At 43.7% G+C, this 68,391-nt stretch overlaps 7 protein-coding genes and 1 long non-coding RNA gene across 11 annotated transcripts; 3 read left to right on the forward strand and 5 right to left on the reverse strand.

Moving 5' to 3' along the window:
• Positions 1 to 1,036: 1,036 nt before the first annotated feature.
• LOC149941193 (uncharacterized) lies at positions 1,037 to 2,653 on the reverse strand. Of its 2 annotated transcripts, none has more exons than XM_090178297.1 (2): positions 2,368 to 2,653; positions 1,037 to 2,249 (listed from the first exon to the last, which is right to left on the reverse strand). In XM_090178297.1, the coding sequence occupies exons 1-2, from the start codon at positions 2,437 to 2,439 to the stop codon at positions 1,476 to 1,478; spliced, it is 846 nt and encodes a 281-aa protein (XP_090034423.1). In that variant the 5' UTR covers positions 2,440 to 2,653; the 3' UTR covers positions 1,037 to 1,475. The 2 variants fall into 2 exon arrangements, with proteins under 2 accessions (XP_090034423.1, XP_090034424.1); XM_090178298.1 differs by having other exon boundaries at positions 2,324 to 2,453.
• A 181-nt stretch (positions 2,654 to 2,834) lies between these two features.
• Positions 2,835 to 6,169, forward strand: Myt1 (protein kinase, membrane associated tyrosine/threonine 1). The gene is made up of 12 exons (XM_090178296.1): positions 2,835 to 3,049; positions 3,328 to 3,401; positions 3,468 to 3,597; positions 3,665 to 3,762; positions 3,829 to 4,113; positions 4,184 to 4,306; positions 4,378 to 4,722; positions 5,144 to 5,336; positions 5,396 to 5,510; positions 5,576 to 5,689; positions 5,751 to 5,898; positions 5,960 to 6,169. The coding sequence occupies exons 2-12, from the start codon at positions 3,339 to 3,341 to the stop codon at positions 5,999 to 6,001; spliced, it is 1,656 nt and encodes a 551-aa protein (XP_090034422.1). The 5' UTR covers positions 2,835 to 3,049; positions 3,328 to 3,338; the 3' UTR covers positions 6,002 to 6,169.
• Positions 6,170 to 6,317: 148 nt separating this feature from the next.
• LOC149941195 (isocitrate dehydrogenase [NADP] cytoplasmic-like) lies at positions 6,318 to 10,421 on the reverse strand. Its single transcript, XM_090179645.1, has 13 exons — positions 10,154 to 10,421; positions 10,046 to 10,085; positions 9,160 to 9,266; positions 8,894 to 8,980; positions 8,688 to 8,825; positions 8,603 to 8,625; positions 8,400 to 8,543; positions 8,261 to 8,328; positions 7,276 to 7,344; positions 7,129 to 7,220; positions 7,027 to 7,071; positions 6,648 to 6,966; positions 6,318 to 6,587 (listed from the first exon to the last, which is right to left on the reverse strand). The coding sequence occupies exons 1-13, from the start codon at positions 10,167 to 10,169 to the stop codon at positions 6,506 to 6,508; spliced, it is 1,230 nt and encodes a 409-aa protein (XP_090035771.1). The 5' UTR covers positions 10,170 to 10,421; the 3' UTR covers positions 6,318 to 6,505.
• Positions 10,422 to 10,523: 102 nt separating this feature from the next.
• LOC149941196 (protein KRI1 homolog) lies at positions 10,524 to 14,513 on the forward strand. Its single transcript, XM_090179642.1, has 17 exons — positions 10,524 to 10,874; positions 10,950 to 11,241; positions 11,335 to 11,405; positions 11,471 to 11,576; positions 11,643 to 11,736; positions 11,798 to 11,881; positions 11,937 to 12,012; positions 12,074 to 12,154; positions 12,238 to 12,459; positions 12,518 to 12,613; positions 12,671 to 12,914; positions 13,044 to 13,135; positions 13,429 to 13,555; positions 13,615 to 13,745; positions 13,805 to 13,869; positions 13,935 to 14,036; positions 14,111 to 14,513. The coding sequence occupies exons 2-17, from the start codon at positions 11,127 to 11,129 to the stop codon at positions 14,406 to 14,408; spliced, it is 2,004 nt and encodes a 667-aa protein (XP_090035768.1). The 5' UTR covers positions 10,524 to 10,874; positions 10,950 to 11,126; the 3' UTR covers positions 14,409 to 14,513.
• Positions 14,380 to 17,351, reverse strand: Skp2 (S-phase kinase-associated protein 2). Of its 2 annotated transcripts, XM_090179643.1 has the most exons (11): positions 17,231 to 17,351; positions 16,906 to 17,085; positions 16,681 to 16,825; positions 16,155 to 16,311; positions 15,848 to 15,956; positions 15,581 to 15,695; positions 15,339 to 15,517; positions 15,179 to 15,277; positions 14,992 to 15,119; positions 14,760 to 14,922; positions 14,380 to 14,696 (listed from the first exon to the last, which is right to left on the reverse strand). In XM_090179643.1, exons 1-11 carry the CDS (start codon positions 17,314 to 17,316, stop codon positions 14,507 to 14,509), a joined length of 1,551 nt encoding a protein of 516 aa, XP_090035769.1. In that variant the 5' UTR covers positions 17,317 to 17,351; the 3' UTR covers positions 14,380 to 14,506. The 2 variants fall into 2 exon arrangements, with proteins under 2 accessions (XP_090035769.1, XP_090035770.1); XM_090179644.1 differs by lacking the exon at positions 16,906 to 17,085.
• An 816-nt stretch (positions 17,352 to 18,167) lies between these two features.
• On the reverse strand, positions 18,168 to 19,900 carry LOC149941198 (uncharacterized). 2 transcript variants are annotated; one of them, XR_016481296.1, is made up of 9 exons: positions 19,829 to 19,900; positions 19,598 to 19,730; positions 19,445 to 19,532; positions 19,155 to 19,369; positions 19,024 to 19,087; positions 18,869 to 18,943; positions 18,694 to 18,809; positions 18,547 to 18,633; positions 18,168 to 18,489 (listed from the first exon to the last, which is right to left on the reverse strand). It is a non-coding gene; the product is annotated as an uncharacterized LOC149941198 (long non-coding RNA). The 2 variants fall into 2 exon arrangements; XR_016481295.1 differs by having other exon boundaries at positions 18,869 to 18,946.
• A 5,452-nt stretch (positions 19,901 to 25,352) lies between these two features.
• Positions 25,353 to 26,633, forward strand: Cchl (Cytochrome c heme lyase). Its single transcript, XM_090177994.1, has 5 exons — positions 25,353 to 25,471; positions 25,532 to 25,742; positions 25,809 to 26,080; positions 26,161 to 26,244; positions 26,298 to 26,633. Exons 2-5 carry the CDS (start codon positions 25,551 to 25,553, stop codon positions 26,530 to 26,532), a joined length of 783 nt encoding a protein of 260 aa, XP_090034120.1. The 5' UTR covers positions 25,353 to 25,471; positions 25,532 to 25,550; the 3' UTR covers positions 26,533 to 26,633.
• Positions 26,634 to 26,672: 39 nt separating this feature from the next.
• Positions 26,673 to 28,038, reverse strand: Taf8 (TBP-associated factor 8). Its single transcript, XM_090177993.1, has 7 exons — positions 27,868 to 28,038; positions 27,611 to 27,709; positions 27,481 to 27,543; positions 27,291 to 27,415; positions 27,087 to 27,234; positions 26,909 to 27,019; positions 26,673 to 26,849 (listed from the first exon to the last, which is right to left on the reverse strand). The coding sequence occupies exons 1-7, from the start codon at positions 28,004 to 28,006 to the stop codon at positions 26,740 to 26,742; spliced, it is 795 nt and encodes a 264-aa protein (XP_090034119.1). The 5' UTR covers positions 28,007 to 28,038; the 3' UTR covers positions 26,673 to 26,739.
• Between the last annotated feature and the right edge of the window lie 40,353 nt (positions 28,039 to 68,391).

The raw sequence follows: 68,391 nt of genomic DNA on the forward strand, positions 1-68,391 counted from the left end.
CACACACAATAACTGATTAATCAGGGTGAGATATGTGTAACGGCCACGCCAACGGGGGGATACGTGGGGACAGGGGTGGGGACACCCGTGGCGGAAGTATCCCGACCACCCGTTGGGGGATTGGTAGTCGTCCTCACACGGCCTTCCACAAACTCTGCCTCCCGGACGCCTGGGATTACAGGAGTGAGCCACTACTCCCGGCCTTCAGTTTGTTTTAGATTTATTCTCTTGAATCAACCGTCTATACATTCCGACTGTTTTCGATTCCAACGATAAAAAAACTGGGCCTTTTCTTCGTATCCTTTTTTTAAAAGCTCCAAAAAAAAACTAACTCCTCTTTTTAAATTTCACGAGTCACGTGTTTTATTTTTCGATACACGAGTATCTCGCGTTTCAAGCGCGGACAATTTATTTTAAAAATAAACACAAAAAATGCTTGGCAACCTCCAGTCGAGAATTTAAAGTCAAAATGGGGAAAATTAAGATATTTTGGAAAGCGTGGCAAATTACCGAAAGTACCATAGTCGAACGGGAATCGACGTATCTGGCCAGATATACGTCGATCACCCGATTAAGTTAAAAACCCAAGCTACTGCCTCCAAGCGACCCGCACTTGACGACTAAATTAGGCCTAACCCAGATGACCATAGAAACTTCGGAAATTATAATTAGTTAATTGAAATGAAATAAATTTTGAAAATGTCCCAAAATTCCACGTTACAACTTGGAACCCCTCATTTGAACCCATGCCACTTAATAACAAAAATATCCTAGTTTCACAACAACCAGATAATGCAGTGTGCAGATTTTCAGGCAGGCGATTCTAAAAAATATATCAGCAGGACAGCTCAACCCAGTGTTACCATTCAAGGTTCTTAGGGGTTCTAAATAAGTTCTTGATGCTACATGTTCAAAGTGTTTTTTAATGTGCTAGTTCTCCTGGAATGGGGAAAGAGCAAAGGCTCTAATAAAAAGGCATATCAAACTTTTCAAATACACCCCTTAAGTTTTTCAGTGGATAAACAGAACAAACATAAAACAGGTCAAACTTTATTGACACTCAATTTAAAAGGTTTAAGACCTATATAATAAAAATATTTCTATCAAAATTTTGTGGGCCATTAACAATTAACAAGAAGTTTTAAAACAAGATAGCGATCTCATAATTATTTTGCACACTACCTGCAAGTGTTTGGATCTGTAGTATATTCAGTTGCAAAATCAATTTTTAAGTACCGTTCATTTAAAAACAAAACATATCCATAAACCTTTGAAGTAATGGTTTCAAAAAATTGTTAAAGAAAAGCAACAAAATGTAATCTATTTAAAAATTACTAATTTGACTATAAATGGGGCAAAATGTTGAAAAATTGGAAGACAGACATGTCATTTTAAAATATAAAATAAAAACCTAAATAAAGGTTAATAACAAATAGAAAAAAATGCTTTTTTTCAATGACTTTAGAAATGTTTAATCAGGGAAATTTGCATTTTTTTATCAGAAATGTTTCTTTATAGTGTCCACCTAATCCTTGGGAATGTTGACCAACGAATCCTTTATCAGGTGTTGCTTCAAATGATGGAGGAATGCAAAGAAGTTTCCTCTTCTTTGGTGTCATCTTTGTATCATCAAGTAATATCATGCGAGGAATTTGATTCATATTATCCCAAAGTTTGGCAGTTGACTGAACTTTTCTTATCAGAATTTCTTCACTGCTTTCTTTTTTTGACAATACCCGCCTTCGTTCTTCATTAGATACAAAGGTAGTTTGAAATTCTTGCTTTTTAATGTAGGGTGATCTTTTTTCATTCCACTTGGCCCATGTTAAGCCAGATTCTTGTTGTTGATTTTCTAGTATTTCATTACTTGTTGAATCAACTAAGTTGGTCCAGTCTGATGTGTATGGAAGCTGATTTTCAACATTTTCTTCTTCAAATTGAGATAAAGGGGAAATTTCGCTGAGAGATTCTGAAGTATCACTTCTCTCATAGTCATCCTTTGGTGTGAGTTTAGCTTCCATGTCAATCTCAGTTTTTAAGGTATCAGCAATTAATTTCCCTTGAGACATTAGTGAAGGAGAAGAAAAGTTAATAAAATCAGGAAAAGTGCTAAGTTCTTTCATATTTTCTTTATGCACTTTTTTCTTCATTATTTGCACTCCCTTCTGCATTTTAGCAACATTAGTTACATTTCTTATTTCAATTAGTTCCTTTGGATTCTCAATTTTCAACATTTGGGACATTGCTTTCTAAAAGGGATATTTGGGGACGGGGAAATGCTATTGGTTAAATTGTCTGTAACTTGTATACAAATCTTATGTACCGTTTTATTTTAAAGCAAAGAATATTTTATTCTGTCATATTTACCACATCGAAAAACTTCGGACAGCATTTATGATTATTCAATTGATACAACCCCGCATTTGAATTACCCGCCATTCTCGCTAAATGGAGAGTAAGCTAATTTGCCAATTATAAAAACCTTAGACTAAAAAAAATAACTGACTTAACTTCACTTTAGAGGAGCGGACGCTTCGAAAGTTCGAACAATACTGATTATGAAAATAACTCTATCACTTTGTCGGCCCCTTTTAAATTCTGAATGTGGGCACTGTTGGGCAGCGCATGGAAGAAGCGTTTCTCGCTTCCCCCAACAAAACCATCTGCTATGCCCCCAACTTCATGAAATCCAATCGGAAAAAGGGAAGAGAAATCTCGTGGCCCATTTCGTCGAAATAACATGTCTTAACTCGTAACGCGTACGTCTAGTATTTGTAGATCGAGTGTACTTTTACACGTAGACGTTAATGTTCTTAATTCCAGACGTTTCATCACTTTGTTCAAGTTTGTTGACAGTTTTTGAACTTCGAAGCTGGCAAACCAACACTTAGTAAAAAAATATATAATTTATTTTAATTTTATATTCAATAAATTATTGTACTATCGTAGCTTAAATTTTGTAATGAAAGAGTCATAAAGGCAGTTACGCCTTATTCATCAAAAGTTAAGCAGTATCATATTTTTAAATTTTTTCGTAAGCCTTTGCCAGGTAAGTCTAGTTCCTGAAAAACATTTTAAATAAAAATGAAATTAACAGCTTCTAAAATTCATTTTGCACCTCAAAATACTTCTACATGTTATGTTAAAAAAAGAGGATAAATGAGGCTTTTCGCGCAATACATGTAGCGGTAATTGTCACACTAAAACGGCAGTTGTCAGTTCAAATTTGGTCAATTTGTATTTGGCCGAATTTGAACTGGCATTTTAGTTAATAAGAATTTCTTATTGCTGATTAATACCAATGGTGCTCTATTATTATACATACAGATCATCTCTAAATGACCTCACCACGTCCAACCCCGAAGTTCTACACCGAAACACAAACGTTCTCTACCAAGAAAGTATTGCAAAATATGTTTTTATTATGCTTTTCAAATACCTAATTTTTTTCTTTACTGTGCATAAAGGCAAGAGCGACACCAAGAGATCAAGCACCTCCAAAACCACCAGTCAAAAGTTGCCCTCCAGTTAGCCGTATTTTTAATAACATCGTAAGCTACAAAGCTAGAGCCATCAGTTTCAAAGAGTCTGACATTAGTATCCTTATACGCACATCATAGTAAAAATTATTAAATGAAATTAGGAACTTAACAGTAACTCTTAGACCTAAGTAATAAACACTACAATGAAGATGCAAAGGAGCTCTATTTTGAACAGTGCTTTGAAATCCGATCCAAACTAGGAGCTGGTTCTTTTGGCGAAGTATGTGTCCTATCTTGCAATATTATATACTGAAAATTTTAAAGTTATATTCTTAATTCGTAATAGGTGTTCGAAGTTAGGAGTAAGGAAGATGGTAAATTATACGCTGTTAAAAGATCTAGGGAGAGGTTTAGAGGGGAATCTGACAGAACTAGGAAGTTGGAGGAAGTTAAAAAACACGAAGAACTACCAAAGCATCCCAATTGTATCAAATTTATCAAAGCCTGGGAAGAACGGCAACATTTGTACATTCAAACTGAGCTTTGCTCTACCAGTCTTAGCAACTATTCAGAAATGAATCACGATATACCAGAAACTTTAATTTGGAAGTACTTGGTTGATTTATTACAGGCAAGTCTAAAATATTTTTAATTTTTCTAGTTGGTTTTTAAGATTATTAACTAGTAGATTTATTAAATAGGCTGTTAAGCATTTACATGACCATGAACTTCTTCACTTGGACATAAAACCAGATAATATCTTCATTTCTTCAGATGGCATTTGCAAACTAGGAGATTTTGGTCTGGTGATAGATTTAAACAAAGTTAGTTTAAAGCATTTCCTAATGTAAAGTGTGTAAATAGCTGCATTATAAACTTGGCCATCTTTCGTTAGATAGGGAAATTTGAAGTTTTGGAAGGAGATCCCAAATATCTAGCTCCAGAGGTCTTAGACGGACATTTTACAAAAGCCGCTGATCTTTTCAGTTTGGGTATCACTATCTTAGAATTGGCTTGTGATCTCGACTTACCGAGGGGTGGTGATTCTTGGCAAACATTAAGGCATGGCCAAATCCCAGAAGATATGTGTGCCAATATGAGCCAAGCTTTGAAATCCGTTATCTTATTAATGATGGAGCCAAATTTTAGGCGCCGTTCTAACGCCGCTCAAATTCTTAAAATACCGCAAGTGCGAAAGGTACATAAAAAGAGGAGCTGGGAGTTGAAAATGAAACTTATGGTAATTTTCTTTTGTCTTACAACATCAAATAATACATGAATATAGAACGTACATAGATTGCCTTATTACAATGTGGCTGTCATCCAGGCTTGATTAATGCTATAGTGTTATAGAGGTTTTCCTGCCTGAGATGTTTCCGTAGTTTGTGCTGTTTTGCTGCACCACTCAATATTAGTAAAATGGACCAGGCAGATTTCACCTCCGCACCCTGTTAGATAATCCACTATGACGACTCGGTCTAACTGCAGCTGCATTTAGGCTGTTTTGCTGAGAGAGAGCATTAGCTAGACGGGCTCTGCTCATATAGGCTGATGCCTTGAATCATATAGCCAGTTCTATGTTCATGGGTGCACATTAATAAATTAATGTTTATAATATTAAGTGAAAATATGGTAAATTTTTATTGGTTGAATCTCATTAGGTATCAGCCACAATCTGCGTTTTATCATTTTTGTGGGTACAAGTCGTCACGTTTGGGGAAAATTTTGTAAAGCCATTTATTTGGTTGAAAACTAAATGCGTAAACACCACTAAGGGTTTGAGCACTCCCCTTAATTACACTCGAAAACAAAAACCTTCAGACTGGCACGGATGGGATGGAAGTTTTTCAGATGGTAATCTCTCTGTATGTAGTAAAATTATACATACATAATTTCTTGGTTTCATATTATAGACGAAGTCTTGGATGAAGATTTGAACCATTCGCGCAATAATAGTCTCGGAGTTGCGCCTTTGAGTGATACTTCCACTTCTGATGAGAGCAACAATGGAAGCTTTTTTCTTTCTAGGTAAACTGAACATTTGGTAAACTATGACGAGTTGGAAATACCTTATTCTTTATTTATATAAATAGTATTCCAATGAGAATTAACAATTCAACTCCCGCATCTGTTAAACAAAGAAGTAGTTTAAGAAGGACTTTAATGCCAAGCCGTTTGATTGATCCGATTCCTTTTAATTTCAATGAGTAATTATTTCTTTATTCAAATTTTCTGACAATCATAATGTTGTATTATTATTGTAAATAGGCAAAAAAACAGCGTTAATAGTGTGGAAAACTCTCCATTTTCTTTAAAAGTACCCGTGAAAAGTAGTAGTAGGAAATTTGATTCTTCCGCCAGAAGAGATGCTTTTGTAAATAATTCACCTTCTGTAGAACCTAGGAATTTAATGAATGTAAGTTTATATAGGTTAACATTAAATATATATATTTAATCTTTTTAATATATTTCTATAGTTATTTGATGAAGCAAATAAAGACGACAATGATACTACGTGAAAGTATTAAAAGAAAGGTATTAAATTCGTAGGCCGCTTTTTTAACCTAACTGGGGATGAACCCTGAAACTAATTAAATTCTAGTCAGATGAAAATAAAAACCAGGTTTTAAAATCTGACACTCCTAATATAACTTATAGGAAAATTAATTGAGGACAAAATAACCTTTTATAAATGTAGCCTTAGGCATTTAACTGACAACACAATAGTAGTTTAAGTACTCTTTTGTATCTAAAGTAACTTTTATACTAAAAAACAAGTTGTTTTTGTAAGATATTTTAATGTTTGGATGATTTTATAAAACAAATAAGAAAATATTTTTATGTAAATTCATTTTATTCTTAACGAGGGAAATATCAAACTAGAGTATATATTTAATACAATGTTATATGCGAGTTGGAACAGACAATTCCTTATTATAAAAAGTGGAAAAAATGGAAAGCACCAATAAAAATATGGCAAGCAGAAATTCAAATATTATCCATCACAATTTGCTTATTTCCAGTCAGGCTTCTAATTTTATACTCAGATTTTCAGCTAACTTGTCCAAGAACTCAAAGGTATTTAGATAATCAGATCGTTGTACGCTATAATTCATTAAAACGTTAATATGGACATTTTTAGTTAATTATTAAATATATACTAACTGGTTAAGACCCTTGATGCAAATAGCCAAATCTTTTGTCATAATGCCTTGTTCAATAGTTTCCACACACACGTCCTCAAGACTTTGAGCAAATTTAGCTAAGGGATTGTTTTTGTCCAATTTTGCCCTATGAGCCAATCCTCTGGTCCAGGCAAAAATAGACGCAATTGGATTAGTTGAAGTTTCTTTCCCTTGTTGATGAAACCTGTAGTGTCTGGTTACTGTTCCATGGGCAGCTTCCGCCTCCACTGTTTTGCCATCGGGACAAATCAAAACGCTAGTCATCATACCCAAAGAACCATATCCTTGCGCTACTGAGTCTGAATAATAAATAGATATGATTTAAAGGTGGTTTAACTTAAACAACTTTGCAACTTTACCCGATTGTACATCGCCATCGTAATTTTTGCATGACCAAACAAAGCCTAAATGAAAATTTTTATCAATATAATACAAGACCACTTATATTATAAAACCAATACCTCCGTCAGATTTCATAGCTTGAGCTACCATGTCATCTATGAGGCGGTGCTCGTACCAGATTCCTTTTGATTCAAATTGACTCTTATATTCCCTGGAACAAAACCCAAATTAAATAATTGAATGCAAGAATCATATTTTAAACATACTTATCATATATTTCTTGAAAAATGTCCTTAAACCTTCCATCATACTTCTTTAAAATGGTGTTCTTGGTGCTTAAAAGTATGAAAGCCAAAATTTTTATAATTATTTACTATTATTACTTTAAGAAATGAATGTAAATTTAATTGGTACAGATTGTTGGGTATATAGATCATTATTGTATATTGAACTCTCTTCAATATTATCCAAAATTCCGAATTTTATTTATTCGGTACACTGCTCAAGGCAGAGCTTAATTAAAATTTAAAATTCATAAAATATGAGTGATAAGAGTAATGGCATTTTTTAGTGGGTGTAGCTGAAATGTCCTTAACAAAACTGGGTATAGAACTAAACCCAGGTTCAGATTTAATTTTTTTATTATTTATTGAAATTGTGGGATAAAATCGGCTGCCCCATGGCAAAACCTTATAACCACCAAATTTTTGAAAAATTAGATTTTTACGCATCAGTTTTACTAAGGCATGTACAAAAGTACTGTAAAAGTTTCAGGTAAAAGTTATAAATATTTAACTATTTATGACTTAAAAAATGGGTTTGGATTTTATAATTTTCGCATTAAAAACCACGATAAAATCTTATAACCTATTTAATCCATGATGCACTCCTACAGGATTGCCACACATCAGGGAATTTTAAAATGTGCCTAAAAAGTCTGGGAATTTTAAGAATTTGTTAAAATTTAAGGAAAAGTCAAGAATTCAATTTAATCCTGGCACTTTTTTAAGGTAATTTTACTCTAGATCTATGAAAAATTCTATGATTATAAATTATTTCCTTGAAAGTTTGGCTAATTTTTTCAACATTGCAATAACATTTTTAGTGAAATTAAATTTATTAACTTCTGATAAAAGTGAAATATAAAATAAGTCAGGGAAAATCTCTAAAATGGTCAGGGAAAATAGGGAATTTGAATCTCAAAATTTTGTGGCCAACCTGTCCTACTAGAAATACATTCTATGATCTTACCTCAAGTATAATGGGTAACCTCTTTGTAATGCAAATTGGAATGAACTATGAGCAAAATCAGTAATTGACTGAAAATGAATTTATAAATGAATTTTTCTTCAAATGTTGTGTTAATTATTAGTAGAATGTATAATTTTACACGATCAGTGTTGTACATCCCCATAGCTACTCCTCCTCCATCCTCAAAATCAAAGATTTTGAAATTTAATTCTTTTCCATCTTTACCAGTATATTTCATTTCAACTGTCCCTGGGCCAGGCACCACAAAATCAGTTGCCCTATACTATGTTAAACCTTAAGTGTTATTTACACTCTAGAAATATATAAATTCTAGTTAATTACTTGGTCTCCATAAGCATGACGCCCTAATTAAAGAAAAAATATTTAATACAAATTATTACTAATGATGAAAATATCATTGCCATACCAATTACGATTGGTTTTTCCCAACCAGGAACTAATCTCGGTATATTTTTACAAATTATTGCTTCGCGGAAAACTGTGCCCCCTAAAATATTTCTAATGGTTCCATTAGGAGACTTCCACATTTTCTTAAGTTTAAATTCTATTAGACAATGAAATAATTAGTTAATATTTGGATAATTATAAAATCAATAATTATTTAGAAATGACCTTCAACTCTATTCTCATCAGGCGTAATAGTTGCGCATTTAACGCCAACATTGTATTTTTTAATTGCATTTGCACAGTCAATGGTAACTGAAAATATTTAAAATTTTAGTCTTCAAAAATCGTCCGATCAATCCTTGCAGAAACATATCACTATTTAGCTGATAATTCATGTAATCAGTTTACTCAAAAACATAACTGATAACCTAATTTTTTATTTTTTGTTGCTTAAGTCTAGGATGACTTTGATGAGAAATGATGTGATATACCTTGATCATCTGTTGAATCCCGATTTTCAATACTCAAATCATAAGAGTGCAATTCGACATCAATGAAAGGGATTATTAGCTTTTCTTTGATTAAATCCCAAATTATTCTACAAAAATAAATTGATAGCTATGCTTTAGTAAGGTTTTTAGACCAAGACCATCTCTTACTTGTTTATATAAGGTGGTTGTTAGATAATAAAATAAAGATAAAATCACCTTCCACCCCCCCCCCCCCCAGATTTTTAGCAAAGTTGGCAATAGCTGGTTTTTCTTCTACCAAAAATAATATCTACCTCTGTATTATCTACCAGAAATACAGCATTCCAGTAGTTTGTTATATATTTTGAAAAAAAAATACATAGAAAAACACCTAAAATGGACATAACCCATACCAGCTATGAGAGTCTTATCCATCTTTCTTTTCTGCTAATTTTTTGGTTGAAACATGTACCATGTCAGGGTTTCTGATTATACGAAATGTTTCAGAAGCAAAAAATGTGCAGGGGAAATTCGTTATTATGGCAATTTTCTAGAACTATTTCATCGAAAAATAGAATAATGGAGTAATTTTTACATTTTCATATTTTAATGTGGTAATTACACACCCTACATTTTGATATTTTATGGGTTGTACGGTTTCACTATAGGCGAAAAATATTCGCTAGTTTTGGAGTAATTTTTAGGAAATAGCGAGCAACTTCAAAATACAGTTTGGCTGTTATTGTATGGAAGAAGTTGGTAGTTTGGGAATAGTTTTGGCCTTATATCACCAAAAATTCGCGCCCATCAAAAACTTTCTTTAGCCGGCGGAGTTACACGTCTTTACTCCTAGGTAGATACTTATTTCGTAATATCTTATATACTTCTGCCCATACTTAGTTTTTACCTAGTCATTTCGTCTCCATTCATTTCTACAATTGGACCACCTGTAATAAAATTTTAATATTAATTGAAATGCAGATAGCTTTAAATTTGTTATTTAAATAACTTTTACATTTAATTTTGATCATTTTGACTCCTGGATATTTTATTTTGCAAGCGATGAGGAAAAAGTAACCAAAGCGTCAGGATGAAAACCGGGGAATGAGAAAAAATTTCCTTACTGGTTTTCAACAGTGGCCAAGCTACAACCACAGGGGGTTCAGGCAGGGGGCTGATACGTCTTTTTATTGAAAATTTTCACAATAAGTTGTAAAAGAAAATGCAGACCCAAAGCGGGTACAAGGCGATGACTTCCCCGGGCCTCAGCTGGATCTAAAGGGGGAAGGGGAATTGTTGATTGGGTTTGTCGAGAAACGGCCAATCAATTGGACGAATGGTTTTTATCTGCCATTCCACTCCCCAATGACGTCAATTTTTGCTAGCTAGCGGGAGGAGGGAGAAGTAAAAAGGGGTGCTTATGAACTTTGAGCCCCTTAAAGTTTTTTTTTCTTTAAAAGTTAAGGTTGTTTGCTTGGTGCATATGGCAACTAGGCCTTCACACCAGAGACCCATTTAGGCAATTCGAAAACGAGATAGACATACTGATAACGTAGGCATCGACTGAATAAACACTGCATGCCAGCGTTGCCAATCATAAGGATATGGATAATTTCATTCTTGGTAACATGTAGGATGTTCTTATTCTTAATGAAGCCAGAAAGCTTCTATAATATTTGATATTAAATCTCAATAAATAAATATTTGACGAGAAAAGTACCAAATAGAAACAAAATGTAATATTCTTGTTGGGTTTGTTTCAGCAAATGCGACGAAAGTTTTATGTCATTTTTCATGATTTTTCTTTTTAGTGACCATTTGACTCGTTAAAATTCACATATCGTTATTATTAGAGTTTTAACGATATCAGGTCTATCTGGTGTCTTACGATAAATTTGACGAAAATACGATTTTTTTCGGTTATTCCTACAATTAATGCTACTTCATCAAGCTGGCAAAACTGACACGTGCTGATTTGCAAAAAAATCATGGACAAGAAGGCACTTTTGGGCGAATCATCGGATTCCGAGGATAATTTTAAAGTTAACGAAGATTATGCTATTAATTACAATAAATGGAGAGAAAAGGAAGAGCTCCAAAAATGTAATTACTTACCATAGATCTAATATTACCATTTTTAAGTTGAAACATGTTTCCATAACATTTTTTAATATGACCTGCCTTATTAAAAAATAGTGAAGTCCAGATATGGTGAAGGAACAGATCAGTCATCATCATCATCAAGTTCAGACTCTGCAAATGAAGAGGTCATAATGCCAAAAATGCACAACCACAACCAGATTATTAATAAAAATATTGATATTGTAATTAGGATTTGGCTGTAGTATTTGACAAACAGTTCCTTAAAACTCTAAGCTCCTTAAAAAGCAAAGCTCCTGAAATATATGACAAAAATGTTAATTTCTTCCCGTCCATTGGTAAGCTATTGTGATGAACATCCAAAATGCTGATGACCTTTCTAAAACTGATATTATCTCATTTAGATGTGGGGAATAATAAAAGGGGCACAAAAGTTAAGAAAACCAAATCCATGTTCTTAAAAGATTATGAAAGAAAAATAATACTTGAAAAAGATGGGTAAATAATCAAGCATAAAATAACCAATTGGCAAAAAATTTCAATTCTATCAAAATATTAGAATTCTTACTGATGAAGAAGATGAAACTCTTGAACGACCAGTTTCACCTTCTTTTATGCAAGAGCAAGAGGAAATTAAGCGAAGGTAATTTAATTAAATGTGTTTAAACAATCTGAAGACATTGATTTTTCACTAAAAGCTTCAAAAATGCGTTGGAAGATTCAGAATCTGAGGATGACTTGCTTAAAGAGAAATCTAAAACCCAGGAAGATAAAGTATAAGCACTATCATGTCAATGATGTACTTAAATATTAAAAAAATTAATTGATGTCATAGAGAAATGAAGATGAAGGGTATCTAAAATGGATTAAAGGGCAGGAAAAAAATTCTAAGGATAAATCATCCCCTAAAGAACTGGTAAAATACAGTTCCAAACTATGTCATTTTTGGTAAGATGTAATAATTAACCATAATCTAACCATTTTTGTTGGTCTTCATAGGGGTATTTAAAAAGTTATTGGAATAATCCTAAACTTGATGAAAGTGAAGCATTTCTTCGAGATTATATTTTGAATAGAAGTTATATGGATAAAAATTACAAGAAACAGGACTATGAAGAGGAGGAAGTTCTTTCTGCTAGTGAAGATGAAAAAGTTTTGGAACAACAGGAGGAATTTGAGCATAAATTCAACTTTAGATTTGAAGAGCCAGATGAGGAATTTGTATGTAAAAATGACAATTGTTACACTTTTACTGCTAATTTCATTTGAAATTTTACAGATTAAGAGATTTCCGAGGACGATGTGTAATACATTAAGGAGGAAGGATCCAAAAAGACAGAAACAAAGGGAAGAGTACAGAGAGAGGAAGAGAGAGGTGTTTAAATAAAATTTAGAAATAGAAACAACATACAAAATTGGTTTGTGATTTTAGGAAAAAGAAAGGAAGAAAGAAGAGCTTAAAAGATTGAAAGCTTTGAAGCGTAAAGAAATATCTTGTAAATTGGAACAACTAAAGGAAATAACAGGAAATCAAAAATTGGGTTTTGATGACTTGGAAGAAGATTTTGATCCAGAGAAATATGATAGCAGGATGAAGGAAATTTTCAACGAAGAGTATTATGGTGTAGAAGAGGATAATAACAAGCCAGTTTTTCCTTTCAATGATGATATAGATGGTAATCACAAGTTTTCGTAATTTTCCAATGAATATGTTAATAAACTTATCCAACCTGTATATGCGGGGGCTGATCAGCACCCCCAAATGCCCACTTGGGAAATCTAGCATTGATACCTTTTTCTTGCAGATGAGGAAAATTGGGATAGTTGGAAAGGAAATTTCAATGAGGCTGTTGAGAAACATGAGGACAATGTACACTGTGAAGACAATAATTTTAATGTTAGTTTTTCTAAAGGGGCTATAAACTTCGTTAACTCATACATAACAAATGAACTTGCCGTTGTTTGTAACTAAAGTAAAAATTCAAATGCTTTCAAAAGTAAAAATAACGCTTACTTTTCCAGTCAAGTAATAATAACTTTTAAATTAAAACCCAAAATTGCCTGTTCATGATGGTACTTCTATTTTGAAATATGGGACTAATAATATTTATGTAGACAAAGTTTAAAGCCACTTTAAATAGATCTTATGTTAGTGTAGAGATAAAGAAGCTGAATTTTTTTATCTCAAAGATGGATGTTGAGTATGACCCCCAAAATGAATTAAAGATGGAACTTGTAAATTCTTCGAAAAAGAACAAAAGGAAACTGTGCAAATTTGCCCAAGTTTTATCTAAAAAGAAACCAGTTTTTGACCCAAGTAAATTCTTTTCAAAGAAAGGACAATATCCTTCATACTGATAATATTTCTTCATTCAGATGATAAAACCTATGAAGAATATTTGGATGAATATTATAAATTAGACTTTGAGGACATTGTAGGAGATATGCCAGTGCGTTTTCCTTACAGGAGTACTGTTCCAAATGATTTTGGGCTTTCCATTGATGAAGTACTACTACATTCAAACCTTTAACATAAGTTTTGCAATTAAGTTGCTATCAATTTTAGATTCTGACAGCTCACGATAAAGAATTAAACCAATGGTGTTCTTTAAAAAAGACCTGCCAACACAGGTATAATTTTATTTTGTATTATAAACTAACAACAGTTACCTCTCAATTATTTCTAAATGCGTTAGAACTGAACTAGAAGAAAAATATGATGTACAGGCTTTTCGGAAAAAGGCAGATAATGAAAATTTAAAGAAGAAAGTTTTGCCATCTCTCTTTAAAGATGAAGAGTAATTGTTTTTTATGTTAAAAACAAAATATTAAGGAAATTGTCATATCTTGAAGTTTTAAATATCTAATTTAGGGAAGGACTAAATACTGAAGTACCAAAACGCAAGAGAAAAAGGAAGAACAAAAACAAGACTGCTGAAAATGGGGACACAATATCAAAGGTCAGCAAAATTGATTTATCATCCCAAAATGTGACCAAAGCAAATAAACCTGTGCATAGCTTCAAAAAGAGTGAAACAGGCGGCAAAAACAAATTAAAAAAACAAATGGATAATGAAATGATAAATGGGATGCAGTTGAGTGATGAAAGGTTAAAAGCTTATGGGATAAACCCTAAAAAGTTTAAAAACAAACTTAAATACAAGAAATAAACACAATGTTTTGGGGCCAACTCCTAAATTTTCATTGAAATATTAAAACTTAATTTTAAGTATATGTACAAATAGTTGTGTTGACACATTATTTCCAATTAAAATTTCCTAAGTTGAATGCCCCACATTTTGACATCTCTTATGCCAGTTGTGGGTCTTGCAATAGTGGAAAATATTTGTTTATTAATTTCTATTTGAGGTAATGATTGACGAAGGGCTTGTAAAGCGTCTTCATTAAATAGTCCAAAAACTTGCAGTTCTTTTAAATATGGCAATTGCCTTAAATCTCTAGATAGAAAAGAACTCATTAGCTTTTCTTATATGTTTAGCTGAAGGTAAAAGATAACATACAAGTATTTGACAGGTGCAATATTGTAACAATGGCTTGCATGAAAATTTTCCAACAAAATTAATTTTGAAACAATAATATCTATTGTCGCTGATGTCAATTTAAGACTATCGCTTATGTCTAATTCCTTTAAATTTGGACACAAATCACCAAGCAAAGCTATATCTATAAATAGGAAATACCATAATATAGGTATACATGATAATTTCAGGAAAAGACAAAAGTAGTTCTTACGAGCATCTTTTAGAGTTTCTCTGGCTCCTGCAATATTTAGTCGTTGTATGGCAGGAGTGAGATGGATAGTTATTAAATCCAATGAATAGGAACATATACCAGTCCAACTGATATTTAAAGAGCGTAGTCTAAAAGGGAACATTTAAATTAAGTTTGTAAAATTGCGAGTTGTACAAGAAGTACGTACTTTTTGCAGCTAGTGGCAATAGAGAGCAAACCATTTGCATTCAAACCAGTGCACATGCACAGATTGAGAATTTCCATATTTTTATTATTAGCAATGTATCTATAATTTTGATATCAAAAAGTATATTTACAAGAAAAAGAATTTTCCTTAAATAACGTACCTGCAAATATTATAATTAATATCACAACTTTCCAAACTAAGTTTTTTCAGTTCACTGGAAACTCTCAAAACATCTTCAATACCTTTACTTGATATGGAACAGAGACTCATATCTAAATACTCTATTTTGCATTCCAAATATTCTAAATCTAAATTTGGGCTTAAAACAGGGTCTTCAACCTAAAAATTGTTTGAATGTTAGATTTTATAAATTTTACCTTCTGCTTAAATGTAGAAATTTACTTTGGCAGAGCACAACCTAAGGGCTTTCACTTTTCTCTCTATAACAAATCCCAACATTTCAGAATGCAAATATTTTTTCTTGAGATCAAGTTTCCTCCATAAAGTTTCATCATAACTAAATATAAATTGGCAATTAGAATAGGTATGACACTTCATAGAGGGTATGCCCCAAAACCGTAGAATTCTTGCGAAAAGCAACAAGTGTTATCCTTAATTGATACTACTAGGTAATTTTTAATGTTTGTATAAAATCAAAATAAAACTTACGCTAATGACTTCCATCTTTTGCAAACCCTGGCACAAACTGAGAGGTCTTTCTTGGGTAAAAATCTAAATATCTGAAGTATAACCTCATCTGAAATATTAGCGGTATAATCTGGATAAAAAAAAATTGTTTAAGCTAACGTGTCTTGTACATAACTAGATTAAACCTAATTAAAAACCAGTATTGTAATAAAAATGATTTTATTTTCAAGTCACTACCAGCTTTTTAGATAAAATAATGGTTTTTATTTAAGTTAAATCTAGAGTGTTTTAACATTAAAGAACACCTAAAATAAGATTTTATACATACTTATACCCCTGGGGTTGCTTCCACGTTTTCTTCTATGCAATACTAAATCTTCTCCCAAACCATGGTATTTCACATGGTAATTGACATTAGAAGCACTAGGTAAATTGGAATTGCTTTCTGGTTCAAAGGTTTCACATTCTTGGCTAAGTCGATTTATCTATAAAAAAATATAGAATTTTTACCTACTATATCTAAAGTAATTGCCATAAATCATTTTCAGAAATTAAAAAAAAAAGAACCCACACATTTGATCAAATTTCTACGGGGCGCCAAACCTTCTTCTTCCATAGCACGTTTTCAAATAGTCTTTACTCCCAAATTACCAGTAAGAGAGGCGGGAAAATAAACAAATGATTCTCGAATTTCAGGCGGGGGTAAAATTACCCATCCAATTTGGGGGAAGATTTTTTCCAATTTTAAATCCCCCCCCCCACCCCCAAGTTCAAGGGTTGAAAGAGCAGAAGATTTAGGGTGCCACTCACAGAAAAGGGACAGTAGGAGTTTAGAAAAAGGCTTGTTAACTTACATTTGGCATCAGATGTTCATCGGCAAGATAAGGATCGTCAGCTTTTAAAAGAGTCACCCCAACCTCTTTCATTATTTCAGTTGCTTCTTTGTTGTTTATGTCCCAAGTTATGGAACAGTTTCTATTTTCAGTATTTATGTCACGCCTAGAATTAAATTTATGTAAATTCCATGTAGTTTAGAATCTTTTAAGTACTTTTAGTCGATACTTGTCTAAAGATCTTACCAAGTTGAGAAAGAATTCGAGTGCAAAGTTTCCAATTTATGGTGTTCAAAAATGTACTTTTTAAGACACCATTTCTCTTTAAGTCTCCAATTGCAATGAGAGCAAGTGGGTCTCAAACACATTTCATCTGGATGATTTCGCTCTGAACCCTTATTGAATTCTGTTAAAGGCGTCAATCCCCTTTAATTTCAACATTATAATGATTAATTACGCGGATTTATAGTGCAGTAATTTGCATCAGGAAACTTGGAACTCAAAAGTTTAAATGCATAAAAAGGCGGTTAACAGGTAAGACAAATCCCCATATGGTTTTATTTATTTTTACCTGTAACGATTTCTAATATTAAAAGAAAGGACCTTGGCATCCATATCCCTTGAATCTAAAATTCTACGTCTAAAAATACTTGTCATTATATTATTCAATTTATATTTCTTCCAGCTAAATATTTTACGTCCTTTCTCAGTAACAGTAACGTCACGTTAGATTTTCCCAACAAATATCTCCAAAATTTAACAATTTGCGCCAAAAAGCCCAAAATTGGTCACATGTGCGTGTTGCACCAATCCAATAGGCGCTTAAATAAATCATCCTCCATAGAGATAGAAAAGAAATAGAGGCACCATAGACATAGGAACTATACTTATACCTAGACGGAGTATTGCAGATTCTGAAGGCACTAGCTTTTTGTGCCCGGTTTTCAATCCCACGCGCGTCTCATGTGTGATATGGACAAAATTCCGTGGCGCCACCAAATCGTTTGGTGGAGAATGGAGAAACTATAAAAAGCGGAAAATTCTAATGCTGGACGCAAAAACGTATTTGCTTACCGAGACTTGTAAAAATTGTTTAATTTTCGAAAATAAAGTTAGTTTTTGGTAAAATACAACGCGAAATAAAATATTTTACGTAAATTTAAACTTCAAACAATTGAAAATGATACAAACTTGTGTGGCTTCCAATCGTCAAAGTCGGTCACCAAAGGAAAAAATACCATTTCACAAGTATTTCTTGTTTTTATCATAACAATTTCAGGTCTTTGTTTAAAACCTTGTATTGTCCATTTTTCACAATAAAGATCACCTCAATCTAACTTAAACTTGTGCTCAAAATATCTTAAGGCAATAAATCGATTGAACTTAATACCCGGAAAGTATCACTTTGTTTGTGGAAAACACTTTAAAGAATCAGATTATCATATTGGCAAAAACGCGAAAGATCTCACGCGGAAAATTCTTAAGGAAGACTCAATTCTTTCGGTTTTTGCAAGGGGAAAAAGTGATCTAACATTCACCTTAAAAAGTTATCAAGGAAATTGAACAACATTTAATGTAAATATTTAGAAATTCGAATGGGCATATATTGCCATCCTTCAGAGGTATCAAGAATATGAAGGATTAACGTTGGCTAACAAATTATCAAAATTTCATATACAGTTTAAAACTCAAAAAATGAAAGTCAACTTGGCCGCACAAACAGTTAGCAGTTCTGTGGCAAAAAGCATAGAATTTTTGAAAGAGGCTGGTGATCCAGTGTTTCAAGGAAGCGGGCCAACATCTAAATTTATATCAAAAATTGATCGGTATCTACAAAAAAACAATTTTTAAGCAACTTTTCTCCACAATTTTGACACTGTATCTTACCTCACTGTCCCTTGCAGTTTGTTTGAGGTATTGAACTCTCGAAATCCATGGGCTAAAGGTTACAAGGCACCCATTCGGCTTTCCAACCTTGAAATAACCAAATGTTACATAATGAAGACTAAAGAACTTCTATTCAATTTAACAGACCTGGAAGGTAACTTGATTTTTTAAAGCCAAAGAAAGACAGCCATTATTGGTTTTGGTGTCACAATTCACAGTGTTTTGGACATTGAGAGAAGTACATTGTTCCCCCTGATGGACCACTGAAGTATATTTTTTAAAATACCAGATTTTGCAAACAATTGTTTATTTTTTAAGGTACCTTTTAACTTAAAAGTTTTTAACACAATTCGTCAGCGAGGAGGTTGGAACAACAATCCTACTTGTAGAAACTTCACTGCTGCATACAAAAACACGTTGGTTACTAAAATTGAAAATCAAAAAAGTGGCCACTTAATTGCTTTGGACAACACTCACGTTCCAAATTTGTGCATGGTGCCAGTTCCAACCAACGAACTTACGAGTTATTAAAGAAGAATCTCTAGAGGAAGAAATGGATGACTTTATTATGTTTCTTACTGATGAAACATCAACATCCAACATCTTACGTTATATGGCTGGTTTTGTTGTAAAGAAATTACAAAAAGAATTAAAATCCGAAACATGTTTACACGCTTTAGACGAAAGGCATTCCTCACTATCAAGTCATAGCTATGTAAAGGGAGATCCTACCAAACTTCTTCTCCTTTTAAAGCTAGTATTCTCAAGATTTGTAGCTTGACCGAGAAGGCAGTGAGATACTTTGGATCAATTCAAACTGTGGCTAAAACATTGACTTAAAAATAGAATGTTTGGTTCTGCGCCAGTTAGTAACGGACAATATTTTTCCAACTCTTACTGAACACATGTTTGATGACGAACTTGGATCACAACACCACGTTAATGTTTTGATGAAAAAGATTATCGAAATATACGTTAACATAAGGCTGAGGAAAATAAGCAGAGACATAAACAATCAAATGAAGAAAGAAGCTATTCGAAAAAGACTCACCAAGCTAATACTTTTTCAAGGGCAATAAGAGTTCTTTAATCCTTTATTAGTGTGTGTAGAATCCCTTCCACAATTATACCTCCCTTTTACATCCTTTGATTGCCAAATACTCAGACACTGTTTATTTTTATTCCTATTAGCATGTATTTCTGCTATTATTTATATTCATATTGAAACTAATATATTCATAAGTATTACATTAACAGATAAATATCATTAATATTTACTCACATTTCATTATATAATTTGGAAATTTATTGGTACATTCCTCCATACTTCCTTTGTTTACATCTTACAGCTGACTTACTTTTTTTAGTATAGTCAAGCCTATAGCCTAGGTATAGTTAGTCGCGCGTAGACGCCGTAGGCGGCGCCACGTAATTTTGTCCATATCACGCATAAGAAAGCGCCATTGCTCAAAACCGGCCTCAATTTCGTAGATCCAGCAGTTTGTCTAGGTATAAGTATAGTTCCTATGTCTATGAGAGGCACTATAATAATAGGGAAATATCACTCCGTAGCTTTGAGCATGGCCGCCATTGTGGGGGGAAATTTTTTATCAATAGGAAAAAGCACGGGTGACGTAGTGGCACGTCATACTGTAAACTCCCTATTGTATCTGGCGTAGTTGACCACGAGTGCCGACCCCCTTTTCGCCAATGTAGGAAGCCATGAGATGGGCAGATAGGTGTTAAATTTCTTGCGTTTATAATGTACTCTCCATAATATGAATTTTTGCCATTTAGCCTTAACATTTTACTATTTTACTATTGTTCTTTTTAAGTTGTCATAACTTTGGTTTTCGAGTTTTAATACCGTTTTGTAATAATCGTTTTTGACAGCAGCTGTATTGAATTGTTATGTATTTTATTTTATCTTATTTTATTTTAATTTTGCTGCGCTCCCTAGGGAGCCGCTCTGTTACAAAAGAGTGTACTAGTACGGCAATAAAATAACCTCTAACCTCTATAACGTGGCGCCATCGACGCGCGGTGAAATGAAATACATTATGCCTTTTGGAAAATCAACTGTCATTTTATGTAAACAAAAGAAGGATAGATGGCGTTGCAAATTCGGCCCATCTCCGCTTTCATACATGCGTGGGGGGGGATGAATTTTCCCGGTCAAAAACAGGGGTGCCTTAACGCGGTAATCTTCCCTCTATTTCTTTTCTATCTCTATGTCATCCATAGATATAGGAAACGTATATAAAGGTCTAGATAAAATATTTCAAAGGGAGTGAATACGGAGGTGACAGCTGGCAGCAGAAACGCGTAATTTCTGCAGGCTATCCTTATAAGGCGCTATCTTTCGGTAAGAAAGCTCGTGCTATCGTCGCGAGAGCCATTGTCTCATGCTTAAAAATTATACTAAAAGTCACCAACAGATTCAGTCTGATGGTGTCTAAAGACTACGGCCTGCGGAAAGGTCAAGCACTTAAAATGCTAAGAGAGTTCGCGCTCTTGGTCACGTGCCTTCCTCGGTGTCTGCTAGGTGTCAATTCTGTATTTTATGTTAGTCTTAGACGCCCCGAAATTTATCTAGACCTTTATATACATTTCTTATATCTATGATGTCATCCTCCAAGGAAATCGCCAAGAAGTAATATTTCCGAAAGCCAGGACCCGGAAGGTATTGTTTATATAGTGCTTGTTGAAGTAATTTAAATAGAAGGAAGGTTTCACCTAGGAATATGAAGACTAGCCGTACCCTGTTACATCCTCCTAGGTTTCACCAAAGATAATTTAAACTCGTACCCTAGATTCGAAATCACTCTCTCGCGCGTTGCCGATAGCGTTTACCCACTTCCCGCTACAACTCAGAAAAAATTCGCGCCATAGTTTGCGCCTTACCGCAACCGATTGAGCCCAATTTTTCTGAGGTCACGTGTCGGAAAAGGGTAAACGCTTCGTAACAAAACCGTCGATGGGAAAGCTCTCAGTATTCGAATCTAGGGTACGAGTTTAAATTATCTTTGGTTTCACAGAGACATCCCGCGCGTGGTAGCAGTACTTTCACGGTGTACTGAGGTAGTTCCTGGGGCGAACGGCCGCGCGCCTAGCGGATTTTTGGCGAAACGGCGATCACGTGGCCGTGGGTTATTTTGACTTATTTTATGATTTATTTTAAAATTGTCGTCTGTTATTTATTTTCGGCTAGGCATTCCGAAAGGGGTACGACCATAGAGATAGAAAAAAAATAGAGGCACTATTGTATCTGGTGAAGTTAACCGCGAGTGCCGACCCCCTTTTCGCCAATGTAGGAAGCCATGAGATGGGCAGATTACGTGGAGCCATCGACGTGCGGCGAAATGAAATACATTATGCCTTTTTGAAAAACAACTGTCATTTGATGTAAACAAAGGAAGGATAGATGGCGTTACAAATTCTGCCCATCTCCACTTTCATAAATGCGCGGGGGTGAGGAGAATAATTTTCCCGGTCAAAAACAGGGGTGCCTTAACGCGGTAATCTTCCCTCTATTTCTTCTCTATCTCTATGAATACGACTAAAACAAGGAAAACGAGGAAAATGTAGGAAAACTACCAAATAGTAGTAAGGATCCTATAATATAGGATCCTTACTACGGGCTGGCCGGAGGGCTACCTATCTTTCTAACATATAGGATCCTTGATAGTAGTATGACGGCTTTTTCAGCAAGTAAACCGCGGGAAATAATCAACGAGGAATTTTTGCCATGCGATAAAAAAACGACGGAAAAATTAAATTACGATATTTTTCGAGTAATTAAGGGTGTTTATTAAGCTAGTATATATATATGCAAATTTTACGGTCTCGTACCTACAATAATTTAAATATAAAACAGAGGTGGGCAAAAATTGTGAGCGAATTACGAAATGAACGCTCAGACGTTTTTAATTTGAGTTATCAAGGGAGCGAGTCCTCAATACAGGTGACGCTATTTTATCTTTCTTCAACTGAGCCAACTCAGGCCGAGCGCCAAAAAGTTATCTCAATCACAGATCGTTCATGGCACTTTGAGCGAGATCGGCCGTAAAGTCGAGAGAGACCTACCCGAGCGATTGAATTCATTTTTTAAGGCTGGCGGATCTCAATCACGGTGAGCGACCGGATGGTTTTTTCGACCACAACCGCTCACTCGGCGGGAGGTCTACGTGTCCAAATTATTAATTTTTTATCATCATAACTTATTTTTTAATTGTTATAATCAGTGACGGGATGAATATTTTTTTTTAATTTCTCATCGATTTGTGCGTTCTAAAAATTAAATAAAAAGCGGAACAGAGGGTGCCCAATACTAACCGCAAAAATTTAAAAATATTATAAAGGAATGCGAAAAACAATTCGATAAAATAAAACGCAAAGTTTCGTATCTATATTATGAAAATATATCATCCGTCGAGATATCGAACGACGAAACCCCTTCCAGATTGAATGTTACCACTGTAGGTAACAGGTTCAACGAAATCTCGGGGACTCGATTGCTGCAAACATTTTTCTCTCGCTATTAGTAAATGCTAGTTTACGTCATATGACTAGGGTTTTATTCAGTGGCGGTGTAAGGGGAGGGGGGCGGTCCGCCCTGGGTAGCAGGGTAGCCAGGGGTGCCATCGGATAAGCTCGAGGGGCGGGGTGCAAATCAGAACGATTAAACTTGAAGAATGTTTTTGGGCTCGAAGGGGGGGGGGGGGTGCAACACGATGGACCAGTGAAAACTTCTGCACGGTCCTGGGGAGTGTCACAAAACATTGCCGCCCCGGGGACTCAGCCTTCTTAAGCCGCCACTGGTTTTATCGTCTACGAATGTAATCAGTGGTCGGATTGGGAGGAGAGTAGCGGTTTTTCCTCAGTTTACCGACTATCCAAAAATTTGGGGGGAGCCTCCCACATCCCCTCGAGATATGCAAAAACCTCGAGAAAAGTGGACCACTGAATTGGAATGCATTGGATAGGGGCAACCGTGCAAGGTGCGTTAGGGGGTACAAACAATCACCGAGTGAAGCATCCGGAGGGAAAGCGTTTAATACTGAGGCCGCATTGCCTCTTTGCACCGCCATGGCAATCCGTTGTCATGCTCCTAAAAACTTGAGAATGGTTAGCTCTATAGAGATTTGAAATTTTAACTCAATGTTCAGGGCCTGATTTCCAATTAAACGCGCCTAATTCCAAATAGTAATCAATTACTATTTATTTACTCGACTTTGGATTTTCGCCTCTTTGCTTCTCTTATCTATTTTTCCGGCTGGTCTCGGCGGTATTTTCCTGGGCGCGTCCATGTTTGGTTTTCCCCCTTTCAGCCCCATCCTCCATTACGGACACCCAAAGAGTGGATGCGGCTAGACTCCCCGCTGGTTCCGACTTGCACCTCTTTACTTCCCTTATCCCTTTATGAGATCTATTTTATTTTGGAAAAATGTCGCGTGGTCACGCCGTTATTTGTTTTAAAACGTCGCCCGGTTGGTTTTCCTCACTTGAGTTTCTAGCACCCGTCCCGACCTATAAACTTTTTTAACGGGTAAAGCCCAGCTTACACTATACAATTAATTGGGCCACTTAATTGAAACCAACTAAATGTAAGCAAGAAAATTGAATAGTGTGAACAAAAAAATTGTAACCATTGTTCCAACTTTTTCTGATATTACAAAAAATTTGTGCAAAAGACTTAAATTATTAATTTTTAGAGGACTGAATTGTCCCACACGTCACAATCGACTAAAAAAACCAAAAAAACACACCGCGTAATGTGTCTAATTCTTTATTATGTCTATGGCCACAACCGAGCCGTGCAGGGGGAGTTGAAATAAAGGTTACAAGTTTTTGGTGTATATAGCGGGGGCGCTCTGAGGAGGGAGCGGAAGAACAACAACATGGCATCAGTGGCGTAGCCGGGGGGGGGGCACATGCCCCCCCCCTGAAAAGTATGGTCGTACGTACAAATAGTTTTATATTTTTACTTTTTTTCAATGGTGTGCCCCTCCCCCCGAAACAAAATCCTGGCTACGCTACTGCATGGCATAGCAGTGTAGGTGTATATACCATTGAGGATGATTGAGCCTTCACACATGGAGGAAGGAGGGGAGGGGATTAACCGAAAGGGAAAACTCTACTCAGACTCGTGATTTGAGACTCCCACAAACGGGAGAGGGGTGGGTTGAAAACTTGGGGATCGCATTCGAGTAACAATTTGTCACATGGCCGACCTCGCTAGCTCGCGCCATCTAGATTCGGCAATCGGAATTATCAATTTGAAAAAAGAAGTGCAAACGGTTTTACAAGAAAATTAAAAATTTTTATCAAAAGAAATACCTGGAAAAAAAATATTATTTATTCAATTTGCACTTGAAGCCACCAACCTTAACCTTAGTAACTACTAATCACCCTTACCTGCTTGGATTTTTCTTTGCTGGGCTTTTTTTGGTCTTTTTGAATTAATTTTGAAGTAATTATGATCATTTAGCTCCATTATTATTCCAGATTAAAACTGAAATATTTACAACACATGCTACGAAATCAATCAACGCGGTAAAAACGGTTACATTTATTTAAATTATTTGAATGAAGCATTTCCTATAATGGTCGAAAGACGGCGCTAGGTAGTGCTGTAAACAACTAACGTGACAAATTTTACCTAGATTTCCCCTTTTTTTATCCCCCCCCGTTATTCTCCCACAAGTGAGTGTATTTATTACGGGTGGGGGACATAGCCACGATATTCAAGTCATCTCCTCCCCTTCCTCCGTGTTTCACACCATGCGCGTCAGATTCAGCTCTGAGCTTTTTTAGAGTTACTGAACGCAGCCCTTGTTACATTTTAATCATTATGACAGATGGCGTTAACATCACAGACAGGACCATAGTCCAAAGGTCACCGAGTTTCTTCACTTAAAGCAGGGTAAGGTTAGAATTTTGAAAAGATGAAACGAAAATAATTTATATAATCGCTTAAAAATAGATTGAAATTTAATTTTGCTATGGGTAATACAACGTCCTTGCAAGCTTCTGATCATCAAACAACAGCCAATACACTGGCCACTAACTCTAGTCAAACAAAAAGAGAATGCCCCATGAAACATGACCAGTTGCCCCCTAAAACCCAAAGTACCAGTACCATTAGTGAATGCCCCATGAAAGCTGGAGAAGGCAGCATAAATCTTGATAATATGGTAAATTATGAAAAAAAATAATTATTATTAATTGCAGGTTATGTTATTATTGATTCGTAATTTCAGATGCCTGCTCCAAACCAAAACCCAGCACCTGATCAACCTTTCCCACTTTCAACAGACTGTCAAGTTTCATCAATTCCTAAATCTGGAACAAATGAGGAAAAATGGGTTTATCCATCTCAGCAAATGTTTTGGAACGCAATGCTTAAGAAAGGGTGGCGATGGAACGAGTCTGACCTTTCACCAAATGACATGGCTCACATTATCAGAATTCACAATGTAAACAATGAAGCAGCTTGGCAAGAAGTATTAAAATGGGAAGCATTGCATGCTAAGTATAATTTTTTATGTTAATTCTATTATCTATGTTTATTTAGATTTAGCCTTCTTTAATGTTTAAACTGTTTATTTTTAGGGAATGTTGTAATCCCAAGCTTAAACGATTTGGTGGAAAAGCTACAGAATATTCACCTAGAGCCAGAATTAGAAGCTATTTAGGGTATTTTAATGGTTGCTTCCAATGATCTGTCATTCACCAAATTTTATTTTCAGATACGAATTACCTTTCGATAGACATGACTGGGTAGTTGATAGGTGTGGGAAAGATGTTAGGTACATTATAGACTATTACGATGGTGGTGAAATCAATCCAGACACTAGCAAATTTGCCCTGCTTGATGTTAGACCTGCATTTGATTCTTGGAACGCAGTCTGGGATAGAATGGTTGTTGCTTGGTGGAGATGGACGACCAAACCTGAACCAGAAGGATCTGTAGGGCAAACTTGATAATTTTTGAGAATGCTTTCATTAAATCTGTCTAGAAACTACACAAGTGTAGCTGCATATTTGAAAGACTAAAATAAAAACTGATCTTTAATTTAATTAAATGTTATTTGTCCTAGTAATTTTAACTACTGGTACTGTACTCATGTTTAATATAAAAGTTTTTATTCACTCTGTACAAAAATTAATACACTTCAGACAAGTAAACAACTACCTTCTTCTTTTCCTGGGCATTTTTACAGGGCGAAGAAAAGGGTTATCCATAACATCGTTATCATTAGTAGTATCTAATTTTGCAGCTCCTTGCGCCTCGGCACCATCTTTACATTAAAATGATGAATTAATGAATTTAAGCAAGCAACAACAAAAGTAAACCAACCCTTTTCTTTTTTAGATTCACACTGGGAATTATCTTCATCTTCATCAAATATTTGGTCTTTTGGTAACAAGGCATTCAAGTAGGGATGCGCCATTGATTTACAAGCTATCACTGAAAGATAATGCAAGATTTTATTTCGGGATTAAAAGTTGGGTTTGTAGTAATAAATATAATATACATGGAAAGAGAGAATTATCATCCGCAAATAAAGACTGAGTAGCTCCCGTTTTGGCAACAAATCTAGTGAGGGCTCGTTCAACATCTCTTTTTTGGCTAGCAGCTTTCTCTCTTATAGCTTCGTATTCTGTAACAGGTTGTTTGTGTGTCTGAAAAAAATTTGAAATTAGTTCAGAATACCTAGTCAGAAACTGAATTGTCTCACCGGCGTTCTAATATAAGCATGAGGGTCTGGGAATGGTGGGTAATTCTCTGGTATGTAATTTGGAAGAGACTTCTTTTCACCAGCTTGCAAAATTTTGGGCGTGAATGGTTTGGGAGTAAGGGTAGCTGCAATAAAACAAATATTTAAAAAAAAAATGCAATTTAAACAAATTTACACAAATGTATCTTACGAGTTGGTAATGTTGATCTAACAGGTCTTTTGGCATATGCAGAAAGCGTATCAACTGGAAGGCCTGTTTAAAAACTTAGCTCATCAAAAGGAATTTATTAATAACTAAATTCATATGAAAATATCCTCACCCATTTCAACAAGTGCAATTATCACATCACCGACAACAGGTTCTGTACGACCAGTAAGTTCACAAAATGATCTACTACTTCGAGCAATTTCTGTTAAACCTAGAATAACATTTTAAATTTTTTATTATGCCAGAGAGAGGGATAGAGTTAGCACTATTTAAAAGTTTGATCACCAATGGGGGAGTTGTAGCAGTGCAATTTGAATTAAAAACTAAAATTAGGAAATAAGCTAAAACTAAGGCTTAGGGAAGACTTACAACTTTGGAGCATTTCGGTTAATGTTTCTATAACCGCTTTTTCGGCAGTCAAAAACCCAACTTCTTGTAACACAGAACATACTGTCGTGGAAAGAGCTTTTCTCAAAGAATTACTTGAAGTTTCCGACGATGAACTCATTTAAACAGTAACAAAATTAAAATCTAAAAAACAACGAATCAAAAAGAGTTTTCCATTGCGCTGCTTTAATATTTATTTTCCTTTCGGGGACGTTCAGAGCCATAGAAATCTTATAACCATTGAGTTGGGAATAAATAGAGGTACAACTAAATCTGGCTGGCGCGGGACCAATTGCGTTCCATAAGGAGACTTTATTTACTTTATCGTTCTACCGTGGCGGCATCTGTCTCTAGTGGTGGCAACTATATTGCAGTTGAATGTTTTCGCGAATCTGATGCGAAATTGAAAATGTATGATTTCTTGTAAGAAACAAACCTTTGAAGTTGTCAAATTACGGTGAGTTAGCTAATAATTATTTATTTTTAGCCATATAACTTTACAAAATATAGATGGCGCTACCCAACGGGGGCGCATTCGGGAAAAAATGTAGCTCCTCTCTTGAAAACGTTTCTTTTTCTCTTTCTCCTCCTGCGCAGTCGCGAGTGACGTCTCTGGAGATCGTGTTTTCGACAGATTGAATTAGAGGGGGCTTTTAGTTTACTTCCATTTGTCTGTCGTTTCTTTTTTCTTTTTAAATATTCCCAAACGTTACATTGAAGTAAAAGTCGCTCAATTTTAAATTAGATAAACCAGCAATTTTCAATTTCAGTTTAATTTAATTTTATATATTTCACTTTTCATTATTTTTGTAATCTATTATATTATATTGTATTATATTATATTTAATTTAATTATGGAACAACGAACCGTGGTTCGAAACGTCTCTATAATAAAAAAAAATATCTAAAGATCCGTAGGCCCCGCGAGGGTGGGGAGCATGAAATTTTAACTAAATAGGGGGCGTTTTTAATTTTAAGTATTAATTTTTAAATAAATTTATTAATTAATCTTCAATTATTGGTAAATATGTAGAAATCTGGCACGTACCCCCAATATTTTCGGAGAACTTGTGCTCAACCTCACATATCTGCGGGGGGGGGGGGGATTTTGTCGTTACGCCACTGAAAGTATCTTGTTTTGAAATTTTGATCAGCTTTTTAAACAGTCAAACTAAAAGGTCTAAGCCTGGGACAAAAAAATTATACAAAAAAATCGTCTTTATTCTGTATTCATTAATGTTCATGAATATTTCGACGTATTAGGTGACTAGCTAAAATAGAGAAGGGACAGAGGATATTTTCGAGGGGGCAGCGGGGGCAAATCGCAATTTCATTTGAGGGAGTACGTTTTTTGTAGGAGGCAGGCTACGGGCCTGATCACGATTAAAATGATTTCAAATAGATCTGCCATGGATCCTCTATAATAGAGAAAGTTATCAATACCTCAAAATTGTTATTAGGAAAATTAATACTTACAAAAACATCAATTATTTCTTCAACAATATATTTCGTTTGGTTTTTTTTTTGATTTCATAACGGCCACAATTTACATTTGTCGTTGTTTTTTTTTATCGCGACCAGTTAGAAGAAAATCCGAAAAAGGAGTGTATTTTTTTCGTTTCTCAACTTTCCTAGGTCTTCACAATAAAAAACGAGATTTTCTCTAAATTTCAATACACGGTTAGCGTATGCGGAAGTAAATCTTACTGTCAGGTGACTTAAGCTAGAGGTATCCTAAAACCCATCACAAGAGTATCCCACCTGATAATAGATTTTAAGTGCGGTGTGCCTTCATTCCTTACTGAGTAAACAAGTGAAACAAAATAAAACTCCAGCGACGTCACTCGCGTTTGGGCAGTGAGATACATTTTTATACTCGATTCTCACGACAAAAGGGAGAGCGACGACTTGTTGCCTGACATCCAGTGACGTGTTTATAGGGGGGAAACGGGATATCTTTCCCCGTTTTTTTTAACGGAAGTGTTTGTTTTTTTTTGTATGAAAAGAGGCTGTATGCGCCAACCTATATAAGAGATTTTTCTAGGAACCTTGATACCATTCCTCTTTCTCTCTCGCCCCCCCTCCTTTGAAACTTACTAACGGACGGACGGACAAAACTTTCCCATAGAACTCGCTGCTAAGAGAGCTACACTCAATAACTGGGTAGTAAGTCACAGGGCGGCAGGGCGATGTTAGGATTTTGTTTTTAATTTCAGAAGTTCTTGAGATGCCGCCATTAGTACGATTTCGCTACAGTTCAGTTCACTTTGCCACTCCGAATTTGGTCCGTTTTAAATCAGGGACCCCCCATTTAACCTACGTATAAGGGGCGCAGGGGGGGTACATGGTGTGTGCCACCACGTTGGTCGATTATTAGGTTTGCGGAGCGACCCCCACCTGTCTAGGAGGTGCTTGGTGGCCTCCTTTGTCTCTGTTTTTCGTTTTCCCGCGGTTAGTCCAAGCCATCGAAGATAATCCGGGGATGATGGGGTTTCTCCCATAGGCACTTGCTCGGACTCGCGTATTAAAAGTCGTTCCGGGGTCAACGCCGGGCACTCTTCCAAGATGTGGCCACGGTTTCTGACGGGGCAGCGCAGAGTTTGCATGTTGGTGCGTTCCCAATTAGGATCTCGAACTCCCTGGCGGCCGTTGGGAGGGCGCCGGTGCGTGCCTGGAACAGTAGGCAGCAGAGGTGGGCAAAAGTTGTGAGTTTTCAAAAACTAGAAAACACGATCAATGAATAAGAAATAAAATATCCCATTGTAGTACGCTTATTCTGAGAGCGAACGAAATAAAATCAAATGTTATCTGGTTCGCTCAGAGTGAGCCATACGTGATCCGTGAAAATTCAACTCAACTTCAAGAGTTCAACTCTAAGTGAGCGCGCTCAATCTGAGCGATAGAGATCTTGACCGACTGATATTCGTTCTAAAAGCAGCAATCGAGTTCTCTTTAAGCGATGAGGCGCCTCGATCCCACGCAGGCGCTTACAACACGGCGAGCGAGTTTATCGCGAACGAAAAGAGGTTTCGTTCATTTTCATCGCTCACAGCGCCAGGAGAATACGCAGCCGCTTACATGCCAGCGAACCAGTTTATCGCGAACGAAGAGGGTTTCGTTCGATTCCATCGTCCTCAATGCCGAGAGAATACGCAGCCGCTTACTTGCCGGCGAACCAGTTTATCGCGAACGAAGAGGGTTTCGTTCGATTCCATCGTCCTCAATGCCGAGAGAATACGCAGCCGCTTACATGCCAGCGAACCCGTTTATCGCGAACGAAGAGGGTTTCGTTCGATTCCATCGTCCTCAATGCCGAGAGAATACGCAGCCGCTTACATGCCAGCGAACCAGTTTATCGCGAACGAAGAGGGTTTCGTTCGATTCCATCGTCCTCAATGCCGAGAGAATACGCAGCCGCTTACATGCCGGCGAACCAGTTTATCGCGAACGAAGAGGGTTTCGTTCGATTCCATCGTCCTCAATGCTGAGAGAATACGCAGCCGCTTACATGCCAGCGAACCCGTTTATCGCGAACGAAGAGGGTTTCGTTCGATTCCATCGTCCTCAATGCCGAGAGAATACGCAGCCGCTTACATGCCAGCGAACCAGTTTATCGCGAACGAAGAGGGTTTCGTTCGATTCCATCGTCCTCAATGCCGAGAGAATACGCAGCCGCTTACATGACAGCGAACCAGTTTATCGCGAACGAAGAGGGTTTCGTTCGATTCCATCGTCCTCAATGCTGAGAGAATACGCAGCCGCTTACATGCCAGCGAACCAGTTTATCGCGAACGAAGAGGGTTTCGTTCGATTCCATCGTCCTCAATGCCGAGAGAATACGCAGCCGCTTACATGCCAGCGAACCAGTTTATCGCGAACGAAGAGGGTTTCGTTCGATTCCATCGTCCTCAATGCCGAGAGAATACGCAGCCGCTTACATGCCGGCGAACCAGTTTATCGCGAACGAAGAGGGTTTCGTTCGATTCCATCGTCCTCAATGCCGAGAGAATACGCAGCCGCTTACATGCCAGCGAACCAGTTTATCGCGAACGAAGAGGGTTTCGTTCGATTCCATCGTCCTCAATGCCGAGAGAATACGCAGCCGCTTACATGCCAGCGAACCAGTTTATCGCGAACGAAGAGGGTTTCGTTCGATTCCATCGTCCTCAATGCCGAGAGAATACGCAGCCGCTTACTTGCCAGCGAACCAGTTTATCGCGAACGAAGAGGGTTTCGTTCGATTCCATCGTCCTCAATGCCGAGAGAATACGCAGCCGCTTACATGCCAGCGAACCAGTTTATCGCGAACGAAGAGGGTTTCGTTCGATTCCATCGTCCTCAATGCCGAGAGAAGACGCAGCCGCTTACATGCCAGCGAACCAGTTTATCGCGAACGAAGAGGGTTTCGTTCGATTCCATCGTCCTCAATGCCGAGAGAATACGCAGCCGCTTACATGCCGGCGAACCAGTTTATCGCGAACGAAGAGGGTTTCGTTCGATTCCATCGTCCTCAATGCCGAGAGAATACGCAGCCGCTTACATGCCAGCGAACCAGTTTATCGCGAACGAAGAGGGTTTCGTTCGATTCCATCGTCCTCAATGCCGAGAGAATACGCAGCCGCTTACATGCCGGCGAACCAGTTTATCGCGAACGAAGAGGGTTTCGTTCGATTCCATCGTCCTCAATGCCGAGTGAATACACAGCCGCTTACATGCCAGCGAACCAGTTTATCGCGAACGAAGAAGGTTTCGTTCGATTCCATCGTCCTCAATGCCGAGAGAATACGCAGCCGCTTACATGCCGGCGAACCAGTTTATCGCGAACGAAGAGGGTTTCGTTCGATTCCATCGTCCTCAATGCCGAGAGAATACGCAGCCGCTTACATGCCAGCGAACCAGTTTATCGCGAACGAAGAGGGTTCCGTTCGATTCCATCGTCCTCAATGCCGAGAGAATACGCAGCCGCTTACATGCCAGCGAACCAGTTTATCGCGAACGAAGAGGGTTTCGTTCGATTCCATCGTCCTCAATGCCGAGAGAATACGCAGCCGCTTACATGCCAGCGAACCAGTTTATCGCGAACGAAGAGGGTTTCGTTCGATTCCATCGTCCTCAATGCCGAGAGAATACGCAGCCGCTTACATGCCGGCGAACCAGTTTATCGCGAACGAAGAGGGTTTCGTTCGATTCCATCGTCCTCAATGCCGAGAGAATACGCAGCCGCTTACATGCCAGCGAACCAGTTTATCGCGAACGAAGAGGGTTTCGTTCGATTCCATCGTCCTCAATGCCGAGAGAATACGCAGCCGCTTACATGCCGGCGAACCAGTTTATCGCGAACGAAGAGGGTTTCGTTCGATTCCATCGTCCTCAATGCCGAGAGAATACGCAGCCGCTTACATGCCAGCGAACCAGTTTATCGCGAACGAAGAGGGTTTCGTTCGATTCCATCGTCCTCAATGCCGAGAGAATACGCAGCCGCTTACATGCCAGCGAACCAGTTTATCGCGAACGAAGAGGGTTTCGTTCGATTCCATCGTCCTCAATGCCGAGAGAATACGCAGCCGCTTACATGCCAGCGAACCAGTTTATCGCGAACGAAGAGGGTTTCGTTCGATTCCATCGTCCTCAATGCCGAGAGAATACGCAGCCGCTTACATGCCGGCGAACCAGTTTATCGCGAACGAAGAGGGTTTCGTTCGATTCCATCGTCCTCAATGCCGAGAGAATACGCAGCCGCTTACATGCCAGCGAACCAGTTTATCGCGAACGAAGAGGGTTTCGTTCGATTCCATCGTCCTCAATGCCGAGAGAATACGCAGCCGCTTACTTGCCAGCGAACCAGTTTATCGCGAACGAAGAGGGTTTCGTTCGATTCCATCGTCCTCAATGCCGAGAGAATACGCAGCCGCTTACATGCCAGCGAACCAGTTTATCGCGAACGAAGAGGGTTTCGTTCGATTCCATCGTCCTCAATGCCGAGAGAATACGCAGCCGCTTACATGCCGGCGAACCAGTTTATCGCGAACGAAGAGGGTTTCGTTCGATTCCATCGTCCTCAATGCCGAGAGAATACGCAGCCGCTTACATGCCAGCGAACCCGTTTATCGCGAACGAAGAGGGTTTCGTTCGATTCCATCGTCCTCAATGCCGAGTGAATACACAGCCGCTTACATGCCAGCGAACCAGTTTATCGCGAACGAAGAAGGTTTCGTTCGATTCCATCGTCCTCAATGCCGAGAGAATACGCAGCCGCTTACATGCCGGCGAACCAGTTTATCGCGAACGAAGAGGGTTTCGTTCGATTTCATCGTCCTCAATGCCGAGTGAATACACAGCCGCTTACATGCCAGCGAACCAGTTTATCGCGAACGAAGAAGGTTTCGTTCGATTCCATCGTCCTCAATGCCGAGAGAATACGCAGCCGCTTACATGCCGGCGAACCAGTTTATCGCGAACGAAGAGGGTTTCGTTCGATTCCATCGTCCTCAATGCCGAGAGAATACGCAGCCGCTTACATGCCAGCGAACCAGTTTATCGCGAACGAAGAGGGTTTCGTTCGATTCCATCGTCCTCAATGCCGAGAGAATACGCAGCCGCTTACTTGCCAGCGAACCAGTTTATCGCGAACGAAGAGGGTTTCGTTCGATTCCATCGTCCTCAATGCCGAGTGAATACACAGCCGCTTACATGCCAGCGAACCAGTTTATCGCGAACGAAGAAGGTTTCGTTCGATTCCATCGTCCTCAATGCCGAGAGAATACGCAGCCGCTTACATGCCGGCGAACCAGTTTATCGCGAACGAAGAGGGTTTCGTTCGATTCCATCGTCCTCAATGCCGAGTGAATACGCAGCCGCTTACATGCCAGCGAACCAGTTTATCGCGAACGAAGAGGGTTTCGTTCGATTCCATCGTCCTCAATGCCGAGAGAATACGCAGCCGCTTACTTGCCAGCGAACCAGTTTATCGCGAACGAAGAGGGTTTCGTTCGATTCCATCGTCCTCAATGCCGAGAGAATACGCACCCGCTTACATGCCAGCGAACCAGTTTATCGCGAACGAAGAGGGTTTCGTTCGATTCCATCGTCCTCAATGCCGAGAGAATACGCAGCCGCTTACATGCCGGCGAACCAGTTTATCGCGAACGAAGAGGGTTTCGTTCGATTCCATCGTCCTCAATGCCGAGAGAATACGCAGCCGCTTACATGCCAGCGAACCCGTTTATCGCGAACGAAGAGGGTTTCGTTCGATTCCATCGTCCTCAATGCCGAGTGAATACACAGCCGCTTACATGCCAGCGAACCAGTTTATCGCGAACGAAGAAGGTTTCGTTCGATTCCATCGTCCTCAATGCCGAGAGAATACGCAGCCGCTTACATGCCGGCGAACCAGTTTATCGCGAACGAAGAGGGTTTCGTTCGATTCCATCGTCCTCAATGCCGAGTGAATACACAGCCGCTTACATGCCAGCGAACCAGTTTATCGCGAACGAAGAAGGTTTCGTTCGATTCCATCGTCCTCAATGCCGAGAGAATACGCAGCCGCTTACATGCCGGCGAACCAGTTTATCGCGAACGAAGAGGGTTTCGTTCGATTCCATCGTCCTCAATGCCGAGAGAATACGCAGCCGCTTACATGCCAGCGAACCAGTTTATCGCGAACGAAGAGGGTTTCGTTCGATTCCATCGTCCTCAATGCCGAGAGAATACGCAGCCGCTTACATGCCAGCGAACCAGTTTATCGCGAACGAAGAGGGTTTCGTTCGATTCCATCGTCCTCAATGCCGAGAGAATACGCAGCCGCTTACATGCCAGCGAACCAGTTTATCGCGAACGAAGAGGATTTCGTTCGATTCCATCGTCCTCAATGCCGAGAGAATACGCAGCCGCTTACATGCCGGTGAACCAGTTTATCGCGAACGAAGAGGGTTTCGTTCGATTCCATCGTCCTCAATGCCGAGAGAATACGCAGCCGCTTACATGCCAGCGAACCAGTTTATCGCGAACGAAGAGGGTTTCGTTCGATTCCATCGTCCTCAATGCCGAGAGAATACGCAGCCGCTTACATGCCGGCGAACCAGTTTATCGCGAACGAAGAGGGTTTCGTTCGATTCCATCGTCCTCAATGCCGAGAGAATACGCAGCCGCTTACATGCCAGCGAACCAGTTTATCGCGAACGAAGAGGGTTTCGTTCGATTCCATCGTCCTCAATGCCGAGAGAATACGCAGCCGCTTACATGCCAGCGAACCAGTTTATCGCGAACGAAGAGGGTTTCGTTCGATTCCATCGTCCTCAATGCCGAGAGAATACGCAGCCGCTTACATGCCAGCGAACCAGTTTATCGCGAACGAAGAGGGTTTCGTTCGATTCCATCGTCCTCAATGCCGAGAGAATACGCAGCCGCTTACATGCCGGCGAACCAGTTTATCGCGAACGAAGAGGGTTTCGTTCGATTCCATCGTCCTCAATGCCGAGAGAATACGCAGCCGCTTACATGCCAGCGAACCAGTTTATCGCGAACGAAGAGGGTTTCGTTCGATTCCATCGTCCTCAATGCCGAGAGAATACGCAGCCGCTTACTTGCCAGCGAACCAGTTTATCGCGAACGAAGAGGGTTTCGTTCGATTCCATCGTCCTCAATGCCGAGAGAATACGCAGCCGCTTACATGCCAGCGAACCAGTTTATCGCGAACGAAGAGGGTTTCGTTCGATTCCATCGTCCTCAATGCCGAGAGAATACGCAGCCGCTTACATGCCAGCGAACCAGTTTATCGCGAACGAAGAGGGTTTCGTTCGATTCCATCGTCCTCAATGCCGAGAGAATACGCAGCCGCTTACATGCCGGCGAACCAGTTTATCGCGAACGAAGAGGGTTTCGTTCGATTCCATCGTCCTCAATGCCGAGAGAATACGCAGCCGCTTACATGCCAGCGAACCAGTTTATCGCGAACGAAGAGGGTTTCGTTCGATTCCATCGTCCTCAATGCCGAGAGAATACGCAGCCGCTTACATGCCGGCGAACCAGTTTATCGCGAACGAAGAGGGTTTCGTTCGATTCCATCGTCCTCAATGCCGAGAGAATACGCAGCCGCTTACATGCCAGCGAACCAGTTTATCGCGAACGAAGAGGGTTTCGTTCGATTCCATCGTCCTCAATGCCGAGAGAATACGCAGCCGCTTACATGCCGGCGAACCAGTTTATCGCGAACGAAGAGGGTTTCGTTCGATTCCATCGTCCTCAATGCCGAGAGAATACGCAGCCACTTACATGCCAGCGAACCAGTTTATCGCGAACGAAGAGGGTTTCGTTCGATTCCATCGTCCTCAATGCCGAGAGAATACGCAGCCGCTTACATGCCGGCGAACCAGTTTATCGCGAACGAAGAGGGTTTCGTTCGATTCCATCGTCCTCAATGCCGAGAGAATACGCAGCCGCTTACATGCCAGCGAACCAGTTTATCGCGAACGAAGAGGGTTTCGTTCGATTCCATCGTCCTCAATGCCGAGAGAATACGCAGCCGCTTACATGCCGGCGAACCAGTTTATCGCGAACGAAGAGGGTTTCGTTCGATTCCATCGTCCTCAATGCCGAGAGAATACGCAGCCGCTTACATGCCAGCGAACCAGTTTATCGCGAACGAAGAGGGTTTCGTTCGATTCCATCGTCCTCAATGCCGAGAGAATACGCAGCCGCTTACATGCCGGCGAACCAGTTTATCGCGAACGAAGAGGGTTTCGTTCGATTCCATCGTCCTCAATGCCGAGAGAATACGCAGCCGCTTACATGCCAGCGAACCAGTTTATCGCGAACGAAGAGGGTTTCGTTCGATTCCATCGTCCTCAATGCCGAGAGAATACGCAGCCGCTTACATGCCGGCGAACCAGTTTATCGCGAACGAAGAGGGTTTCGTTCGATTCCATCGTCCTCAATGCCGAGAGAATACGCAGCCGCTTACATGCCAGCGAACCAGTTTATCGCGAACGAAGAGGGTTTCGTTCGATTCCATCGTCCTCAATGCCGAGAGAATACGCAGCCGCTTACATGCCGGCGAACCAGTTTATCGCGAACGAAGAGGGTTTCGTTCGATTCCATCGTCCTCAATGCCGAGAGAATACGCAGCCGCTTACATGCCAGCGAACCAGTTTATCGCGAACGAAGAGGGTTTCGTTCGATTCCATCGTCCTCAATGCCGAGAGAATACGCAGCCGCTTACATGCCAGCGAACCAGTTTATCGCGAACGAAGAGGGTTTCGTTCGATTCCATCGTCCTCAATGCCGAGAGAATACGCAGCCGCTTACATGCCGGCGAACCAGTTTATCGCGAACGAAGAGGGTTTCGTTCGATTCCATCGTCCTCAATGCCGAGAGAATACGCAGCCGCTTACATGCCAGCGAACCAGTTTATCGCGAACGAAGAGGGTTTCGTTCGATTCCATCGTCCTCAATGCCGAGAGAATACGCAGCCGCTTACATGCCGGCGAACCAGTTTATCGCGAACGAAGAGGGTTTCGTTCGATTCCATCGTCCTCAATGCCGAGAGAATACGCAGCCGCTTACATGCCAGCGAACCAGTTTATCGCGAACGAAGAGGGTTTCGTTCGATTCCATCGTCCTCAATGCCGAGAGAATACGCAGCCGCTTACATGCCGGCGAACCAGTTTATCGCGAACGAAGAGGGTTTCGTTCGATTCCATCGTCCTCAATGCCGAGAGAATACGCAGCCGCTTACATGCCAGCGAACCAGTTTATCGCGAACGAAGAGGGTTTCGTTCGATTCCATCGTCCTCAATGCCGAGAGAATACGCAGCCGCTTTCATGCCAGCGAACCAGTTTATCGCGAACGAAGAGGGTTTCGTTCGATTCCATCGTCCTCAATGCCGAGAGAATACGCAGCCGCTTACATGCCAGCGAACCAGTTTATCGCGAACGAAGAGGGTTTCGTTCGATTCCATCGTCCTCAATGCCGAGAGAATACGCAGCCGCTTACATGCCGGCGAACCAGTTTATCGCGAACGAAGAGGGTTTCGTTCGATTCCATCGTCCTCAATGCCGAGAGAATACGCAGCCGCTTACATGTCAGCGAACCAGTTTATCGCGAACGAAGAGGGTTTCGTTCGATTCCATCGTCCTCAATGCCGAGAGAATACGCAGCCGCTTACATGCCGGCGAACCAGTTTATCGCGAACGAAGAGGGTTTCGTTCGATTCCATCGTCCTCAATGCCGAGAGAATACGCAGCCGCTTACATGCCAGCGAACCAGTTTATCGCGAACGAAGAGGGTTTCGTTCGATTCCATCGTCCTCAATGCCGAGAGAATACGCAGCCGCTTACATGCCAGCGAACCAGTTTATCGCGAACGAAGAGGGTTTCGTTCGATTCCATCGTCCTCAATGCCGAGAGAATACGCAGCCGCTTACATGCCAGTGAACCAGTTTATCGCGAACGAAGAGGGTTTCGTTCGATTCCATCGTCCTCAATGCCGAGAGAATACGCAGCCGCTTACATGCCGGCGAACCCGTTTATCGCGAACGAAGAGGGTTTCGTTCGATTCCATCGTCCTCAATGCCGAGAGAATACGCAGCCGCTTACATGCCAGCGAACCAGTTTATCGCGAACGAAGAGGGTTTCGTTCGATTCCATCGTCCTCAATGCCGAGAGAATACGCAGCCGCTTACATGCCAGCGAACCAGTTTATCGCGAACGAAGAGGGTTTCGTTCGATTCCATCGTCCTCAATGCCGAGAGAATACGCAGCCGCTTACATGCCAGCGAACCAGTTTATCGCGAACGAAGAGGGTTTCGTTCGATTCCATCGTCCTCAATGCCGAGAGAATACGCAGCCGCTTACATGCCAGTGAACCAGTTTATCGCGAACGAAGAGGGTTTCGTTCGATTCCATCGTCCTCAATGCCGAGAGAATACGCAGCCGCTTACATGCCAGCGAACCCGTTTATCGCGAACGAAGAGGGTTTCGTTCGATTCCATCGTCCTCAATGCCGAGAGAATACGCAGCCGCTTACATGCCAGCGAACCAGTTTATCGCGAACGAAGAGGGTTTCGTTCGATTCCATCGTCCTCAATGCCGAGAGAATACGCAGCCGCTTACATGCCGGCGAACCAGTTTATCGCGAACGAAGAGGGTTTCGTTCGATTCCATCGTCCTCAATGCTGAGAGAATACGCAGCCGCTTACATGCCAGCGAACCCGTTTATCGCGAACGAAGAGGGTTTCGTTCGATTCCATCGTCCTCAATGCCGAGAGAATACGCAGCCGCTTACATGCCAGCGAACCAGTTTATCGCGAACGAAGAGGGTTTCGTTCGATTCCATCGTCCTCAATGCCGAGAGAATACGCAGCCGCTTACATGACAGCGAACCAGTTTATCGCGAACGAAGAGGGTTTCGTTCGATTCCATCGTCCTCAATGCTGAGAGAATACGCAGCCGCTTACATGCCAGCGAACCAGTTTATCGCGAACGAAGAGGGTTTCGTTCGATTCCATCGTCCTCAATGCCGAGAGAATACGCAGCCGCTTACATGCCAGCGAACCAGTTTATCGCGAACGAAGAGGGTTTCGTTCGATTCCATCGTCCTCAATGCCGAGAGAATACGCAGCCGCTTACATGCCGGCGAACCAGTTTATCGCGAACGAAGAGGGTTTCGTTCGATTCCATCGTCCTCAATGCCGAGAGAATACGCAGCCGCTTACATGCCAGCGAACCAGTTTATCGCGAACGAAGAGGGTTTCGTTCGATTCCATCGTCCTCAATGCCGAGAGAATACGCAGCCGCTTACATGCCAGCGAACCAGTTTATCGCGAACGAAGAGGGTTTCGTTCGATTCCATCGTCCTCAATGCCGAGAGAATACGCAGCCGCTTACTTGCCAGCGAACCAGTTTATCGCGAACGAAGAGGGTTTCGTTCGATTCCATCGTCCTCAATGCCGAGAGAATACGCAGCCGCTTACATGCCAGCGAACCAGTTTATCGCGAACGAAGAGGGTTTCGTTCGATTCCATCGTCCTCAATGCCGAGAGAAGACGCAGCCGCTTACATGCCAGCGAACCAGTTTATCGCGAACGAAGAGGGTTTCGTTCGATTCCATCGTCCTCAATGCCGAGAGAATACGCAGCCGCTTACATGCCGGCGAACCAGTTTATCGCGAACGAAGAGGGTTTCGTTCGATTCCATCGTCCTCAATGCCGAGAGAATACGCAGCCGCTTACATGCCAGCGAACCAGTTTATCGCGAACGAAGAGGGTTTCGTTCGATTCCATCGTCCTCAATGCCGAGAGAATACGCAGCCGCTTACATGCCGGCGAACCAGTTTATCGCGAACGAAGAGGGTTTCGTTCGATTCCATCGTCCTCAATGCCGAGTGAATACACAGCCGCTTACATGCCAGCGAACCAGTTTATCGCGAACGAAGAAGGTTTCGTTCGATTCCATCGTCCTCAATGCCGAGAGAATACGCAGCCGCTTACATGCCGGCGAACCAGTTTATCGCGAACGAAGAGGGTTTCGTTCGATTCCATCGTCCTCAATGCCGAGAGAATACGCAGCCGCTTACATGCCAGCGAACCAGTTTATCGCGAACGAAGAGGGTTCCGTTCGATTCCATCGTCCTCAATGCCGAGAGAATACGCAGCCGCTTACATGCCAGCGAACCAGTTTATCGCGAACGAAGAGGGTTTCGTTCGATTCCATCGTCCTCAATGCCGAGAGAATACGCAGCCGCTTACATGCCAGCGAACCAGTTTATCGCGAACGAAGAGGGTTTCGTTCGATTCCATCGTCCTCAATGCCGAGAGAATACGCAGCCGCTTACATGCCGGCGAACCAGTTTATCGCGAACGAAGAGGGTTTCGTTCGATTCCATCGTCCTCAATGCCGAGAGAATACGCAGCCGCTTACATGCCAGCGAACCAGTTTATCGCGAACGAAGAGGGTTTCGTTCGATTCCATCGTCCTCAATGCCGAGAGAATACGCAGCCGCTTACATGCCGGCGAACCAGTTTATCGCGAACGAAGAGGGTTTCGTTCGATTCCATCGTCCTCAATGCCGAGAGAATACGCAGCCGCTTACATGCCAGCGAACCAGTTTATCGCGAACGAAGAGGGTTTCGTTCGATTCCATCGTCCTCAATGCCGAGAGAATACGCAGCCGCTTACATGCCAGCGAACCAGTTTATCGCGAACGAAGAGGGTTTCGTTCGATTCCATCGTCCTCAATGCCGAGAGAATACGCAGCCGCTTACATGCCAGCGAACCAGTTTATCGCGAACGAAGAGGGTTTCGTTCGATTCCATCGTCCTCAATGCCGAGAGAATACGCAGCCGCTTACATGCCGGCGAACCAGTTTATCGCGAACGAAGAGGGTTTCGTTCGATTCCATCGTCCTCAATGCCGAGAGAATACGCAGCCGCTTACATGCCAGCGAACCAGTTTATCGCGAACGAAGAGGGTTTCGTTCGATTCCATCGTCCTCAATGCCGAGAGAATACGCAGCCGCTTACTTGCCAGCGAACCAGTTTATCGCGAACGAAGAGGGTTTCGTTCGATTCCATCGTCCTCAATGCCGAGAGAATACGCAGCCGCTTACATGCCAGCGAACCAGTTTATCGCGAACGAAGAGGGTTTCGTTCGATTCCATCGTCCTCAATGCCGAGAGAATACGCAGCCGCTTACATGCCGGCGAACCAGTTTATCGCGAACGAAGAGGGTTTCGTTCGATTCCATCGTCCTCAATGCCGAGAGAATACGCAGCCGCTTACATGCCAGCGAACCCGTTTATCGCGAACGAAGAGGGTTTCGTTCGATTCCATCGTCCTCAATGCCGAGAGAATACGCAGCCGCTTACATGCCAGCGAACCAGTTTATCGCGAACGAAGAGGGTTTCGTTCGATTCCATCGTCCTCAATGCCGAGAGAATACGCAGCCGCTTACATGCCGGCGAACCAGTTTATCGCGAACGAAGAGGGTTTCGTTCGATTCCATCGTCCTCAATGCTGAGAGAATACGCAGCCGCTTACATGCCAGCGAACCCGTTTATCGCGAACGAAGAGGGTTTCGTTCGATTCCATCGTCCTCAATGCCGAGAGAATACGCAGCCGCTTACATGCCAGCGAACCAGTTTATCGCGAACGAAGAGGGTTTCGTTCGATTCCATCGTCCTCAATGCCGAGAGAATACGCAGCCGCTTACATGACAGCGAACCAGTTTATCGCGAACGAAGAGGGTTTCGTTCGATTCCATCGTCCTCAATGCTGAGAGAATACGCAGCCGCTTACATGCCAGCGAACCAGTTTATCGCGAACGAAGAGGGTTTCGTTCGATTCCATCGTCCTCAATGCCGAGTGAATACACAGCCGCTTACATGCCAGCGAACCAGTTTATCGCGAACGAAGAAGGTTTCGTTCGATTCCATCGTCCTCAATGCCGAGAGAATACGCAGCCGCTTACATGCCGGCGAACCAGTTTATCGCGAACGAAGAGGGTTTCGTTCGATTCCATCGTCCTCAATGCCGAGAGAATACGCAGCCGCTTACATGCCAGCGAACCAGTTTATCGCGAACGAAGAGGGTTCCGTTCGATTCCATCGTCCTCAATGCCGAGAGAATACGCAGCCGCTTACATGCCAGCGAACCAGTTTATCGCGAACGAAGAGGGTTTCGTTCGATTCCATCGTCCTCAATGCCGAGAGAATACGCAGCCGCTTACATGCCAGCGAACCAGTTTATCGCGAACGAAGAGGGTTTCGTTCGATTCCATCGTCCTCAATGCCGAGAGAATACGCAGCCGCTTACATGCCGGCGAACCAGTTTATCGCGAACGAAGAGGGTTTCGTTCGATTCCATCGTCCTCAATGCCGAGAGAATACGCAGCCGCTTACATGCCAGCGAACCAGTTTATCGCGAACGAAGAGGGTTTCGTTCGATTCCATCGTCCTCAATGCCGAGAGAATACGCAGCCGCTTACATGCCGGCGAACCAGTTTATCGCGAACGAAGAGGGTTTCGTTCGATTCCATCGTCCTCAATGCCGAGAGAATACGCAGCCGCTTACATGCCAGCGAACCAGTTTATCGCGAACGAAGAGGGTTTCGTTCGATTCCATCGTCCTCAATGCCGAGAGAATACGCAGCCGCTTACATGCCAGCGAACCAGTTTATCGCGAACGAAGAGGGTTTCGTTCGATTCCATCGTCCTCAATGCCGAGAGAATACGCAGCCGCTTACATGCCAGCGAACCAGTTTATCGCGAACGAAGAGGGTTTCGTTCGATTCCATCGTCCTCAATGCCGAGAGAATACGCAGCCGCTTACATGCCGGCGAACCAGTTTATCGCGAACGAAGAGGGTTTCGTTCGATTCCATCGTCCTCAATGCCGAGAGAATACGCAGCCGCTTACATGCCAGCGAACCAGTTTATCGCGAACGAAGAGGGTTTCGTTCGATTCCATCGTCCTCAATGCCGAGAGAATACGCAGCCGCTTACTTGCCAGCGAACCAGTTTATCGCGAACGAAGAGGGTTTCGTTCGATTCCATCGTCCTCAATGCCGAGAGAATACGCAGCCGCTTACATGCCAGCGAACCAGTTTATCGCGAACGAAGAGGGTTTCGTTCGATTCCATCGTCCTCAATGCCGAGAGAATACGCAGCCGCTTACATGCCGGCGAACCAGTTTATCGCGAACGAAGAGGGTTTCGTTCGATTCCATCGTCCTCAATGCCGAGAGAATACGCAGCCGCTTACATGCCAGCGAACCCGTTTATCGCGAACGAAGAGGGTTTCGTTCGATTCCATCGTCCTCAATGCCGAGAGAATACGCAGCCGCTTACATGCCAGCGAACCAGTTTATCGCGAACGAAGAGGGTTTCGTTCGATTCCATCGTCCTCAATGCCGAGAGAATACGCAGCCGCTTACATGCCGGCGAACCAGTTTATCGCGAACGAAGAGGGTTTCGTTCGATTCCATCGTCCTCAATGCTGAGAGAATACGCAGCCGCTTACATGCCAGCGAACCCGTTTATCGCGAACGAAGAGGGTTTCGTTCGATTCCATCGTCCTCAATGCCGAGAGAATACGCAGCCGCTTACATGCCAGCGAACCAGTTTATCGCGAACGAAGAGGGTTTCGTTCGATTCCATCGTCCTCAATGCCGAGAGAATACGCAGCCGCTTACATGACAGCGAACCAGTTTATCGCGAACGAAGAGGGTTTCGTTCGATTCCATCGTCCTCAATGCTGAGAGAATACGCAGCCGCTTACATGCCAGCGAACCAGTTTATCGCGAACGAAGAGGGTTTCGTTCGATTCCATCGTCCTCAATGCCGAGAGAATACGCAGCCGCTTACATGCCAGCGAACCAGTTTATCGCGAACGAAGAGGGTTTCGTTCGATTCCATCGTCCTCAATGCCGAGAGAATACGCAGCCGCTTACATGCCGGCGAACCAGTTTATCGCGAACGAAGAGGGTTTCGTTCGATTCCATCGTCCTCAATGCCGAGAGAATACGCAGCCGCTTACATGCCAGCGAACCAGTTTATCGCGAACGAAGAGGGTTTCGTTCGATTTCATCGTCCTCAATGCCGAGAGAATACGCAGCCGCTTACATGCCAGCGAACCAGTTTATCGCGAACGAAGAGGGTTTCGTTCGATTCCATCGTCCTCAATGCCGAGAGAATACGCAGCCGCTTACATGCCAGCGAACCAGTTTATCGCGAACGAAGAGGGTTTCGTTCGATTCCATCGTCCTCAATGCCGAGAGAATACGCAGCCGCTTACATGCCGGCGAACCAGTTTATCGCGAACGAAGAGGGTTTCGTTCGATTCCATCGTCCTCAATGCCGAGAGAATACGCAGCCGCTTACATGCCAGCGAACCAGTTTATCGCGAACGAAGAGGGTTTCGTTCGATTCCATCGTCCTCAATGCCGAGAGAATACGCAGCCGCTTACATGCCGGCGAACCAGTTTATCGCGAACGAAGAGGGTTTCGTTCGATTCCATCGTCCTCAATGCCGAGAGAATACGCAGCCGCTTACATGCCAGCGAACCAGTTTATCGCGAACGAAGAGGGTTTCGTTCGATTCCATCGTCCTCAATGCCGAGAGAATACGCAGCCGCTTACATGCCAGCGAACCAGTTTATCGCGAACGAAGAGGGTTTCGTTCGATTCCATCGTCCTCAATGCCGAGAGAATACGCAGCCGCTTACATGCCAGCGAACCAGTTTATCGCGAACGAAGAGGGTTTCGTTCGATTCCATCGTCCTCAATGCCGAGAGAATACGCAGCCGCTTACATGCCGGCGAACCAGTTTATCGCGAACGAAGAGGGTTTCGTTCGATTCCATCGTCCTCAATGCCGAGAGAATACGCAGCCGCTTACATGCCAGCGAACCAGTTTATCGCGAACGAAGAGGGTTTCGTTCGATTCCATCGTCCTCAATGCCGAGAGAATACGCAGCCGCTTACTTGCCAGCGAACCAGTTTATCGCGAACGAAGAGGGTTTCGTTCGATTCCATCGTCCTCAATGCCGAGAGAATACGCAGCCGCTTACATGCCAGCGAACCAGTTTATCGCGAACGAAGAGGGTTTCGTTCGATTCCATCGTCCTCAATGCCGAGAGAATACGCAGCCGCTTACATGCCGGCGAACCAGTTTATCGCGAACGAAGAGGGTTTCGTTCGATTCCATCGTCCTCAATGCCGAGAGAATACGCAGCCGCTTACATGCCAGCGAACCCGTTTATCGCGAACGAAGAGGGTTTCGTTCGATTCCATCGTCCTCAATGCCGAGAGAATACGCAGCCGCTTACATGCCAGCGAACCAGTTTATCGCGAACGAAGAGGGTTTCGTTCGATTCCATCGTCCTCAATGCCGAGAGAATACGCAGCCGCTTACATGCCGGCGAACCAGTTTATCGCGAACGAAGAGGGTTTCGTTCGATTCCATCGTCCTCAATGCTGAGAGAATACGCAGCCGCTTACATGCCAGCGAACCCGTTTATCGCGAACGAAGAGGGTTTCGTTCGATTCCATCGTCCTCAATGCCGAGAGAATACGCAGCCGCTTACATGCCAGCGAACCAGTTTATCGCGAACGAAGAGGGTTTCGTTCGATTCCATCGTCCTCAATGCCGAGAGAATACGCAGCCGCTTACATGACAGCGAACCAGTTTATCGCGAACGAAGAGGGTTTCGTTCGATTCCATCGTCCTCAATGCTGAGAGAATACGCAGCCGCTTACATGCCAGCGAACCAGTTTATCGCGAACGAAGAGGGTTTCGTTCGATTCCATCGTCCTCAATGCCGAGAGAATACGCAGCCGCTTACATGCCAGCGAACCAGTTTATCGCGAACGAAGAGGGTTTCGTTCGATTCCATCGTCCTCAATGCCGAGAGAATACGCAGCCGCTTACATGCCGGCGAACCAGTTTATCGCGAACGAAGAGGGTTTCGTTCGATTCCATCGTCCTCAATGCCGAGAGAATACGCAGCCGCTTACATGCCAGCGAACCAGTTTATCGCGAACGAAGAGGGTTTCGTTCGATTTCATCGTCCTCAATGCCGAGAGAATACGCAGCCGCTTACATGCCAGCGAACCAGTTTATCGCGAACGAAGAGGGTTTCGTTCGATTCCATCGTCCTCAATGCCGAGAGAATACGCAGCCGCTTACTTGCCAGCGAACCAGTTTATCGCGAACGAAGAGGGTTTCGTTCGATTCCATCGTCCTCAATGCCGAGAGAATACGCAGCCGCTTACATGCCAGCGAACCAGTTTATCGCGAACGAAGAGGGTTTCGTTCGATTCCATCGTCCTCAATGCCGAGAGAAGACGCAGCCGCTTACATGCCAGCGAACCAGTTTATCGCGAACGAAGAGGGTTTCGTTCGATTCCATCGTCCTCAATGCCGAGAGAATACGCAGCCGCTTACATGCCGGCGAACCAGTTTATCGCGAACGAAGAGGGTTTCGTTCGATTCCATCGTCCTCAATGCCGAGAGAATACGCAGCCGCTTACATGCCAGCGAACCAGTTTATCGCGAACGAAGAGGGTTTCGTTCGATTCCATCGTCCTCAATGCCGAGAGAATACGCAGCCGCTTACATGCCGGCGAACCAGTTTATCGCGAACGAAGAGGGTTTCGTTCGATTCCATCGTCCTCAATGCCGAGTGAATACACAGCCGCTTACATGCCAGCGAACCAGTTTATCGCGAACGAAGAAGGTTTCGTTCGATTCCATCGTCCTCAATGCCGAGAGAATACGCAGCCGCTTACATGCCGGCGAACCAGTTTATCGCGAACGAAGAGGGTTTCGTTCGATTCCATCGTCCTCAATGCCGAGAGAATACGCAGCCGCTTACATGCCAGCGAACCAGTTTATCGCGAACGAAGAGGGTTTCGTTCGATTCCATCGTCCTCAATGCCGAGAGAATACGCAGCCGCTTACATGCCAGCGAACCAGTTTATCGCGAACGAAGAGGGTTTCGTTCGATTCCATCGTCCTCAATGCCGAGAGAATACGCAGCCGCTTACATGCCAGCGAACCAGTTTATCGCGAACGAAGAGGGTTTCGTTCGATTCCATCGTCCTCAATGCCGAGAGAATACGCAGCCGCTTACATGCCGGCGAACCAGTTTATCGCGAACGAAGAGGGTTTCGTTCGATTCCATCGTCCTCAATGCCGAGAGAATACGCAGCCGCTTACATGCCAGCGAACCAGTTTATCGCGAACGAAGAGGGTTTCGTTTGATTCCATCGTCCTCAATGCCGAGAGAATACGCAGCCGCTTGCATGCCAGCGAACCAGTTTATCGCGAACGAAGAGGGTTTCGTTCGATTCCATCGTCCTCAATGCCGAGAGAATACGCAGCCGCTTACATGCCGGCGAACCAGTTTATCGCGAACGAAGAGGGTTTCGTTCGATTCCATCGTCCTCAATGCCGAGAGAATACGCAGCCGCTTACATGCCAGCGAACCAGTTTATCGCGAACGAAGAGGGTTTCGTTCGATTCCATCGTCCGCAATGCTGAGAGAATACGCAGCCGCTTACATGCCAGCGAACCAGTTTATCGCGAACGAAGAGGGTTTCGTTCGATTCCATCGTCCTCAATGCCGAGAGAATACGCAGCCGCTTACATGCCAGCGAACCAGTTTATCGCGAACGAAGAGGGTTTCGTTCGATTCCATCGTCCTCAATGCCGAGAGAATACGCAGCCGCTTACATGCCAGCGAACCAGTTTATCGCGAACGAAGAGGGTTTCGTTCGATTCCATCGTCCTCAATGCCGAGAGAATACGCAGCCGCTTACATGCCGGCGAACCAGTTTATCGCGAACGAAGAGGGTTTCGTTCGATTCCATCGTCCTCAATGCCGAGTGAATACACAGCCGCTTACATGCCAGCGAACCAGTTTATCGCGAACGAAGAAGGTTTCGTTCGATTCCATCGTCCTCAATGCCGAGAGAATACGCAGCCGCTTACATGCCGGCGAACCAGTTTATCGCGAACGAAGAGGGTTTCGTTCGATTCCATCGTCCTCAATGCCGAGAGAATACGCAGCCGCTTACATGCCAGCGAACCAGTTTATCGCGAACGAAGAGGGTTTCGTTCGATTCCATCGTCCTCAATGCCGAGAGAATACGCAGCCGCTTACATGCCAGCGAACCAGTTTATCGCGAACGAAGAGGGTTTCGTTCGATTCCATCGTCCTCAATGCCGAGAGAATACGCAGCCGCTTACATGCCAGCGAACCAGTTTATCGCGAACGAAGAGGGTTTCGTTCGATTCCATCGTCCTCAATGCCGAGAGAATACGCAGCCGCTTACATGCCGGTGAACCAGTTTATCGCGAACGAAGAGGGTTTCGTTCGATTCCATCGTCCTCAATGCCGAGAGAATACGCAGCCGCTTACATGCCAGCGAACCAGTTTATCGCGAACGAAGAGGGTTTCGTTCGATTCCATCGTCCTCAATGCCGAGAGAATACGCAGCCGCTTACATGCCGGCGAACCAGTTTATCGCGAACGAAGAGGGTTTCGTTCGATTCCATCGTCCTCAATGCCGAGAGAATACGCAGCCGCTTACATGCCAGCGAACCAGTTTATCGCGAACGAAGAGGGTTTCGTTCGATTCCATCGTCCTCAATGCCGAGAGAATACGCAGCCGCTTACATGCCAGCGAACCAGTTTATCGCGAACGAAGAGGGTTTCGTTCGATTCCATCGTCCTCAATGCCGAGAGAATACGCAGCCGCTTACATGCCAGCGAACCAGTTTATCGCGAACGAAGAGGGTTTCGTTCGATTCCATCGTCCTCAATGCCGAGAGAATACGCAGCCGCTTACATGCCGGCGAACCAGTTTATCGCGAACGAAGAGGGTTTCGTTCGATTCCATCGTCCTCAATGCCGAGAGAATACGCAGCCGCTTACATGCCAGCGAACCAGTTTATCGCGAACGAAGAGGGTTTCGTTCGATTCCATCGTCCTCAATGCCGAGAGAATACGCAGCCGCTTACTTGCCAGCGAACCAGTTTATCGCGAACGAAGAGGGTTTCGGTCGATTCCATCGTCCTCAATGCCGAGAGAATACGCAGCCGCTTACATGCCGGCGAACCAGTTTATCGCGAACGAAGAGGGTTTCGTTCGATTCCATCGTCCTCAATGCCGAGAGAATACGCAGCCGCTTACATGCCAGTGAACCAGTTTATCGCGAACGAAGAGGGTTTCGTTCGATTCCATCGTCCTCAATGCCGAGAGAATACGCAGCCGCTTACATGCCAGCGAACCAGTTTATCGCGAACGAAGAGGGTTTCGTTCGATTCCATCGTCCTCAATGCCGAGAGAATACGCAGCCGCTTACTTGCCAGCGAACCAGTTTATCGCGAACGAAGAGGGTTTCGTTCGATTCCATCGTCCTCAATGCCGAGAGAATACGCAGCCGCTTACATGCCAGCGAACCAGTTTATCGCGAACGAAGAGGGTTTCGTTCGATTCCATCGTCCTCAATGCCGAGAGAAGACGCAGCCGCTTACATGCCAGCGAACCAGTTTATCGCGAACGAAGAGGGTTTCGTTCGATTCCATCGTCCTCAATGCCGAGAGAATACGCAGCCGCTTACATGCCGGCGAACCAGTTTATCGCGAACGAAGAGGGTTTCGTTCGATTCCATCGTCCTCAATGCCGAGAGAATACGCAGCCGCTTACATGCCAGCGAACCAGTTTATCGCGAACGAAGAGGGTTTCGTTCGATTCCATCGTCCTCAATGCCGAGAGAATACGCAGCCGCTTACATGCCGGCGAACCAGTTTATCGCGAACGAAGAGGGTTTCGTTCGATTCCATCGTCCTCAATGCCGAGTGAATACACAGCCGCTTACATGCCAGCGAACCAGTTTATCGCGAACGAAGAAGGTTTCGTTCGATTCCATCGTCCTCAATGCCGAGAGAATACGCAGCCGCTTACATGCCGGCGAACCAGTTTATCGCGAACGAAGAGGGTTTCGTTCGATTCCATCGTCCTCAATGCCGAGAGAATACGCAGCCGCTTACATGCCAGCGAACCAGTTTATCGCGAACGAAGAGGGTTTCGTTCGATTCCATCGTCCTCAATGCCGAGAGAATACGCAGCCGCTTACATGCCAGCGAACCAGTTTATCGCGAACGAAGAGGGTTTCGTTCGATTCCATCGTCCTCAATGCCGAGAGAATACGCAGCCGCTTACATGCCAGCGAACCAGTTTATCGCGAACGAAGAGGGTTTCGTTCGATTCCATCGTCCTCAATGCCGAGAGAATACGCAGCCGCTTACATGCCGGTGAACCAGTTTATCGCGAACGAAGAGGGTTTCGTTCGATTCCATCGTCCTCAATGCCGAGAGAATACGCAGCCGCTTACATGCCAGCGAACCAGTTTATCGCGAACGAAGAGGGTTTCGTTCGATTCCATCGTCCTCAATGCCGAGAGAATACGCAGCCGCTTACATGCCGGCGAACCAGTTTATCGCGAACGAAGAGGGTTTCGTTCGATTCCATCGTCCTCAATGCCGAGAGAATACGCAGCCGCTTACATGCCAGCGAACCAGTTTATCGCGAACGAAGAGGGTTTCGTTCGATTCCATCGTCCTCAATGCCGAGAGAATACGCAGCCGCTTACATGCCAGCGAACCAGTTTATCGCGAACGAAGAGGGTTTCGTTCGATTCCATCGTCCTCAATGCCGAGAGAATACGCAGCCGCTTACATGCCAGCGAACCAGTTTATCGCGAACGAAGAGGGTTTCGTTCGATTCCATCGTCCTCAATGCCGAGAGAATACGCAGCCGCTTACATGCCGGCGAACCAGTTTATCGCGAACGAAGAGGGTTTCGTTCGATTCCATCGTCCTCAATGCCGAGAGAATACGCAGCCGCTTACATGCCAGCGAACCAGTTTATCGCGAACGAAGAGGGTTTCGTTCGATTCCATCGTCCTCAATGCCGAGAGAATACGCAGCCGCTTACTTGCCAGCGAACCAGTTTATCGCGAACGAAGAGGGTTTCGTTCGATTCCATCGTCCTCAATGCCGAGAGAATACGCAGCCGCTTACATGCCAGCGAACCAGTTTATCGCGAACGAAGAGGGTTTCGTTCGATTCCATCGTCCTCAATGCCGAGAGAATACGCAGCCGCTTACATGCCAGCGAACCAGTTTATCGCGAACGAAGAGGGTTTCGTTCGATTCCATCGTCCTCAATGCCGAGAGAATACGCAGCCGCTTACATGCCGGCGAACCAGTTTATCGCGAACGAAGAGGGTTTCGTTCGATTCCATCGTCCTCAATGCCGAGAGAATACGCAGCCGCTTACATGCCAGCGAACCAGTTTATCGCGAACGAAGAGGGTTTCGTTCGATTCCATCGTCCTCAATGCCGAGAGAATACGCAGCCGCTTACATGCCGGCGAACCAGTTTATCGCGAACGAAGAGGGTTTCGTTCGATTCCATCGTCCTCAATGCCGAGAGAATACGCAGCCGCTTACATGCCAGCGAACCAGTTTATCGCGAACGAAGAGGGTTTCGTTCGATTCCATCGTCCTCAATGCCGAGAGAATACGCAGCCGCTTACATGCCGGCGAACCAGTTTATCGCGAACGAAGAGGGTTTCGTTCGATTCCATCGTCCTCAATGCCGAGAGAATACGCAGCCGCTTACATGCCAGCGAACCAGTTTATCGCGAACGAAGAGGGTTTCGTTCGATTCCATCGTCCTCAATGCCGAGAGAATACGCAGCCGCTTACATGCCGGCGAACCAGTTTATCGCGAACGAAGAGGGTTTCGTTCGATTCCATCGTCCTCAATGCCGAGAGAATACGCAGCCGCTTACATGCCAGCGAACCAGTTTATCGCGAACGAAGAGGGTTTCGTTCGATTCCATCGTCCTCAATGCCGAGAGAATACGCAGCCGCTTACATGCCGGCGAACCAGTTTATCGCGAACGAAGAGGGTTTCGTTCGATTCCATCGTCCTCAATGCCGAGAGAATACGCAGCCGCTTACATGCCAGCGAACCAGTTTATCGCGAACGAAGAGGGTTTCGTTCGATTCCATCGTCCTCAATGCCGAGAGAATACGCAGCCGCTTACATGCCGGCGAACCAGTTTATCGCGAACGAAGAGGGTTTCGTTCGATTCCATCGTCCTCAATGCCGAGAGAATACGCAGCCGCTTACATGCCAGCGAACCAGTTTATCGCGAACGAAGAGGGTTTCGTTCGATTCCATCGTCCTCAATGCCGAGAGAATACGCAGCCGCTTACATGCCGGCGAACCAGTTTATCGCGAACGAAGAGGGTTTCGTTCGATTCCATCGTCCTCAATGCCGAGAGAATACGCAGCCGCTTACATGCCAGCGAACCAGTTTATCGCGAACGAAGAGGGTTTCGTTCGATTCCATCGTCCTCAATGCCGAGAGAATACGCAGCCGCTTACATGCCAGCGAACCAGTTTATCGCGAACGAAGAGGGTTTCGTTCGATTCCATCGTCCTCAATGCCGAGAGAATACGCAGCCGCTTACATGCCAGCGAACCAGTTTATCGCGAACGAAGAGGGTTTCGTTCGATTCCATCGTCCTCAATGCCGAGAGAATACGCAGCCGCTTACATGCCGGCGAACCAGTTTATCGCGAACGAAGAGGGTTTCGTTCGATTCCATCGTCCTCAATGCCGAGAGAATACGCAGCCGCTTACATGCCAGCGAACCAGTTTATCGCGAACGAAGAGGGTTTCGTTCGATTCCATCGTCCTCAATGCCGAGAGAATACGCAGCCGCTTACATGCCAGCGAACCAGTTTATCGCGAACGAAGAGGGTTTCGTTCGATTCCATCGTCCTCAATGCCGAGAGAATACGCAGCCGCTTACTTGCCAGCGAACCAGTTTATCGCGAACGAAGAGGGTTTCGTTCGATTCCATCGTCCTCAATGCCGAGAGAATACGCAGCCGCTTACATGCCAGCGAACCAGTTTATCGCGAACGAAGAGGGTTTCGTTCGATTCCATCGTCCTCAATGCCGAGAGAATACGCAGCCGCTTACATGCCAGCGAACCAGTTTATCGCGAACGAAGAGGGTTTGGTTCGATTCCATCGTCCTCAATGCCGAGAGAATACGCAGCCGCTTACATGCCGGCGAACCAGTTTATCGCGAACGAAGAGGGTTTCGTTCGATTCCATCGTCCTCAATGCCGAGAGAATACGCAGCCGCTTACATGCCAGCGAACCAGTTTATCGCGAACGAAGAGGGTTTCGTTCGATTCCATCGTCATCAATGCCGAGAGAATACGCAGCCGCTTACATGCCGGCGAACCAGTTTATCGCGAACGAAGAGGGTTTCGTTCGATTCCATCGTCCTCAATGCCGAGAGAATACGCAGCCGCTTACATGCCAGCGAACCAGTTTATCGCGAACGAAGAGGGTTTCGTTCGATTCCATCGTCCTCAATGCCGAGAGAATACGCAGCCGCTTACATGCCGGCGAACCAGTTTATCGCGAACGAAGAGGGTTTCGTTCGATTCCATCGTCCTCAATGCCGAGAGAATACGCAGCCGCTTACATGCCAGCGAACCAGTTTATCGCGAACGAAGAGGGTTTCGTTCGATTCCATCGTCCTCAATGCCGAGAGAATACGCAGCCGCTTTCATGCCAGCGAACCAGTTTATCGCGAACGAAGAGGGTTTCGTTCGATTCCATCGTCCTCAATGCCGAGAGAATACGCAGCCGCTTACATGCCAGCGAACCAGTTTATCGCGAACGAAGAGGGTTTCGTTCGATTCCATCGTCCTCAATGCCGAGAGAATACGCAGCCGCTTACATGCCGGCGAACCAGTTTATCGCGAACGAAGAGGGTTTCGTTCGATTCCATCGTCCTCAATGCCGAGAGAATACGCAGCCGCTTACATGTCAGCGAACCAGTTTATCGCGAACGAAGAGGGTTTCGTTCGATTCCATCGTCCTCAATGCCGAGAGAATACGCAGCCGCTTACATGCCGGCGAACCAGTTTATCGCGAACGAAGAGGGTTTCGTTCGATTCCATCGTCCTCAATGCCGAGAGAATACGCAGCCGCTTACATGCCAGCGAACCAGTTTATCGCGAACGAAGAGGGTTTCGTTCGATTCCATCGTCCTCAATGCCGAGAGAATACGCAGCCGCTTACATGCCAGCGAACCAGTTTATCGCGAACGAAGAGGGTTTCGTTCGATTCCATCGTCCTCAATGCCGAGAGAATACGCAGCCGCTTACATGCCAGTGAACCAGTTTATCGCGAACGAAGAGGGTTTCGTTCGATTCCATCGTCCTCAATGCCGAGAGAATACGCAGCCGCTTACATGCCGGCGAACCAGTTTATCGCGAACGAAGAGGGTTTCGTTCGATTCCATCGTCCTCAATGCCGAGAGAATACGCAGCCGCTTACATGCCAGCGAACCAGTTTATCGCGAACGAAGAGGGTTTCGTTCGATTCCATCGTCCTCAATGCCGAGAGAATACGCAGCCGCTTACTTGCCAGCGAACCAGTTTATCGCGAACGAAGAGGGTTTCGTTCGATTCCATCGTCCTCAATGCCGAGAGAATACGCAGCCGCTTACATGCCGGCGAACCAGTTTATCGCGAACGAAGAGGGTTTCGTTCGATTCCATCGTCCTCAATGCCGAGAGAATACGCAGCCGCTTACATGCCAGCGAACCAGTTTATCGCGAACGAAGAGGGTTTCGTTCGATTCCATCGTCCTCAATGCCGAGAGAATACGCAGCCGCTTACATGCCAGCGAACCAGTTTATCGCGAACGAAGAGGGTTTCGTTCGATTCCATCGTCCTCAATGCCGAGAGAATACGCAGCCGCTTACATGCCGGCGAACCAGTTTATCGCGAACGAAGAGGGTTTCGTTCGATTCCATCGTCCTCAATGCCGAGAGAATACGCAGCCGCTTACATGCCAGCGAACCAGTTTATCGCGAACGAAGAGGGTTTCGTTCGATTCCATCGTCCTCAATGCCGAGAGAATACGCAGCCGCTTACTTGCCAGCGAACCAGTTTATCGCGAACGAAGAGGGTTTCGTTCGATTCCATCGTCCTCAATGCCGAGAGAATACGCAGCCGCTTACATGCCGGCGAACCAGTTTATCGCGAACGAAGAGGGTTTCGTTCGATTCCATCGTCCTCAATGCCGAGAGAATACGCAGCCGCTTACATGCCAGCGAACCAGTTTATCGCGAACGAAGAGGGTTTCGTTCGATTCCATCGTCCTCAATGCCGAGAGAATACGCAGCCGCTTACATGCCGGCGAACCAGTTTATCGCGAACGAAGAGGGTTTCGTTCGATTCCATCGTCCTCAATGCCGAGAGAATACGCAGCCGCTTACATGCCAGCGAACCAGTTTATCGCGAACGAAGAGGGTTTCGTTCGATTCCATCGTCCTCAATGCCGAGAGAATACGCAGCCGCTTTCATGCCAGCGAACCAGTTTATCGCGAACGAAGAGGGTTTCGTTCGATTCCATCGTCCTCAATGCCGAGAGAATACGCAGCCGCTTACATGCCAGCGAACCAGTTTATCGCGAACGAAGAGGGTTTCGTTCGATTCCATCGTCCTCAATGCCGAGAGAATACGCAGCCGCTTACATGCCGGCGAACCAGTTTATCGCGAACGAAGAGGGTTTCGTTCGATTCCATCGTCCTCAATGCCGAGAGAATACGCAGCCGCTTACATGCCAGCGAACCAGTTTATCGCGAACGAAGAGGGTTTCGTTCGATTCCATCGTCCTCAATGCCGAGAGAATACGCAGCCGCTTACATGCCGGCGAACCAGTTTATCGCGAACGAAGAGGGTTTCGTTCGATTCCATCGTCCTCAATGCCGAGAGAATACGCAGCCGCTTACATGCCAGCGAACCAGTTTATCGCGAACGAAGAGGGTTTCGTTCGATTCCATCGTCCTCAATGCCGAGAGAATACGCAGCCGCTTACATGCCAGCGAACCAGTTTATCGCGAACGAAGAGGGTTTCGTTCGATTCCATCGTCCTCAATGCCGAGAGAATACGCAGCCGCTTACATGCCGGCGAACCAGTTTATCGCGAACGAAGAGGGTTTCGTTCGATTCCATCGTCCTCAATGCCGAGAGAATACGCAGCCGCTTACATGCCGGCGAACCAGTTTATCGCGAACGAAGAGGGTTTCGTTCGATTCCATCGTCCTCAATGCCGAGAGAATACGCAGCCGCTTATATGCCAGCGAACCAGTTTATCGCGAACGAAGAGGGTTTCGTTCGATTCCATCGTCCTCAATGCCGAGAGAATACGCAGCCGCTTACTTGCCAGCGAACCAGTTTATCGCGAACGAAGAGGGTTTCGTTCGATTCCATCGTCCTCAATGCCGAGAGAATACGCAGCCGCTTACATGCCAGCGAACCAGTTTATCGCGAATGAAGAGGGTTTCGTTCGATTCCATCGTCCTCAATGCCGAGAGAATACGCAGCCGCTTACATGCCAGCGAACCAGTTTATCGCGAACGAAGAGGGTTTCGTTCGATTCCATCGTCCTCAATGCCGAGAGAATACGCAGCCGCTTACATGCCGGCGAACCAGTTTATCGCGAACGAAGAGGGTTTCGTTCGATTCCATCGTCCTCAATGCCGAGAGAATACGCAGCCGCTTACATGCCAGCGAACCAGTTTATCGCGAACGAAGAGGGTTTCGTTCGATTCCATCGTCCTCAATGCCGAGAGAATACGCAGCCGCTTACATGCCGGCGAACCAGTTTATCGCGAACGAAGAGGGTTTCGTTCGATTCCATCGTCCTCAATGCCGAGAGAATACGCAGCCGCTTACATGCCAGCGAACCAGTTTATCGCGAACGAAGAGGGTTTCGTTCGATTAAATCGTCCTCAATGCCGAGAGAATACGCAGCCGCTTACATGCCGGCGAACCAGTTTATCGCGAACGAAGAGGGTTTCGTTCGATTCCATCGTCCTCAATGCCGAGAGAATACGCAGCCGCTTACATGCCAGCGAACCAGTTTATCGCGAACGAAGAGGGTTTCGTTCGATTCCATCGTCCTCAATGCCGAGAGAATACGCAGCCGCTTACATGCCGGCGAACCAGTTTATCGCGAACGAAGAGGGTTTCGTTCGATTCCATCGTCCTCAATGCCGAGAGAATACGCAGCCGCTTACATGCCAGCGAACCAGTTTATCGCGAACGAAGAGGGTTTCGTTCGATTCCATCGTCCTCAATGCCGAGAGAATACGCAGCCGCTTACATGCCGGCGAACCAGTTTATCGCGAACGAAGAGGGTTTCGTTCGATTCCATCGTCCTCAATGCCGAGAGAATACGCAGCCGCTTACATGCCGGCGAACCAGTTTATCGCGAACGAAGAGGGTTTCGTTCGATTCCATCGTCCTCAATGCCGAGAGAATACGCAGCCGCTTACATGCCGGCGAACCAGTTTATCGCGAACGAAGAGGGTTTCGTTCGATTCCATCGTCCTCAATGCCGAGAGAATACGCAGCCGCTTACATGCCAGCGAACCAGTTTATCGCGAACGAAGAGGGTTTCGTTCGATTCCATCGTCCTCAATGCCGAGAGAATACGCAGCCGCTTACATGCCGGCGAACCAGTTTATCGCGAACGAAGAGGGTTTCGTTCGATTCCATCGTCCTCAATGCCGAGAGAATACGCAGCCGCTTACATGCCAGCGAACCAGTTTATCGCGAACGAAGAGGGTTTCGTTCGATTCCATCGTCCTCAATGCCGAGAGAATACGCAGCCGCTTACATGCCGGCGAACCAGTTTATCGCGAACGAAGAGGGTTTCGTTCGATTCCATCGTCCTCAATGCCGAGAGAATACGCAGCCGCTTACATGCCAGCGAACCAGTTTATCGCGAACGAAGAGGGTTTCGTTCGATTCCATCGTCCTCAATGCCGAGAGAATACGCAGCCGCTTACATGCCAGCGAACCAGTTTATCGCGAACGAAGAGGGTTTCGTTCGATTCCATCGTCCTCAATGCCGAGAGAATACGCAGCCGCTTACATGCCAGCGAACCAGTTTATCGCGAACGAAGAGGGTTTCGTTCGATTCCATCGTCCTCAATGCCGAGAGAATACGCAGCCGCTTACATGCCAGCGAACCAGTTTATCGCGAACGAAGAGGGTTTCGTTCGATTCCATCGTCCTCAATGCCGAGAGAATACGCAGCCGCTTACATGCCGGCGAACCAGTTTATCGCGAACGAAGAGGGTTTCGTTCGATTCCATCGTCCTCAATGCCGAGAGAATACGCAGCCGCTTACATGCCGGCGAACCAGTTTATCGCGAACGAAGAGGGTTTCGTTCGATTCCATCGTCCTCAATGCCGAGAGAATACGCAGCCGCTTACATGCCAGCGAACCAGTTTATCGCGAACGAAGAGGGTTTCGTTCGATTCCATCGTCCTCAATGCCGAGAGAATACGCAGCCGCTTACATGCCGGCGAACCAGTTTATCGCGAACGAAGAGGGTTTCGTTCGATTCCATCGTCCTCAATGCCGAGAGAATACGCAGCCGCTTACATGCCGGCGAACCAGTTTATCGCGAACGAAGAGGGTTTCGTTCGATTCCATCGTCCTCAATGCCGAGAGAATACGCAGCCGCTTACATGCCAGCGAACCAGTTTATCGCGAACGAAGAGGGTTTCGTTCGATTCCATCGTCCTCAATGCCGAGAGAATACGCAGCCGCTTACATGCCGGCGAACCAGTTTATCGCGAACGAAGAGGGTTTCGTTCGATTCCATCGTCCTCAATGCCGAGAGAATACGCAGCCGCTTACATGCCAGCGAACCAGTTTATCGCGAACGAAGAGGGTTTCGTTCGATTCCATCGTCCTCAATGCCGAGAGAATACGCAGCCGCTTACATGCCGGCGAACCAGTTTATCGCGAACGAAGAGGGTTTCGTTCGATTCCATCGTCCTCAATGCCGAGAGAATACGCAGCCGCTTACATGCCAGCGAACCAGTTTATCGCGAACGAAGAGGGTTTCGTTCGATTCCATCGTCCTCAATGCCGAGAGAATACGCAGCCGCTTACATGCCGGCGAACCAGTTTATCGCGAACGAAGAGGGTTTCGTTCGATTCCATCGTCCTCAATGCCGAGAGAATACGCAGCCGCTTACATGCCAGCGAACCAGTTTATCGCGAACGAAGAGGGTTTCGTTCGATTCCATCGTCCTCAATGCCGAGAGAATACGCAGCCGCTTACATGCCAGCGAACCAGTTTATCGCGAACGAAGAGGGTTTCGTTCGATTCCATCGTCCTCAATGCCGAGAGAATACGCAGCCGCTTACATGCCGGCGAACCAGTTTATCGCGAACGAAGAGGGTTTCGTTCGATTCCATCGTCCTCAATGCCGAGAGAATGCGCAGCCGCTTACATGCCAGCGAACCAGTTTATCGCGAACGAAGAGGGTTTCGTTCGATTCCATCGTCCTCAATGCCGAGAGAATACGCAGCCGCTTACATGCCAGCGAACCAGTTTATCGCGAACGAAGAGGGTTTCGTTCGATTCCATCGTCCTCAATGCCGAGAGAATACGCAGCCGCTTACATGCCGGCGAACCAGTTTATCGCGAACGAAGAGGGTTTCGTTCGATTCCATCGTCCTCAATGCCGAGAGAATACGCAGCCGCTTACATGCCGGCGAACCAGTTTATCGCGAACGAAGAGGGTTTCGTTCGATTCCATCGTCCTCAATGCCGAGAGAATACGCAGCCGCTTACATGCCAGCGAACCAGTTTATCGCGAACGAAGAGGGTTTCGTTCGATTCCATCGTCCTCAATGCCGAGAGAATACGCAGCCGCTTACATGCCGGCGAACCAGTTTATCGCGAACGAAGAGGGTTTCGTTCGATTCCATCGTCCTCAATGTCGAGAGAATACGCAGCCGCTTACATGCCAGCGAACCAGTTTATCGCGAACGAAGAGGGTTTCGTTCGATTCCATCGTCCTCAATGCCGAGAGAATACGCAGCCGCTTACATGCCGGCGAACCAGTTTATCGCGAACGAAGAGGGTTTCGTTCGATTCCATCGTCCTCAATGCCGAGAGAATACGCAGCCGCTTACATGCCAGCGAACCAGTTTATCGCGAACGAAGAGGGTTTCGTTCGATTCCATCGTCCTCAATGCCGAGAGAATACGCAGCCGCTTACATGCCGGCGAACCAGTTTATCGCGAACGAAGAGGGTTTCGTTCGATTCCATCGTCCTCAATGCCGAGAGAATACGCAGCCGCTTACATGCCGGCGAACCAGTTTATCGCGAACGAAGAGGGTTTCGTTCGATTCCATCGTCCTCAATGCCGAGAGAATACGCAGCCGCTTACATGCCAGCGAACCAGTTTATCGCGAACGAAGAGGGTTTCGTTCGATTCCATCGTCCTCAATGCCGAGAGAATACGCAGCCGCTTACATGCCGGCGAACCAGTTTATCGCGAACGAAGAGGGTTTCGTTCGATTCCATCGTCCTCAATGCCGAGAGAATACGCAGCCGCTTACATGCCAGCGAACCAGTTTATCGCGAACGAAGAGGGTTTCGTTCGATTCCATCGTCCTCAATGCCGAGAGAATACGCAGCCGCTTACATGCCGGCGAACCAGTTTATCGCGAACGAAGAGGGTTTCGTTCGATTCCATCGTCCTCAATGCCGAGAGAATACGCAGCCGCTTACATGCCAGCGAACCAGTTTATCGCGAACGAAGAGGGTTTCGTTCGATTCCATCGTCCTCAATGCCGAGAGAATACGCAGCCGCTTACATGCCGGCGAACCAGTTTATCGCGAACGAAGAGGGTTTCGTTCGATTCCATCGTCCTCAATGCCGAGAGAATACGCAGCCGCTTACATGCCAGCGAACCAGTTTATCGCGAACGAAGAGGGTTTCGTTCGATTCCATCGTCCTCAATGCCGAGAGAATACGCAGCCGCTTACATGCCAGCGAACCAGTTTATCGCGAACGAAGAGGGTTTCGTTCGATTCCATCGTCCTCAATGCCGAGAGAATACGCAGCCGCTTACATGCCGGCGAACCAGTTTATCGCGAACGAAGAGGGTTTCGTTCGATTCCATCGTCCTCAATGCCGAGAGAATGCGCAGCCGCTTACATGCCAGCGAACCAGTTTATCGCGAACGAAGAGGGTTTCGTTCGATTCCATCGTCCTCAATGCCGAGAGAATACGCAGCCGCTTACATGCCAGCGAACCAGTTTATCGCGAACGAAGAGGGTTTCGTTCGATTCCATCGTCCTCAATGCCGAGAGAATACGCAGCCGCTTACATGCCGGCGAACCAGTTTATCGCGAACGAAGAGGGTTTCGTTCGATTCCATCGTCCTCAATGCCGAGAGAATACGCAGCCGCTTACATGCCGGCGAACCAGTTTATCGCGAACGAAGAGGGTTTCGTTCGATTCCATCGTCCTCAATGCCGAGAGAATACGCAGCCGCTTACATGCCAGCGAACCAGTTTATCGCGAACGAAGAGGGTTTCGTTCGATTCCATCGTCCTCAATGCCGAGAGAATACGCAGCCGCTTACATGCCGGCGAACCAGTTTATCGCGAACGAAGAGGGTTTCGTTCGATTCCATCGTCCTCAATGTCGAGAGAATACGCAGCCGCTTACATGCCAGCGAACCAGTTTATCGCGAACGAAGAGGGTTTCGTTCGATTCCATCGTCCTCAATGCCGAGAGAATACGCAGCCGCTTACATGCCGGCGAACCAGTTTATCGCGAACGAAGAGGGTTTCGTTCGATTCCATCGTCCTCAATGCCGAGAGAATACGCAGCCGCTTACATGCCAGCGAACCAGTTTATCGCGAACGAAGAGGGTTTCGTTCGATTCCATCGTCCTCAATGCCGAGAGAATACGCAGCCGCTTACATGCCGGCGAACCAGTTTATCGCGAACGAAGAGGGTTTCGTTCGATTCCATCGTCCTCAATGCCGAGAGAATACGCAGCCGCTTACATGCCAGCGAACCAGTTTATCGCGAACGAAGAGGGTTTCGTTCGATTCCATCGTCCTCAATGCCGAGAGAATACGCAGCCGCTTACATGCCAGCGAACCAGTTTATCGCGAACGAAGAGGGTTTCGTTCGATTCCATCGTCCTCAATGCCGAGAGAATACGCAGCCGCTTACATGCCGGCGAACCAGTTTATCGCGAACGAAGAGGGTTTCGTTCGATTCCATCGTCCTCAATGCCGAGAGAATGCGCAGCCGCTTACATGCCAGCGAACCAGTTTATCGCGAACGAAGAGGGTTTCGTTCGATTCCATCGTCCTCAATGCCGAGAGAATACGCAGCCGCTTACATGCCAGCGAACCAGTTTATCGCGAACGAAGAGGGTTTCGTTCGATTCCATCGTCCTCAATGCCGAGAGAATACGCAGCCGCTTACATGCCAGCGAACCAGTTTATCGCGAACGAAGAGGGTTTCGTTCGATTCCATCGTCCTCAATGCCGAGAGAATACGCAGCCGCTTACATGCCAGCGAACCAGTTTATCGCGAACGAAGAGGGTTTCGTTCGATTCCATCGTCCTCAATGCCGAGAGAATACGCAGCCGCTTACATGCCAGCGAACCAGTTTATCGCGAACGAAGAGGGTTTCGTTCGATTCCATCGTCCTCAATGCCGAGAGAATACGCAGCCGCTTACATGCCAGTGAATCATTTTATCTCGAATCAAGGGGGTTTCGTTCGATTGCATCGTTCTCAGCGCCGAGAGAATACGCAGCCGCTTACGTGCCAGTGAATCATTTTATCGCGAACCAAGGGGGTTTCGTTCGATTCCATCGTTCGCTGCGCCAATAGAATACGCAGCCGCTTGCATACCAGTGAATCATTTTATGATTTGTGTATGATTTGTATCTTTACCACCTTCACTAAATACAAATTTATTTTTAGGTCGCAAACTACCGGCTTATCAAAAACACCTAAAAAACATCAAGTGTTGTTGTTACAGAACAAAATTTAACTTTATATCGAGGGGCTAACCACGTCTGAAATTTGTGTAAACCGATTACAGAGAGTACATACAGCCTTTGGCGTACTCTTTTAAACACAGTCAAAGCTACAAGCTTGTACACCGATTACGCGTAGTCATCAGCCCATCGCTTTATTAGCCTCTTCCTCCAGTATAGAGGAAAGGGGCTGTTTTTCCCTTCTTGCCGTTTGTGGTGTTGTTGGCGAGGTCGTTGGCGGTAATCCCGCTTCGAAAAGATCTCCGCGAAACAGCGATTGCTACTCAACGGCACTCGTTAAAAATTTCATTAATACGTCGTTCGATTGGCATTAGATCCCTTAACTGTACGAAACCCACGCCGTTGTTATTAACCATAAGGGCCTTTTCGTCCCAAAATGATTGGTATTAGTCCTCTCTATCTACCTCAGCCAGTGTTGAACCGCGGTTTTTAATCAAAGGGGGATATTTCGGCCCCCGATTGGGAATTACGGCGTATAGGTCCCCGGGAATCGAGGAATGCTCTGCAATGCCACTCGATATAAATTTAATTTAGGCGTCATTCGATTAGTATTAGTCCTCTCTATCTACCACTGCTAGTGCTGAACCAATACTCTTAAAAACGTTGGGTTAAATGATTTTGGTTATTTCATTTTTAACTACTTTTTGAGTAAAAAATAACCCAAATGTAGTTGAAAATCTTGAAACGCAAAATTTGGGTTAAACAAAATTAGGTTGTTCTTAAGATAATATAATAGCAACCCAAAATTGGGTCATACTATCGAACTTAAAGTTCCCACGCGCCAAAGACGATATGAGCATCGAAAATGTGTCCATCGAACTTGTAGTCTTTGGAAGACTGGAAATTAAAAATTTTGTGTAAATTCTTGCATCGTTTCCATGAGTACTTGAAAGGATTCTTAATTTTTGATTCTAAAGGTATAGAATATTTTTAATTCAATTTACTATTTATAATTTAAATTTTTCCAATATTTAAAATTTATTTTTATGTTGTGTTGATATTTCAGCGGAAGAACTTAATGAGTTCCCATGTTTAAATTTATTGAAAATTGCCAAAATTGAGTCATATATTAACCATATTTTGGAAACCTATAAATTTAACCCAAAATATCGTTATTAAAATAACCCATTTTGGGTGAAAACGAAAACCACCCAATATTTTGTTTGGTTAAATACTAAATCAACAATGGGTAAAAAAACAACCCAACTAATTGTTAAATTATAACCCAAAATTTTGTCATATATTAAACATATTTTAGGCTAATGTTCAATCCATATTTGGGTAACTTATAAATTTCACCCAAAATAGCGTTATGAAAATAACCCTTTTTGGGTGAAAACTAAAACAACCCAATATTTTGTTTGGTTAAATACTGACCCAACAATGGGTTTAAAAACAACCCAATTTGGGTCAAAAACAACCCAATATTTTTAAAACAAGTGTCAAGTAGCTCTTTTTTCAACAGATGTCGCTATCGTCGACATCAAAACAAGATGCTTATGCCACATTTTGACTCAAAATGTGATAATTATACCCCTCACGTTGATTGGATCGGTTTTAAATTGGACAATAACATACATTACAGCAATTATAAACAATATTTTTATATGGGATATATTATTTAGTTTAAAGTCCTCTAAATAGTGTATAAATTGTTAAATATAATACTCTACAATGGCTCTCTGACCACTTTATCATTTGGCTATTTTGTATTTAACTTCATTGGCCATTAATAGATGGCACCACGCTCTCCACTAAAGTCGCTTTTATCCGAATAATCGGATAGATTCATTTCTAATACCAGGGGCCTTTCCACAATACAGGTGGCAATGATAGAGCCGACAGTTGCTTTAAGAGTGAAGGTGTTTAATAAAACGGGGGATATTTCGGCCCCCGATTGTAAATTACGGCGTATAGGTCCCCGGGAATCGAGGAATTATCTTTAATGCCACTCGATATGAATTTAATTCAGGCGTCATTCTATTGGTATTAATTATCTCTATCTACCTATGCCAGTGCTGAACAGTAGTTTTTAATCAAAAGGGGATATTTCACCCCACCCGAATGGAAATTACGGCGTATAGTTCCCCGGAAATCGACGAATCGGCACTCGATATAGTTTTATTTCAGGCGCATTTAGCCAATATTCACGAATATATCACGCATTTAGCCAATATTCACGAATATATCACGCATTTAGCCAATATTCACGAATATATCACGCATTTAGCCAATATTCACGAATATATCACGCATTTAGCCAATATTCACGAATATATCAAAAATTTAGCAAATATTCACGAATATATCACGCATTTAGCCAATATTCAGGAATATATCACGCATTTAGCCAATATTAACCAGGAATATTATGCGTGGTCACGAAGTTAACAAATATTCACGAAGATTGCGCATATTAGCAAAATCACGTGTGGCGCATATTCACGGATTTTACATGTGAATCATGTGGTCACGCATTTAACGAATATTCACGAATATCACGCGTGAATCACGATCTCTTCAACGGCACTCGATTTCAATTTAATTCAAGCTCCATTCGATTGGTAAATAACCTTTTAAGATGTGCTAGGAGGAAGAGGCTACTATTGTGGCTGTGCCACCTTGTATTACAAATACTTTCAATGTTTTCTACTGTACTATCAGTAATAAATAAAACAAATTGCTTCGATTCCTTAAAATGAAAACTGACTATTTCGTTATTAGAGGGAATATTATCTACAAGGCAACCTTTAAGGACGAGAGTTCAAAATATTTATGATAAAAAGAACTGCTACTTCATGGAATGGATGATCCTTACAATTCCTTACAAAACCCGCGCCGTGTACATCTAAAACCAAAAGGCTGCAGCGGACAAAATTTAAACCTTACGGGCCGACAAGAAACCAAAGAGCCATTTGCTTTAAAAAAAAACCACACATCTATGGTTTGAAGTCGTAATAGCTGCGTAGTAAAATCAAACATTGACTAAGGTTCAATTGGATTCGACTTTTCATAAAGCCACAAATCGAACGGGATTATGTATTCGATTCGACTACTTCGAATGAAAATGATTCGATTCTATGTTCAAAAATAATAAAAGAAATGTCCAATCTTCGAATCTACGAATCGAATCGAATTATTCGCGAAAATATTTGAAGTCGAATAGTTAATCGAAGATTCGCGGGGCCTATTAGCAGCATACTGAAGATGGGAACCAGCATACTAAACCTTGGGTACAATAACTATTATGCCCCATTTTAACGCTAGCCAGTAGCGAACAAAAATCGTTCAAATCCGCTTCCAACTTTTGAACTTTCCGAGTCGATCGGTTTTAAACTGATAATTACAGCTACATATCACGCACGCTTAGTGCGCATGCGCATGCGCATTTTGATTAATTTTGCCGCGAGTATCAAAATGAGGTTTAAGTCTGAGTAGACTGGAATGGGTATAGGGGTGCGAGAGGAATCTAGAGCCCAAGGTCAGGGGGACTATAAACGCTCAAAGTTAATGCACCACTGATGACAAAACCGAAAAAAAAACAACCTGCGGGTGCGTTGGTAGGGTATAACACATATAGGGGGAAGGGGGTATGTCGGGGTTTTTATAGAACAATTTTAATCTTTGGTGGGTGGGTGTGCTGGGTAGCCGCCAAACCAAATATTTGACAGTGAATAAATGTCAACAATTTATTTTTATCACGATTTGTGTATACGCTGCTCAAACATAACCATAAACTATAAACTTAAATATATAGTCTTTGTAAACTCAGTCGAGAGTAGAGGTCGGGGATGGTTAACTTTTATTCAATAGATAAAGCTCTCAAAATTATTCGTAAGACGTTTTGGTCAAGTAATTTATATTTCTGTATTACCCGATTAATTTTTTGATAAATTTGTAAAATTAATCGGAAAAACGACGTTTTTTTTCGATAAAAAGCTAAAAATTTACGAATAATACATGTTTTTTAATCATTTTCCGAAATATTAACCG

Source organism: Leiobunum rupestre, chromosome 6 (genome assembly GCF_980474605.1).
Source record: "Leiobunum rupestre chromosome 6, qqLeiRupe1.1.hap1, whole genome shotgun sequence".
Taxonomy (NCBI): domain Eukaryota; kingdom Metazoa; phylum Arthropoda; class Arachnida; order Opiliones; family Sclerosomatidae; genus Leiobunum; species Leiobunum rupestre.

Excerpts from the sequence above, each read along its gene's own strand:
- LOC149941193 (XM_090178297.1), bottom strand. The coding sequence starts at position 2,439 with ATGGCGGGTAATTCAAATGCGGGGTTGTATCAATTGAATAATCATAAA. Across the intron at positions 2,250-2,367 it reads GTCCGAAGTTTTTCGATGTG|AAAGCAATGTCCCAAATGTT; the intron begins GTAAATATGACA and ends TATCCCTTTTAG.
- Myt1 (XM_090178296.1), top strand. The coding sequence starts at position 3,339 with ATGACCTCACCACGTCCAACCCCGAAGTTCTACACCGAAACACAAACG. Across the intron at positions 3,598-3,664 it reads TTTCAAAGAGTCTGACATTA|ACCTAAGTAATAAACACTAC; the intron begins GTATCCTTATAC and ends AGTAACTCTTAG. Across the intron at positions 5,690-5,750 it reads ATTCCTTTTAATTTCAATGA|GCAAAAAAACAGCGTTAATA; the intron begins GTAATTATTTCT and ends TATTGTAAATAG.
- LOC149941195 (XM_090179645.1), bottom strand. Across the intron at positions 8,826-8,893 it reads TGATGAGAATAGAGTTGAAG|AATTTAAACTTAAGAAAATG; the intron begins GTCATTTCTAAA and ends ATTGTCTAATAG. Across the intron at positions 8,329-8,399 it reads GGATGTACAACACTGATCGT|TCAATTACTGATTTTGCTCA; the intron begins GTAAAATTATAC and ends ATTCATTTTCAG.
- LOC149941196 (XM_090179642.1), top strand. The coding sequence starts at position 11,127 with ATGGACAAGAAGGCACTTTTGGGCGAATCATCGGATTCCGAGGATAAT. Across the intron at positions 11,577-11,642 it reads TAATTTCTTCCCGTCCATTG|ATGTGGGGAATAATAAAAGG; the intron begins GTAAGCTATTGT and ends TATCTCATTTAG. Across the intron at positions 14,037-14,110 it reads TCTCTCTTTAAAGATGAAGA|GGAAGGACTAAATACTGAAG; the intron begins GTAATTGTTTTT and ends TATCTAATTTAG.
- Skp2 (XM_090179643.1), bottom strand. The coding sequence starts at position 17,316 with ATGACAAGTATTTTTAGACGTAGAATTTTAGATTCAAGGGATATGGAT. Across the intron at positions 17,086-17,230 it reads AATATTAGAAATCGTTACAG|GGGATTGACGCCTTTAACAG; the intron begins GTAAAAATAAAT and ends TTGAAATTAAAG. Across the intron at positions 15,696-15,847 it reads AAAAGATGGAAGTCATTAGC|TTATGATGAAACTTTATGGA; the intron begins GTAAGTTTTATT and ends ATTTATATTTAG.
- Cchl (XM_090177994.1), top strand. The coding sequence starts at position 25,551 with ATGGGTAATACAACGTCCTTGCAAGCTTCTGATCATCAAACAACAGCC. Across the intron at positions 26,081-26,160 it reads TGGGAAGCATTGCATGCTAA|GGAATGTTGTAATCCCAAGC; the intron begins GTATAATTTTTT and ends GTTTATTTTTAG. Across the intron at positions 26,245-26,297 it reads AGAATTAGAAGCTATTTAGG|ATACGAATTACCTTTCGATA; the intron begins GTATTTTAATGG and ends TTTTATTTTCAG.
- Taf8 (XM_090177993.1), bottom strand. The coding sequence starts at position 28,006 with ATGAGTTCATCGTCGGAAACTTCAAGTAATTCTTTGAGAAAAGCTCTT. Across the intron at positions 27,710-27,867 it reads AACCGAAATGCTCCAAAGTT|GTTTAACAGAAATTGCTCGA; the intron begins GTAAGTCTTCCC and ends ATGTTATTCTAG. Across the intron at positions 26,850-26,908 it reads TGAATCTAAAAAAGAAAAGG|ATGGTGCCGAGGCGCAAGGA; the intron begins GTTGGTTTACTT and ends TTTAATGTAAAG.